This window comes from Sphaeramia orbicularis, chromosome 14 (assembly GCF_902148855.1).
Source record: "Sphaeramia orbicularis chromosome 14, fSphaOr1.1, whole genome shotgun sequence".
NCBI lineage: Eukaryota > Metazoa > Chordata > Actinopteri > Kurtiformes > Apogonidae > Sphaeramia > Sphaeramia orbicularis.
In genome coordinates this window covers 50,845,931-50,918,019 of record NC_043970.1, presented here as the reverse complement: position 1 = coordinate 50,918,019, position 72,089 = coordinate 50,845,931, and the positions used below count along the sequence as shown (strand labels likewise).

Here is a 72,089-nt window from a genome sequence, read left to right as displayed (position 1 = left end):
CAAGGTCCAGTAGTCCTCTGTACTGTGGTCCAACAGTTGTGTTGGTCTGAATTCCTGACATTTTAGAGAAACATTCATGAAACCCACGTCAAACTAAGAGGGAACCTGAAGGCTTTGTTTTGTAATAATACGTTTGGATGCTTTATATATAAATCAGCATTCAAATCTCAAACTCCCATCAACCCCCACACTAAAACAGGACATATGCATCATTTCTGACAATCTCATTGAGTTCACGATCATAGATGAAAACATCCACATGCATTTTATCATGACAACAGAAAACATGTTAAACCCCAGGCAGAGTTGGTCTGCAGAGTTTGTCTGTTGTCACATAGAATATATGAGCTCATGTCGTACACCCACCTCATGTAAAACATCACGTGTAAGTATTATGACCCCAAGAGTCATGCTGATTGGTTATTTTTCAAACCTTTATGTAAATGTAATGTAATGAAGATGAGAACATGCATTCATGTGTTTGGAAGAAGTCAGGGGAATGGAAGGTTTATCTTTGTTAGTTTTCTTTTTTTTTTTTTTAACTTTTATCATCACATATTCAGAAAGAATCGAGTGAAAAAGACAGTACACCCTCTTTGAATTGGTCCAATCCAAAACATTCCAAACAACTTAACTTACAAAGCACTTTAAACAGGGCCAAAATGATGTACAGAAAAATAAGCAAAAATAAAAACTACCTTAAAGTCATGAAATACCTAATACATAGTGAATTAAATATATGAAACATATTAAAAGACATAAAATAGAGTAAAATACTGAGCATGAGATAACATTGAAAAAAAAAAAGTAAATTTAAATCAAATCAACCAACATCATGCATGATGTTGAATGCTAAAGAAAAACAACGCAAGTTTTATTAAGACTCAAAAATGGACAATGAGGTGGCCTCTAAAATGTGCAGAGACAAGGAGAAGCTGGTCAACTGACCTGAAAGAATATCCTGGCTGAAGTTCAGTGATATTAGGAGCTACACCACGGGTCTGCAACCTTTATTATCAAAAAGAGTCATTTTAGCCCCTCTTCTGCCAAAGAAAAAAAACAGTCTGAAGCTGCAAAAAATAACAGAGCTTATAAACTTTTAAAAGTTTTAATCTTTTTTTTTTTACATTGTATCTGTTACACCCACTGAATACAATGAACAGAAGTGCAGTGTGGAATGGATTCTGGAGTATGATTACTCTAAAAGTACACAGTAAAAGTAGTTCATAGTATTTGTGCTAATAGTATATGGAGTACTAATACCAAAAATACCAAATTCACGCGATACTTATTGGAAAAAATATTTTTATTCATCATTGAATTTAGTTTTAAAGCCTATTTCAGACAAAAAAAACAAACACTTTTGTAGCTTGGAAGGGATTTTTGAGTATGATTACTCCAAAAGTACACAGTAGAAGTAGTTCATAGTATTCGTGGTAATAGTATATGAAGTACTAATAGTAAAAATACCAAATTCACAAGGTACTTCTTGGAAAAAAAAGTTTTATTCATCATTGAATTTAGCCTTAAAGCCTATTTCAGATGAAAAAACACACTTTTGTAGCTTGGAAGGGAATCTGTTGTAGGATTACCCCAAAAGTACACAGTACTCATACAGTTGCTCTTTGAAAAGTATCACTATTTATGGAAATGATTCTCTTCAAAACTCAAAACTGCCTCCACAGTTCCCAGTTGTGCTTCTTCATATTCTCCATCTGGTTTCACATCCGCAAGCTCCTGGAAAACAAACAGAATTACGAGAGTAATACACAAAGGACGGAACGAACCCTCCATCTGCATCTTTAACGTAGAGCATAAATGAGCCCTTACTTTTGTTGTCCAGAAGGCACATTCGCTCCATGCAGCTCATCTACCGTAATTGTTGAATGAGTAGCGCACAAGAAAAACGCTAGCGGCTGGGTTGACCATGCAGAGGAGAATCGTGGCTGGTTTGACCGCAATAAAGTGAGGAGCCACTACAAGGAAGATGAAGAGACGCAGTAAAGGGAGGAGCCACTACAAGGAAGATGAAGAGACGCAGTAAAGGGAGGAGCCACTACAAGGAAGATGAAGAGACGCAGTAAAGGGAGGAGCCACTACAAGGAGGATGAAGAGATGCCTTCAGCTCCGGAGCCACAGGTTGCCAACCCCTGGGCTAGATCATTCAGGGCTTCACAAGCAAATACAATAATTTCAAAATAAATCCTAGAATGTACAGACAACCAGTGGAGTGAAGCTAAAATTTGTGAAAAAATGACTCATGATCCACTAACCCTCACTTACAGAGCAGTGCAATAATCCAGCCTAGTGGTAACAAAGGTGTGCACTGCAGTGTCAAAGTAGCTTAATTTTTGCCAACTGCCTCAACTAAAAAAAGCTGGTGTTCATCTCAGTTCATCTCCCTGATAAGATTGTCAACCTTAAAAGCCACATCAACTGTAACCCCCATGTTTTTAATAGTGGACTTGTCTCTTCCCCAGGTCATCTGGAGATGTAATAGAGAGGCTGAAAAAAAATCACTTCTGTCTTTGCTTCATTAAAAATTTTGAAGTTTAAAGCCATTCAGGCCTTTATGTCATCAAAACATCTGAGCAGCGGTTTTATAGAAATGACTCTTTTTTACATAGATATGAGTATCATCGACATAATGGTGAAATGACATCCTGTGGTTCCTCAGTATCGAGCCAAGAGGTAATTAATAAAAGGAGAAGAGGGCCAAAAACAGAACCCTGTGGGACCCCCCCCCAGCCAGCATGTCCATGTGGGCCCCAAAAGAGTTACAATTGTGCTGCTTAAAAGGTTTCCATGTGGGTTTGTCTCTGTTTTCCATGGTGGCCCCGCATAAGTTGGTTCATATCAGAATCAGAATCAAAATCAGAATCAGAATCTCTTCATTGTTATTGTACCAAGTACAATGAAACTGAGGCAAAGCTCTCAGGTTCAGTGCAAGAATTTACAGACAGAAAACAAATATCTGCAGAACAACAACAAATAGTAAAACAACAACAAATATCAGTAAAAGGCACAGTTATTTACATTAAAAAATGAAAAGTATTGCAAACTAAGATATTTGTAAAACATAGAATTTATGTCGTGCAAATAACATGAGAAGTAGAGCAAATGACATGAAAGATAAATATCGTGGGATAAATAGTGTGAGGAATAAATAATATGATATTCTGATCTCTGATTCTGATATGGGTAAACACATGTGGGGCCACCATGGAAACTGTGGACAAACCCAGATGGGACCCTTCTGGGGCCCACATGGACATGCTGGCTGGGCCATACGGCCATAAGGCTGATGGGTAGGACCTGAGCCATTTCAGCGCTATCCCCTTTCTTCCCGCCCACTGCTCCAAATGAGAAATCAGGATATGGTGGTCAACAGTGTCAAAAGCAGCAGTCAAATATAAAAGTAAAAAACAACATAATGGCTGTGGTCAGTGATTAAAAACATTTTATAAAAAAACTCTGAAATTCTGGTTCAACATTATGTATAACAGCTAAAATTTCCTGAAGGGGTCAAATGATTGGCCATTTTTGTCAAAAAAAAAAAAAAGTTGTGAAAAATGCATAGAACTGTGTTGAAATAATGCTAATACATTTGTGCACAGACTACTGATATTATTTGACAGTGGAAGCTCTATTTTCAGAAATATTGGATTTGGAATAGCACGTGTATGTGAAAACTTTTGCTGGTGGACAGACGTGACATTACCGATGATGATCTCGTCAGTACCAGTACTTTATTAGTAATAAACTTATAGATTTACTATTACTAATTCTCCTCTTATTCATAAACATTTGTATTGTGGATCTAAAGCAATAACAGCTTAACAAAAACGCAAAATGTGTCAGTGGACGGATGTGACATGGTTGTTATGGATCTGACACAAGCACACAGAGAACCCAAATGCAGCACCACAGGATTAAGTCCTTTAACTGAGTTATTAACAAGCAAACAAGACTCAGACAAGGGGCAGACGATGGAATGGTCAGGGCAGGCGGGGGTCGAGAACCGGGGAATCCAGACGAATCCAGTGGGGACAGACAGAGCCGTGGTCGGTGGTCGGAAGGGGGGTTCGGTATCCAGGGCTGAGACAAACAGGCTTGGTCAGACGAAGGTGGTTCGGAACCGAGGGCTGAGGACAAGTCGGACGAGCGGGGTTCAGGGATTCCAGACAGGCGGGTCAGGTCGAGACAGAACAGGTTCAGGAGCGGAGATTCAGACTGGGTACGCTGGATAGTAACACTGGGTTAACAATCTGGTGACATACACATGCAGAGGGAGAGGTTAAATAGGCCCAGGCCTAATGACGGCAGCTGGGAACAACAGGTGAACGGAGTTGAGTAATTAGAGGAAAGGTCAGAGAGATGAGGGGACATGACTGACAGAGAGAGAGAGAGCGAGAGAGCAGAGCAAGTAGAGATGTGACAGGATCCCATCATACTGATGCTCGGCAGCCATGTCACCGTTTCCAGAAATGATCCCTGTGCAAAAACTAGTATCAGAATTATTTATTGTATAGTTTATCATCATACTAAAGAGTAAATAACAATATAGAATTGCTATTTCTTTATAAAAATGCTTAGTATTAGAAAACTGTTGATTTATAAAGTGACATGTGACATTCTTGTATGTATTGGCGTAACATAAGCAGGATGGATCAGCACCATACTCCATATTGAACCTGTAAAAATAAAACATGTGATATGTAGTATATGATCTTGTAAGAAAAACTGGGGAATCTAAAAGAATAGAATATTTTTTTTTCAGGTAAATTCAGTTCAAATAGAACTTGGCCATTTGTGACATGAAAATATAGCATTAATTGTGATGAAACTGGACATTTTTGACCTGAAAAACATAGTTCATATGACCATGAACATGTTGAACAGAACTGAAATCCTGTAAATTTGCATAACTTGCATTTATCAACACAGAGTTCGTTCCTTTTGGGATTCACTTATATTGATTTGTTATGCATCACTTTTTTTTTTTTTTTACATCTAAGAGCAGTCTCAAACAATATAGATATTTTCCATGGTCTTGAAAGCATGCGTCACAGATCTCAAGGATAATAAACAGACAGGCCGTGTGAAAAAAATAGATCAAGCGTGTGACTGAGTTCTTCTCTAGAACCAGATACAGACTGAACACATGAGAAGAGTCACAAATAAAATAGTCACAAACTCCTTTGTTTTCAAGGAGTTGAGTGCCAGATTATTAAGGGAACACCAGGTAGTGAGGTTCAGGACCTCGTCTTTGTAGGCTGTTTCTTCATTGTTGTGGATCAGCCCCACCACAGTAGTGTCATCTGCAAATTTGACAAGCATGTTGCTGTTGTGGATTGGTGCACAGTCATAGGTGTACAAGGTGTACATCATGGGGTTGAGCACACAGCCCTGGGGGGCCCCAGTACTCAGTGTCAGGACAGAGGGGTGATGAGGCCCCATCCTGACTGACTGCAGACGGTTGGTGAGAAAATCTCTGATCCATCTGCAGGTGTGCTCACCAATACCCAGACTGTGCAGTTTGGACAACAGTCTGCTTGGAATGAGTGTATTAAAGGCAGAACTGAAGTCCACAAACAACATCCTTGCATGAGTGCCAGGTTGTTCCAGATGTTTACACACTGTGTGAAGGGCTGTGTTGATGGCATCACCTGTGGACCTGTTGGCTCTGTATGCGAATTGATGCTTTTCAAGGCTGGGAGGCAATAAAGATTGTATGTGCCCTAGCACCAGTCTTTCAAAGCACTTCATCACAACTGAAGTAAGAGCCACAGGTCTATAATCATTCAGACTGCTGACTGACTGTTTCTTGGGGATGGGTACAATAGTGGCAGATTTTAGACAACTGGGGACTGTGCAGGCAGCCAGTGAGAGGTTAAAAATGTTGGTAAAAACCTCTGCCAGCTGGACTGCACAGGCCCTCAGTACCCTCCCCTGGATACCATCGGGACCAGCAGCCTTTGACAGGTTCAAACTCCGGAACACCTTCCTGACCTCCTCCGTGCTCACAGTGAGGGCCAGGTTGTTAGCAGGTAGCGGTATAGGGGCAGTCTCCTCCTCGCTAACTTCAAACTTAGCAAAGAACTGATTTAGCTCCTCTGCTAGGTTTGTGTTGGTCTTGGTGGTGGGAGCATTGGAGCCATTTATGTTCACAAGGTCACAGATGCTCTGCCAAAACACGCTGGGGGTTCCCCTCTATGAAGTGCCCCTCGATTTTCTTTATGCACGCTGCCTTCGCCCGCTTAATCCCCTATTTCAGGTTGGATCTGGCTGTGCTGTACGGCCTGATCACAATCAAGGTGTACAAGTATATTTGCATCAGTTACTAATCAGTATTGCAAAAAGATACCCCCAAAATGTTTCTTTGGCCATCTTATTACTAGATCTTGCAATCCTCCAAATTTGAAGAAAACTGGATAAAAACTGATAAAATGGTGACCCAGTGAGCGTGAAAACATGGGCACAATTTTATTGTTATAAGAGCAAAATTATTGTACATAATGTTTTGTAACACAATAAATAATTACTACTCAGCTCCTGTGTCTTTCTTATTACAAAATACACATATCACATTGCTTTTCAATTATTGATCATTTTTGTTGAACAGCTGTTTGATTATCAATTCTTATTTTCAGTATTAAGACAATCAACCATTTTGTGATGAAAACCCTTCTTTTACAGCCCTTTAACTGTAATAATAAAATGGGAACCTGTTATTTTAGGATTACTATGACTAAATGTGCACAACTAGACAGATTTTGGTATGCTCCCTGGCTGCAGAAAATTTAGGAACAATGTGGCAAACAGATGTTTATGTTGAACCTCATGTTTTCAGTGGCGCGTTGTTCACCAAAATTCACGTAGTGTCCGTACACCAATATACTTCCATCAATAATATGGCGTATATGCCTTATAGATATATTGTTTTGACTTGTTCACAAATGTTTATTTACTCCTGTACCAGGAAGACTTAAAGATCTAACACAGATGCGACCATGTGGTAAGCCAGATTTCCATTCAAATCTTGTAGAGTCCGTACACCAAGTAGTGTCCGTGCACCATAATCAAAATATGAGGGTCTAATTTTATTGTTTCTGACAATATATGGAATTTTTTAGCATGCACGCTTTGGACATGACATCTATGCAGTAAACAATGCATGATTATCCTGAGTGCTGAAACATTTGTATATCTTTGCTGGCATTAACTATGGAGGCTATTAGGCTGGAGTGTCCGTACACCCAATAATTTGTGATTTGACAGGGGTACAAGCCTGCCAAATTTTTAGTAGACACCACAATACAAAAATATTTTGGACTTTAAAAGAGAAATATCAGACAAATAAAATGGCCTGTCTGATTTTTATTAGCTTACCGGCGGACAGGCACGGCCGGTCGGATGGGCATCAGCAGCTGGTTGTTGTGGTGGACCGGAGGATCTGTGGACACTGGGGAGGATGGAGGAATCCCCCAGGTCTGTGACATGAGGCTGGGACGGGGCAGTCTAAAACACTTAATGTATAAAAGCTTAACATAGCCTATTGTCTGAAAACTCAATCGTCACTAAATTATCCATGGACGTCTCCAATCATGTCCACTTTCACCTCTCCTGAAATCAAAACAAATTCCCCAGAAATATGGATGCAGTCCACGTTAATGTCACATCTCCTGTCTACTCTGCTCTCTCTCTCTCTCTTTCTTTCTCTCTTTCTCTCTCTCTTTCTCTCTCTCTCTTACTTCTCAGCCACACCTCCTCATTACTCTGCCTGTCACACCTCCTCATCAGTTTATCACTCTCACCTGTGAGCCCGGCTGGGCTCATTAGGTAGAGGGTATATATTCACCTCTCTCTTCTCTGTTCTCTGCCAGATTGTATCTACCACTGTGTGTTACTCTCCAGCGTTTTCTCCTGTCTGTTTTTCTGATCTGGACCCTGTTAGTTCCTGACCTGCCCTGCCTGCCGCCTGGAGATTCACCTGCCCGCCTGTTAGACCACGTCTCCCTGTCTGAGCCCCCGGTTAACTGACCTGCCTTCTGTCCTCTGGCCTTGTCTCCTGCCTGCTCTCCTCTGGACTCGTCTGGATCTCCTGGTTTCGGACCCCCGCCTGTCTCTGGTTAACCTGTTGTCTGTCCCTTGTCGGTTGCTTGTCTGCTTCCTAATAAAGACTGTGCTCACCGAGCACCTTAAACTGCACTTGGGTCCTCCGTTGTACTTGTTTCAGTTAAGCTTTTTTGTCTCCATAAGTGCACATTACAGAGAAAAAGCTTAACGTAGCTTTATGTGTGAAAACTGCGATCAATCCTCACCAATCTCATCATTTTGATTTTTGGAGAGGTGGAAGTGGACATGATTACAGATGTCCATGCATAATTTGGTGACAACTGATCACTGTTTTCAGACATTAAGCTACGTTAAGGTTTTTTTACTTGGGTACTACTTTACTTTTTTTACTGCGGTCAATTCCATTCAATTCTGATTGGAATGTATAAAGGAAATGTGCTTGGATTTAGTCGTACTCTCAGTTTTATTCATCTGGATTTTTTTGGACGTACAGAGTTTTCTGAATGTAAGCGTATACACCAGGTTTCATTATTCAATTCACACAAGTTTTCATACATAATGCCCCAGATGATTATTTTTTTGGATGTCAGAGTTCAAAGTGGGTGTACCACAAGACAGTGAACCACAAGATCTCCTTGAAATGAGTTGTATCTGCTGATAAAGGCCACACACATGCCTGCCTGAAAGTTTTCTGCCAAACCTTGAAAAATGCAAAAGCCACTTTTTTCAAAATACTCTGTCCTTTTTCTAACGACAGTAAAGAGAAAAAAAACTAGTGTCAACTGATAATTTGGATGTTTTAGTCCAGATCATTCAGGAACATTTCTGAAATGTTCATTGTTTGATGGTTTTTTGAGTGCACTACCTGATCACTTAGTTTCACTTCAGATAAAACACTGTAACTCTGCCAGACGACCTAGAAATGATGTGAGAGTTTAGACTCCTGTTACGTATGAGTTATTCATTCAGTCTACAACATGTGATGTACACAGGGTTCCCAAAAAAATTGACATCATTTGAGATGTCCATATCAGAGTGACTACATGATCATGAGAAATGATACTTACCAGGATTGATTTTGGACATAAAATGTTTTATTCTACTAATTTCAAATAAAAAAATTCTGGGGATGGTAATTTTATAATGTTCTAAAGTTATTACAAATGTTCAGTGTGTGCGCCACTTGTGACGCAGAACACATCAAGTTGGTTGTGGAGTTCCTTTCCGACACAAACAGCCTTCCTCTTGAAACTTCTTATGCCACGTCCAAATCTGCTTTCCTGTTGGGGTTTGTTCAGGAAACTTTCAAACAAATTCACGTTGTGCATTTACATTTGACTGAGTTTGGGTGTACTTCAATAAACAGAACACCTTTTCTGTTGCAGTAAACTGCATGTCTTTTGCTGAAAGCACAAAAATTAAAATGATTCCACTTTTTTGAGCAACGGGAGTAAACACATTTTAAACAAATTATTAGGGGATGAAATGATGTCAGTTTTTTTGGGACACCCTGTATAACCCTCTCAGGGGCTGTAATATGTATTTTTTAAGTAAGACACCTCCTTAGTAAGGTTCTCCTTGTGCTCACTTTACAGCCTTATTTGTAGGTGTGGAATGTTCATCTGTTACACTGTCATTCTCACGTGCCGTTATTTTCACCACTACATTGAACAGTTTTACTTCATAAACAACAGCTTTAAGCTCCTCTACTCTGACAGAAACAGAAAGGCCTCTATCACATAACTATTCTTACAAATGATCCTTTTTCCATCGACTTATTGCAGTGTAAGACTGATTTTTTTTCCATTTATGTGTAGTAAACTTTAGAGAAAAAGCAAGACGTGTTTGTTTCATACCAAATAATTGTCTTAACATTATTATAAAATGTGAATCCAGGAGGACACTAGTAACAGATCTGGAAGGAGAAGAAACTCATTGCTCCTTCTTACATAGACAATGTTTCTATCCCCTAGACCCCAGCAAAAACCATAATTTAATAATTTCAATAAGTTTTCTCTCTGTTTTTCTGTGGAAGTGAAAAATGAAAACTCCTGCTGAAATCCTGAGTCATAAAGCAAGATCTATGAAGATATTGGAAATATAATTTAGTTTTCATACAATTCAAGTAAACTACTGCCATAGACATGCAGTTCATCATTAATCATTATGAAAAACAAAATCAGTTTTCTTATAAACCCTAATTATTGCTAACATTCTAAGTTCAGACCTCAGCTTCTTTCAGGACGACTGAAAACTTCCTCTGACAGCACAGATAATACATGAGGATGGGTCTGATGGTGTTGTCTCTAATACCATAGATCAGAACACTCAGACATTTAGGGAGCATAACAACCACAACATAAAGAGCAATTTGCATATGCAGAGCTCTTATTCTGTCCACAACCGCTGAAATAGCTATGAACAATGGAGTGTATAGGGTTGAGAGGAGACTGAGGCCGAGCTGAAACAGATGTAGAAGCAGAGTTTTACGAGCCTTATGGGCTGAAGCTTTGTCTGTGGAGGCTGACGTGGCTGCTATTGTTACACCAATGAAAGAAGCAATGACTGTAACACCAGCTGATACAAACAGAAAATAATGGTAGACTCTGTCATATTGTTCAGACACTGGATTGAGAAACATAGCTTGAGCAGTGCACATGGCTGTCAGCTGCAGAGTCTGCAGGTTTTCAAATGGAAAATCTAACAGTAAAACAAGTTGAGTAAGAACATATAATGAACTGAAGGCCCAAATCACAATGATAGCAACTGCTGTATTTCTGCTGGTGACAACAGTAGAGTGTCTCAGTGGGTAGCAAACAGCTACATATCTCTCTAAAGACATCACCACTAGTGTTAGAGGAGAGATGTCTTTTAAAAGATAAGAAAACATGATGAGAACACCACACACAGGATAAGTCAGCCTGATTCTGAAACTCAGAAAATATAATAACTGACTCAGTGTGAGCTGTAAATCATCTGCAAAAAGGAGATTATACAAAAGAATGTAACGGCAGGTCTCACGTAACACTGGTTTACTCCTCAGTGTGAAGAGCATGACCCCATTAATGTAAAGAAAAACCAAACATGGCAGAGTAATAGGAATAGAAGACAATACAATTTCCAGTAATCCTCTGTACTGTGGTCCAACAGTTGTGTTGGTCTGAATTCCTGACATTTTAGAGAAACATTCATGAAACCCACGTCAAACTAAGAGGGAACCTGAAGGCTTCGTTTGGTAATAATACGTTTGGATGCTTTATATATAAATCAGCATTCAAATCTCAAACTCCCATCAACCCCTTCACTATAACAGGACATATGCATCATTTCTGACAATCTCATTGAGTTCACGATCATAGATGAAAACATCCACATGCATTTTATCATGACAACAGAAAACATGTTAAACCCCAGGCAGAGTTGGTCTGCAGAGTTTGTCTGTTGTCACATAGAATATATGAGCTCATGTCGTACACCCACCTCATGTAAAACATCACGTGTAAGTATTATGACCCCAAGAGTCATGCTGATTGGTTATTTTTTCAATACCTTTATGTAAGTGTAATGAAGATGAGAACATGCATTCATGTATTTGGAAGAAGTCAGGAGAATGAAAGGTTTATCTTTGTTAGTTTTGTTTTTTTTTTTTTTTTTTTTACTTTTATCATCACATATTCAGAAAGAATCCAGTGAAAAGACAGTACACCCTCTTTGAATTGGTCCAGTCCAATCCAATCCAAAACATTTCAATACAACTTAATTTATAAAGCACTTTAAAATTACGGGGCCAAAATGATGTACAGAAAAATAAGCAAAAATAAAAACTACCTAAAAGTCATGAAATACCTAATACATAGTGAATAAAATATATGAAACATATTAAAAGACATAAAGTAGAGTAAAATACTGAGCATGAGCCAACATTAAAAAAAAAATTTTAAAAATGTAAATTTAAATCAAATCAACCAACATCATGCATGATGTTGAATTCTAAAGAAAAATAACGCAAGTTTTATTAAAAGACTCAAAAATGGACAATGAGGAGGCCTCTAAAATGTGCAGAGACAAGGAGAAGCTGGTCAACTGACCTGAAAGAATATCCTGGCTGAAGTTCAGTGATATAAGGTGCTACACCACGGGTCTGCAACCTTTATTATCAAAAAGAGTCATTTTAGCCCCTCTTCTGCCAAAGAAAAAAAATAGTCTGAGGCCGCAAAAAATAATTCAATTCAATTTTATTTGTATAGCCCAATATCACAACAAGGTTATCTCAAAGGGCTTTACAGAGTCAGTTGGGTGTAAACATCAACAGTCAAATAATCAGCAAGAAAATGAGTAATGTCCACGGCATCCCCCGTCCTTAGACCCTCCTTCTCGGCAAGGAAAAACTCAAAACCCAGTGGGAAAAGGGAGAAACCTCGGGGAGAACCACAGTGAAGGAGAGATCCACTCCCATGGACGGACAGGCTATAGATGCACCAGGACTGATGGACTGAGGGGAAAAATAACAGAGCTTATAAACTTTTAAAAGTTTTAATCTTTTGTGACATTTTATCTGTTACACCCACTGAATACAACAAACAGAAGTGCAGTGTGGAATGGATTCTGGAGTATGATTACTCTAAAAGTACACAGTAAAAGTAGTTCCAGGGCTCAAAATTAACTTTTTGACCTAGGAGCACTGTGCTCCTAACCCTAAAAAGTTAGGAGCACAGGCTAAAATCTAGGCGCACCACTATTATATAAAAAATTTGGAGAACAAGCAAAACTCTTGGCCATACCAAGTAATATTCCTATATGTATTTAAGCAATGTTAACAACCTAGAATAAAGTATTTGAATAGAGTATGAAAGAAAAAGCTTACATTGACACAGGTGCAAAACAATTGTCAATGTGTGGTATATACTTTAGTTGGTTCTTGGAGAAGAAAGACGAATCACACCATTACTTGCAACAACCAACTTTTTTATTTCATGGCCTAAAGGCCCTTAGGGGCCGTTTACACGGCATTGGATTCAGTCGACTCCGGGAAGATTTCATCGCGGATTAGCCTTCTGTTAACATGGAAACGGTGCCTAGAGTGCCTGAATTCGGAAACTTTTGATACCAGGGTCCAGGGTGGAACGTTATCGATACGCTCCGCATTCCAGCTCCGTGTTAACGCGAGTCGGAGCTTTCCAGGGTAAAATATGACGTCACCGCATGCGCGCGCAGCCAAGAACCGCCAGTTAACCCACTCCGGGCCAGTTGGTGGCGGTAATGCGCCTCCAAGCCGGTTTGCCAGCCTCTATGACACAATAAAGCTGCGGAAAAAGAAGGAACAACCACAACAACAATGGCCGGTTTCAGAACAACATACGTGCTGCTAACTGTGCTCAGCTCGTCTGTCCAGACAAAGAAGTCCTGCGTCTTTGTACGACCACTCACCATTGTTGTTTGTAAACAGTGTTGTCCGCCTCCTCCTCTTCTTCTTCTTCTCCTCATTTAAAGGCTGTCTAAACCGGAAATTGTTTGTGCGCAGGCGCCTGTTTTACCACCACTGTTTCACTACAGCTCTACATCGCCAGCTACTGGTCTGGCATGGCCACTACAGCGTATTCAGCCGTCCTCGCGGACTCATGTTAACGCAGATCGTTATCATAGCAGCGTCGTCTTAACGCGGAATGATTTTAAAATGCAAAGGAGTTATTTGATCCTTTTGTTTATGCCGCCTGCGCACGCGAGGGGGCGGGGACTAGATTTTCCGCTTCAGTCAGCGGGGCGTGGAGCTTGTTTATTTTCAGCTGATGAGTTACTTCTGCAGCCATTATTCTAGGCACACGTATTAATTTTCGCTCAGTTTTTTATTGGCGCACCGTGCGATCGTAATCTCAAAAACAGTCGCACTACCGAAATTCTCAGGCGCATGCGATCGTAATTCAGTCGCAGTCACGAGCCCTGAGTTCATAGTATTTGTGCTAATAGTATATGAAGTACTAATACCAAAAATACCAAATTCACGTTATACTTATTGAAGAAATATTTTTATTCGTCATTGAATTTAGTCTTAAAGCCTATTTCAGACGAAAAAACAAACACTTTTGTAGCTTGGAAGGGATTTTTGAGTATGATTACTCCAAAAGTACAGAGTAGAAGTAGTTCATAGTATTTGTGCTAGTAGTATATGAAGTACTAATACCAAAAATACCAAATTCACAAGGTACTTCTTGGAAAAAATATTTTTATTCTCATTGAATTTAGTCTTAAAGCCTATTTCGGATGAAAAAACACACTTTTGTAGCTTGGAAGGGAATCTGTTGTAGGATTACCCCAAAAGTACACAGTACTCATACAGTTGCTCTATGAAAAGTATCACTATTTATGGAAATGATTCTCTTCAAAACTCAAAACTGCCTCCACAGTTCCCAGTTGTACTTCTCCATATTCTCCATCTGGTTTCACATCCGCAAGCTCCTGGAAAAAAGACAGAATTACGAGAGTAATATACACAGGACGGAACGAACCCTCCATCTGCGTCTTTAACGTAGAGCATAAATGAGCCCTTACTTTTGTTGTCCAGAAGGCACATTCGCTCCATGCAGCTCATCTACCGTAATTGTTGAATGAGTAGCGCACAAGAAAAACGTTAGCGGCTTGCTTGACCATGCAGAGGAGAATCGTGGTTTGACCGCAGTAAAGGGAGGAGCCACTACAGGGAAGATGAAGAGACGCAGTAAAGGGAGGAGCCACTACAAGGAAGATGAAGAGACCTCATCTGATCATGCAGAGAGGGGAATCCCACCTGCAGGCCCTGTTTATACTAATTTGCATATTTAAATGAGGGGGCGGAGTCTGGTACTCCAACGTATGCGGTCAGTTCCATTCAGTTCTGATTGGAATGTATAAAGGAAATGTGCTTGGATGTAGTCGTACTCTCAGTTTTATTCATCTGGATTTTTTTGGACGTACAGAGTTTTCTGGATGTAAGCGTATACACCAGGTTTCATTATTAAATCCACACAAGTTTTCATACATAATGCCCCAGATGATTATTTTTTTGGATGTCAGAGTTCAAAGTGGGTGTACCACAAGACAGTGAACCACAAGATCTCCTTGAAATGAGCTGCATCTGCTGATAAAGGCCACACACATGCCTGCCTGAAAGTTTTCTGCCAAACCTTGAAAAATGCAAAAGCCACTTTTTTCAAAATAATCTGTCCTTTTTCTAACGCCAGTAAAAAAAACAAAAAAAAACAAACTAGTGTCAACTGATAATTTGGATGTTTTAGTCCAGATCAGTCAGGAACATTTCTGAAATGTTCATTGTTTGATGGTTTTTTGAGTGCACTACATGATCACTTAGTTTCACTTGAGATAAAACACTGTAACTCTGCCAGACGACCTTGAAATGATGTGAGAGTTTAGACTCCTGTTACGTATGAGTTATTCATTCAATCTACAACATGTGATGTACACAGGGTTCCCAAAAAAATTGACATCATTTGAGATGTCCATATCAGAGTGACTACACCACAGGTGTCAAACATGCGGCCCGGGGGCCAAATCCGGCCCGCCAAAGGGTCCAATCCGGCTCGCGGGATGAATTTGTGAAATGCAAAAATTACACTTCAGATATTAACAATCAGTGGTGTCAAAATCATTTTAATTCAGGTTCCACATACAGACACATACAGTCCAATTAGATTTCAAGTGGGTCAGAACCAGTAAAATATTATCAGAATAATCTATAAATCATGACAACCCCAAATTCTCTCTTTGTTTTTTAGGTGTAAAAAAAGTAAAATTACATGAAAATGTTTACATTGCTAAATTATACTTTTTCAAAAAATGTGAATAACCTGAACAAAAACAAACAAACTGAAATGTCTTAAGAAAAGTAAATGCAATTATACCAATATTCTGCCTGTTACTAAATGTTTTGTGTGATTGTAACGCACATGTGTAAATGATAAACTGATAAACCGAGGCATAATATTGTTACAATTGCACTTGTTTTTCTTAAGACAATTCAAGTTGTTTGTGTTATTCCCATTTTTAAGGAAACTTTGTAGCTGTAAACCTCATCATAATATAATTTTACTTTTTTCACTGTTATTATTTCATTGGTTCGGCCCACTGGAGATCAAATTGGGGTGAATGCGGCCCCTGAACTAAAATGAGTTTGAAACCCTTGCCTTACAATCACAGAAGCGCAGTACCACGCTGCATAATGGGAAATAAAGTTAAAAACAGGAACGCCTACAGTCCCCAGTTCTGCGGGGGGTGTCAGGTCCAAAGGTAAATGAACAATAAACAACAGCAGAAGAGGTAGAGGAATTAGTCACGCCTGTTAAGTTTCACTTTCACTTCGCAAATTGAAACATGAGACGTAGGTACATTTGTATGATCTGCGGCACTGCACGGACCCCCCACCACCACCACCACCACCACCCACCCGGAGTATGGGGATGGTTTACCAATCATTCACCCACCAAACCGTTCGTGTACTCTGTGGATCACAATTTTACTCTGCAGTTGCGCCTGCGTATTAATACATGAATTGTCCTTCACATTTTACAGAATTACTTACCAAACTATTTTTTGTCAGTACTTATCAAATATAGACTCACATCTTGTCACACAAATCTGCTCTCCCCAGCATAAAAACGACCACATCTACAACCCATGGCACATACTAGTATGTATATAATGGAGAAGACAAGAGACTTATAATATAGAGCATAAAATGAAGCTACTAGACAATAATATGTCGATAGAACACAATTACAAGGAAAAACACAAAACAGGAAAATAGATAGTCCATATGACAAGAGAAATACAGATAAAAATGATGTTTCCAAAAGAAATGAAACTGAAAACAAAATCCCTTTTATAAATACTCATCTTCGCTGAATGTCACAATCTGAATGACATATTTACTGTACAGATTTTTTTTGCTCGGTATTTTCTCTAAAATGGCCATTGCTTTTTGTGCCGTCATTGTTGATGTCAGCAAAACCAAATGTGTGTGTTGTCAGGTGTGATAAATCTTACCCAGAGCTGCTCTCTTCCCGTAAATGGACATGCGACACATGAAAGGTGATACAGGAAGCAATAAACATGAGCCAAATATCTGATAATGGCCCAAGGATGATGATACACAATCTATGGCACGGTTGAATTGTATCAGCGTTGTGTTACAACCAGTACACACAGTTTGAACACATCTAAAATGTAATCTGTGCTGTATGCGGAGTTCCATTAAAAGAAGTCTATGTTGACAATTAAACTATGAAAGCCATCAGTCAAAATGACATTATCAGTGAGACGCTGCCCTGAGTGGCTGATGTGACAGGGAGAGCTGAGCCAGGGAACAAAAGACAGCCAAATAATCCATAAACATAATGGACATCAATATTGAGAAGATGACAGATGAGACTGCCGACAGAGGCCACGATTCAATTTCTATTCCTTATTTTTTCCTGCAGGAGAACATATCGCTTTTCACAAAGTCATTTGTCAGCCATAAGGCTGATGAGAAGCCAACCTCCTCCAAAAAGTGAGCCAAGGGCAGTCGTACCAGTGACGCAAATGACCAAATGAATCAGGCATGGAACAATAATGACTGGGATATAAAGAATGACAATAGGAAAATGCTTGGTGGCCATTGGCACACAAGTACAGAATGCAAGCTACGTATGTACACTGTAAAAAAAAATCCTGTTTTTTTCTACGGAAAAAAACTGGCAGCTGTGGTTACCAGAACGATACTGCAAAAAACACATCCAACTGTAAACACATTTACGGAGTAACATGTAGTTTTAACATTTTAAACATGTAGAGCACAGGTGTCAAACATGCGGCGCGGGGGCCAAATCCGGCCCACCAAAGTGTCCAACCCAGCCCTGGGATGAATTTGTGAAATGCAAAAATTACACTGAAGATATTAACAATCAGTGGTGTTAAAATCATTTCAGTTCAGGTTCCACATATAGACACATACAGTCCAATTAAATTTCAAGAATTAAAAAATATATAAATATATAATATCTAAAATATTATCATAATAACCTGTAAATTATGACAACCCCAAACTCTCTCTTTGCTTTTTTGGTGTAAAAAAAGTAAAATAACATGAAAATGTTTATATTGCCAAACTATACTTTTACAGAATAAGTGAATAACCTGAACAAAAATGAACAAACAGAAATGTCTTAAGTAAATGCAATTTTACCAATATTCTGCCTGTTACTAAATGTTTTGTACGATTGTAACGCACATGTGTAAATGATAAACTGATAAACTGAGGCAGAATATTGTTAAAATTGCACTTGTTTTTCTTAAGACAATTCAAGTTGTTCGTGTTATTCCCATTTTTAAGGAAACTTTGTAGCTGTAAACCTGATCATAATACAATTTTATTTTTTTCACTGTTACTGTTTTACTGGTTCGGCCCACTGGAGATCAGATTGGGGTGAATGCGGCCGCTGAACTAAAATGAGTTTGACACCCCTGGACTACACGGTCATTAAAAAAAATACTTAATAGGATTGATTTTGGACATAAAATGTTATATTCTACAAATTTCAAATGAAAAATTGTGGGGGATGGTAATTTTATAATGTTCTAAAGTTATTATAAATGTTCAGTGTGTGCGCCACTTGTAAAGCAGAACACATCAAGTTGGTTGTGGAGTTCCTTTCCGACACAAACAGCCTTCCTCTTGAAACTTCTTATGCCACGTCCAAATCTGCTTTCCTGTTGGGGCTTGTTCAGGAAACTTTCAAACAAATTCACGTTGCACATTTACATTTGACTGAGTTTGGGTGTACTTCAATAAACAGAACACCTTTTCTGTTGCAGTAAACTGCATGTCTTTTGCTGAAAGCAGAAGAATTAAAATATTCCACTTTTTTGAGCAACGGGAGTACACAAATTTTAAACAAATTATTAGGGGATGAAATGATGTCAGTTTTTTTGGACACCCTGTATAACCCTCTCAGGGGCTGTAATATGTATTTTTTAAGTAAGACACCTCCTTAGTAAGGTTCTCCTTGTGCTCACTTTACAGCCTTATTTGTAGGTGTGGAATGTTCATCTGTTACACTGTCATTCTCACATGCCGTTTTTTTCACCACTACATTGAACAGTTTTACTTCATAAACAACAGCTTTAAGCTCCTCTACTCTGACAGAAACAGAAAGGCCTCTATCACATTACTATTTGACAAATGATCCTTTTTCCATCGACTTATTGCAGTGTAAGACTGATTTTTTTTTTTTTTCCATTTATGTGTAGTAAACTTTAGAGCAAATGTATTCACATGTTTGTTTCATCTCAAATAATTTTCTTAACATTATTATAAAATGTGAATCCAGGAGGACACTAGTAACAGATCTGGAAGGAGAAGAAACTCATTGCTCCTTCTTACATAGACAATGTTTCTATCCCCTAGACCCCAGCAAAAACCATAATTTAATAATTTCAATAAGTTTTCTCTCTGTTTTTCTGTGGAAGTGAAAAATGAAAACTCCTGCTGAAATCCTGAGTCATAAAGCAAGATCTATGAAGATTTTGGAAATATAATTAAATTTTCATACAATTCAATTAAACTACTGCCATAGACGTGCAGTTCATCATTAATCACGATGAATTACAACATCAGTTTTCTTATAAAACCTAATTATTGCTAACATTCTAAGTTCAGACCTCAGCTTCTTTCAGGACGACTGAAAACTTCCTCTGACAGCACAGATAATACATGAGGATGGGTCTGATGGTGTTGTCTCTAATACCATAGATCAGAGCACTCAGACATCTAGGGAGCATAACAACCACAACATAAAGAGCAGTTTGCATATGCAGAGCTCTTATTCTGTCCACAACCGCTGAAATAGCTATGAACAATGGACCGTATAGGGTTGAGAGGAGACTGAGGCCGAGCTGAAACAGATGTAGAAGCAGAGTTTTTCGAGCCTTATGGGCTGAAGCTTTGTCTGTGGAGGCTGACGTGGCTGCTATTGTTACACCAATAAATGAAGCAATGACTGTAACACCAGCTGATACAAACAGGAAATAATGGTAGACTTTGTCATATTGTTCAGACACTGGATTGAGAAGCATAGCTTGAGGAGTGCAAATAGCTGTCATCTGCAGAGTCTGCAGGTTTTCAAATGGAAAATCTAACAGTAAAACAAGTCGAGCAAGAACATTTAATGAACTGAAGGCCCAAATCACAATAATAGCAGCTGCTGTATTTCTGCTGGTGACAACAGTAGAGTGTCTCAGTGGGTAGCAAACAGCTACATATCTCTCTAAAGACATCACCACTAGTGTTAGAGGAGAGATGTCTTTTAAAAGATAAGAAAACATGATGAGAACACCACACACAGGATAAGTCAGCCTGATTCTGAAAGTCAGAAGATATAATAACTGACTCAGTGTGAGCTGTAAATCATCTGCAAAAAGGAGATTATATAAAAGAATGTAACGACAGGTCTCACGTAACACTGGTTTACTCCTCAGTGTGAAGAGCATGACCCCATTAATGTAAAGAAAAACCAAACATGGCAGAGTAATAGGAATAGAAGACAATACAAGTTCCAGTAATCCTCTGTACTGTGGTCCAACAGTTGTGTTGGTCTGAATTCCTGACATTTTAGAGAAACATTCATGAAACCCACGTCAAACTAAGAGGGAACCTGAAGGCTTCGTTTGGTAATGATACGTTTGGATGCTTTATATATAAATCAGCATTCAAATCTCAAACTCCCATCAACCCCCACACTAAAACAGGACATATGCATCATTTCTTACAATCTCATTGAGTTCACAATCATAGATGAAAACATCCACATGCATTTTATCATGACAACAGAAAACATGTTAAACCCCAGGCAGAGTTAGTCTGCAGTTTGTCTGTTGTCACATAGAATATGTGAGCTCATGTCGTACACCCACCTCATGTAAAACATCACGTGTAAGTATTATGACCCCAAGAGTCATGCTGATTGGTTATTTTTCAAAACCTTTATGTAAATGTATGATAATGAAGATGAGAACATGCATTCATGTTTTTGGAAGTAGTCAGGGGAATGAAAGGTTTATCTTTGTTAGTTTTTTTTTTTTTTTTTTTTTTTAACTTTTATCATCACATATTCAGAAAGAATCCAGTGAAAAGACAGTACACCCTCTTTGAATTGGTCCAATCCAATCCAAAACATTTCAATACAACTTAATTTTTAAAGCACTTTAAAATTACAGGGCCAAAATGATGTACAGAAAAATAAGCAAAAATAAAAACTACCTAAAAGTCATGAAATTACGGAGCCCGGGAGGGGACATGCAAAAAATAAAAATTATTGCGTTATAACGCAAAAGTATTGCGTTATAACGCAAAAACTATTGCGATATAACGCAAAAGTATTGCGTTATAACGCAATAGTTTTGCGTTATAACGCAATCATATATGCTCTCTCTTGATTGAGGTCCGTACATAATACATTGTAATCCAGTTTGGGTCCGACCGTGCCAGGTCTGACACGCCCCCCTGTCCTGTGTAGTATGACCATAACTCTTTCATTATTAGTCCGATCGGAAAAATTCCAACGGTTTTTGAATGAAATTCCTATTTGCCCAGCTTCACGTCTGTGTGCAGCTTCATGGATACAGATGTATGTGCGCCAAGTGTGAATGATCTGCGCATGAGAAGGAGGATGTGCGCATTGTATTAAAATCCTTTACACTCCTGAGCCTCAGATGGTCCACCTGGACTGGTTTTCTTATTTTGATCATAAAAAGGTCGGAAAATATGCTTTGAGTCATTTTGTCAATTTTTGCAGACCACTTCGAACGTTCAATATTGCAATCACTATTTGTTTTAATACTGTAATAACAATTTAAAATGACAAAAAACACAAAAACGGAATGTTTTTTTTTTTTTTTTTTCTTTAGTTTTAGCAGAAAAACACTGAAATTAGACATGGATACAACATTTGAAAGTTAAATATGAACTTTAAAAGTATAAAAAGTGTTTAAAACAAGCTGTGTGAGTATTTGCCTTTTATTGTGCAAAAACAGGGTAAAAATCCAAACTCTACAGGTGTCCCCCCCCACTACCACCACCACACACACACACACACACACACACACACACACACACACACACAGGGCATTTGTCCGTTCTGTGTCTGCAGAGTTCCTTCATGTTCGTGGTTCTGCAGAAACAGTTGTGTCAGTTCACAGCTCTGATCCAGGCAGAGCTCCTATGGCACAGTCTGCACATGGAAAATAGTCTGTTGAAACCAAAAGTCCGTCCTCCTGTGGATGTGTTGAATGTCTGTGGTGTTTGGACTGATCATCATCAGGCTCTTCCTCCGTCCTTCATCTGTGTGTGGACAGTCTTCAGTCTCTGCTCTCATCACCAGAGCCTTTGCGCATCACCGTGACTTCTCTCTCTTCATCATTGAATGTAACTACCGGTGGACACATGGAAAAATAACACACATAGAACAATGTATTAGACAAACAAAACAAGGTCAAATTGTACTATTGAAGAAAAAAAGTCACCGAACATCAGCGTATGCGCTCTTATTTTGGAGAGCGTCATGCGCACTTTTACGCACAGAAAGTCCAACATACTCCAAACTAACACATACTCTACACGGTTCGTACTTTATTCTATAAAACCACGATGCAGTATAAGCGTCAGTTTACACATATACTAAAGTGAAACAAGTAAAAACTCCATAGAAAAAACCAGACAGTGCTTCAGTCATGTAGAAAATCCACTAAATGGAACTGGGTGAACTTTACCTTTCTTCTTCAGATGTTGCTCCATCAGTCGCTCCTTTGGTCACAAATCTATCTGTAAATCTCCAGGGGGATCATGGGACTTGGGATATCCGTCTTGCCTACATTTTCCAAAACTAGATCTAATCCGTTATCCACTCCGTTGTGTGCTCCGGTTCTTCGCTCCGTGAATCCGCTCTGCTGTGTGCGTCCCCAGTCACCAAATGGCTTATTTTGCGTCTTCTAGGACAGGTGCCCGTGAAATTTTCGCACTGACCCGAGAATGTCCATAAAGCACAGAGTCTCAGGTTTCAGAAACCGTTGGAATTTTTCTGATCGGACAAATAATGACAGAGTTACGGTCATCTGAACTACACATGCATAGGGCACAGGACTGCAGGTACAGGTGTGTCTGACCTGACGACCTGTCCGATCCCGAATGCAGATCCCAATGTAAAAACTATTGCGTTATAACGCAATACTTTTGCGTTTAAACGCAATACTTTTGCGTTTAAACGCAATACTTTTGCATTATAACGCAAAAACTATTGCATTATAACGCAATACTTTTGCGTTATAACGCAATAGTTTTGCGTTATAACGCAAAAACTATTGCATTATAACGCAATAAATTTTTTTCTCTTCATGTCCCTTCCCCGGCTCCGTATGAAATACCTAATACATAGTGAATAAAATATATAAAACACATTAAAAGACATAAAATAGAGTAAAATACTGAGCATGAGCCAACATTAAAAAAAAAAAAAAAAGTAAATTTAAATCAACCAACATCATGCATGATGTTGAATTCTAAAGAAAAATAACGCAATTTTTATTAAAAGACTCAAAAATGGACAATGAGGAGGCCTCTAAAATGTGCAGAGACAAGGAGAAGCTGGTCAACTGACCTGAAAGAATATCCTGGCTGAAGTTCAGTGATATTAGGTGCTACACCACGGGTCTGCAACCTTTATTATCAAAAAGAGTCATTTTAGCCCCTCTTCTGCCAAAGAAAAAAAATAGTCTGAAGCCGCAAAAAATAACAGAGCTTATAAACTTTTAAAAGTTTTAATGTTTCTTGACATTTTATCTGTTACACCCACTGAATACAACGAACAGAAGTGCAGTGTGGAATGGATTCTGGAGTATGATTACTCTAAAAGTACACAGTAAAAGTAGTTCATAGTATTTGTGCTAATAGTATATGAAGTACTAATACCAAAAATACCAAATTCACGCGATACTTATTGGAAAAAATATTTTTATTCATCATTGAATTTAGTTTTAAAGCCTATTTCAGACAAAAAAAACAAACACTTTTGTAGCTTGGAAGGGATTTTTGAGTATGATTACTCCAAAAGTACAGAGTAGAAGTAGTTCATAGTATTTGTGGTAATAGTATATGAAGTACTAATACCAAAAATACCAAATTCACAAGGTACTTCTTGGAAAACATATTTTTATTCATCATTGAATTTAGTCTTAAAGCCTATTTCGGATGAAAAAACACACTTTTGTAGCTTGGAAGGGAATCTGTTGTAGGATTACCCCAAAAGTACACAGTACTCATACAGTCGCTCTTTGAAAAGTATCACTATTTATGGAAATGATTCTCTTCAAAACTCAAAACTGCCTCCACAGTTCCCAGTTGTACTTCTCCATATTCTCCATCTGGTTTCACATCCGCAAGCTCCCGGAAAACAGACAGAATTACGAGAGTAATATACACAGGACGGAACGAACCCTCCATCTGCGTCTTTAACGTAGAGCATAAATGAGCCCTTACTTTTGTTGTCCAGAAGGCACATTCGCTCCATGCAGCTCATCTACCGTAATTGTTGAATGAGTAGCGCACAAGAAAAATGCTAGCGGCTGGGTTGACCATGCAGAGGAGAATCGCGGTTTGACCGCAATAAAGGGAGGAGCCACTACAGGGAAGATGAAGAGAAGCAGTAAAGGGAGGAGCCACTACAAGGAAGATGAAGAGACCTCATCTGATCATGCAGAGAGGGGAATCCCACCTGCAGGCCCTGTTTATACTAATTTGCATATTTAAATAAGGGGGGGGGGGGGGGAGTCTGGTACTCCAACGTATGCGGTCAATTCCATTCAATTCTGATTGGAATGTATAAAGGAAATGTGCTTGGATTTAGTCGTACTCTCAGTTTTATTCATCTGGATTTTTCTGGACGTACAGAATTTTCTGGATGTAAGCGTATATCGACAAGCGTAAATCCACACAAGTTTTCATACATAATGCCCCAGATGATTATTTTTTTGGATGTCAGAGTTCAAAGTGGGTGTACCACAAGACAGTGAACCACAAGATCTCCTTGAAATGAGTTGTATCTGCTGATAAAGGCCACACACATGCCTGCCTGAAAGTTTTCTGCCAAACCTTGAAAAATGCAAAAGCCACTTTTTTCAAAATAATCTGTCCTTTCTTTAATGCCAGTAAAAAAAACAAACAAAAAAAAAATACTAGTGTCAACTGATAATTTGGATGTTTTAGTCCAGATCAGTCAGGAACATTTCTGAAATGTTCATTGTTTGATGGTTTTTTGAGTGCACTACCTGATCACTTAGTTTCACTTGAGATAAAACACTGTAACTCTGCCAGACGACCTTGAAATGATGTGAGAGTTTAGACTTCTGTTACGTATGAGTTATTCATTCAATCTACAACATGTGACGTACACAGGGTTCCCAAAAAAACTGACATCATTTGAGATGTCCATATCAGAGTGACTACATGATCATTAAAAAAATACTTAATAGGATTGATTTTGGACATAAAATGTTTTATTCTACAAATTTCAAATGAAAAATTGTGGGGGATGGTAATTTTATAATGTTCTAAAGTTATTACAAATGTTGAGTGTGTGCGCCACTTGTGACGCAGAACACATCAAGTTGGTTGTGGAGTTCCTTTCCGACACAAACAGCCTTCCTCTTGAAACTTCTTATGCCACGTCCAAATCTGCTTTCCTGTTGGGGCTTGTTCAGGAAACTTTCAAACAAATTCACGTTGCACATTTACATTTGACTGAGTTTGGGTGTACTTCAATAAACAGAACACCTTTTCTGTTGCAGTAAACTGCATGTCTTTTGCTGAAAGCAGAAGAATTAAAATGATTCCACTTTTTTGAGCAACAGGAGTACACAAATTTTAAACAAATTATTAGGGGATGAAATGATGTCAGTTTTTTTGGACACCCTGTATAACCCTCTCAGGGGCTGTAATATGTATTTTTTAAGTAAGACACCTCCTTAGTAAGGTTCTCCTTGTACTCACTTTACAGCCTTATTTGTAGGTGTAGAATGTTCATCTGTTACACTGTCATTCTCACATGCCGTTTTTTTCACCACTACATTGAACAGTTTTACTTCATAAACAACAGCTTTAAGCTCCTCTACTCTGACAGAAACAGAAAGGCCTCTATCACATAACTATTCTTACAAATGATCCTTTTTCCATCGACTTATTGCAGTGTAAGACTGATTTTTTTTTTTTTTCCATTTATGTGTAGTAAACATTAGAGCAAATGTATTCACGTGTTTGTTTCATCTCAAATAATTTTCTTAACATTATTATAAAATGTGAATCCAGGAGGACACTAGTAACAGATCTGGAAGGAGAAGAAACTCATTGCTCCTTCTTACATAGACAATGTTTCTATACCCTAGACCCCAGCAAAAACCATAATTTAATAATTTCAATAAGTTTTCTCTCTGTTTTTCTGTGGAAGTGAAAAATGAAAATTCCTGCTGAAATCCTGAGTCATAAAGCAAGATCTATGAAGATTTTGGAAATATAATTTAGTTTTCATACAATTCAATTAAACTACTGCCATAGACATGCAGTTCATCATTAATCACGATGAATTACAACATCAGTTTTCTTATAAAACCTAATTATTGCTAACATTCTAAGTTCAGACCTCAGCTTCTTTCAGGACGACTGAAAACTTCCTCTGACAGCACAGATAATACATGAGGATGGGTCTGACGGTGTTGTCTCTAATACCATAGATCAGAGCACTCAGACATCTAGGGAGCATAACAACGATAACATAAAGAGCAGTTTGCATATGCAGAGCTCTTATTCTGTCCACAACCGCTGAAATAGCTCTGAACAATGGACCGTATAGGGTTGAGAGGAGACTGAGGCCGAGCTGAAACAGATGTAGAAGCAGAGTTTTACGAGCCTTATGGGCTGAAGCTTTGTCTGTGGAGGCTGACGTGGCTGCTATTGTTACACCAATGAAAGAAGCAATGACTGTAACACCAGCTGATACAAACAGGAAATAATGGTAGACTCTGTCATATTGTTCAGACACTGGATTGAGAAGCATAGCTTGAGCAGAGCACATGGCTGTCATCTGCAGAGTCTGCAGGTTTTCAAACGGAAAATCTAACAGTAAAACAAGTCGAGTAAGAACATTTAATGAACTGAAGGCCCAAATCACAATGATAGCAACCGCTGTATTTCTGCTGGTGACAACAGTAGAGTGTCTCAGTGGGTAGCAAACAGCTACATATCTCTCTAAAGACATCACCACTAGTGTTAGAGGAGAGATGTCTTTTAAAAGATAAGAAAACATGATGAGAACACCACACACAGGATAAGTCAGCCTGATTCTGAAAGTCAGAAGATATAATAACTGACTCAGTGTGAGGTGTAAATCATCTGCAAAAAGGAGATTATATAAAAGAATGTAACGGCAGGTCTCACGTAACACTGGTTTACTCCTCAGTGTGAAGAGCATGACCCCATTAATGTAAAGAAAAACCAAACATGGCAGAGTAATAGGAATAGAAGACAATACAAGTTCCAGTAGTCCTCTGTACTGTGGTCCAACAGTTGTGTTGGTCTGAATTCCTGACATTTTAGAGAAACATTCATGAAACCCACGTCAAACTAAGAGGGAACCTGAAGGCTTTGTTTTGTATTAATACGTTTGGATGGTTTAAATATAAATCAGCATTCAAATCTCAAACTCCCATCAACCCCCACACTAAAACAGGACATATGCATCATTTCTGACAATCTCATTGAGTTCACAATCATAGATGAAAACATTGACATGCATTTTATCATGACAACAGAAAACATGTTAAACCCCAGGCAGAGTTGGTCTGCAGTTTGTCTGTTGTCACATAGAATATATGAGCTCATGTCGTACACCCACCTCATGTAAAACATCACGTGTGAGTATTATGACCCCAAGAGTCATGCTGATTGGTTATTTTTCAAAACCTTTATGTAAATGTATTGTAATGAAGATGAGAACATGCATTCATGTATTTGGAAGAAGTTAGGGGAATGGAAGGTTTATCTTTGTTAGTTTTTTTTTTTTTTTTTTTTTTTTTTTAACTTTTATCATCACATATTCAGAAAGAATCCAGTGAAAAGACAGTACACCCTCTTTGAATTGGTCCAATCCAATCCAAAACATTCCAATACAGCTTAATTTATAAAGCACTTTAAACAGGGCCAAAATGATGTACAGAAAAATAAGCAAAAATAAAAACTACCTAAAAGTCATGAAATACCTAATACATAGTGAATAAAATATATGAAACACATTAAAAGACATAAAATAGAGTAAAATACTGAGCATGAGATAACATTAAAAAAAAAAAAAAAAGTAAATTTAAATCAAATCAACCAACATCATGCATGATGTTGAATGCTGAAGAAAAATAACGCAAGTTTTATTAAGACTCAAAAATGGACAATGAGGTGGCCTCTAAAATGTGCAGAGACAAGGAGAAGCTGGTCAACTGACCTGAAAGAATATCCTGGCTGAAGTTCAGTGATATTAGGAGCTACACCACGGGTCTGCAACCTTTATTATCAAAAAGAGTCATTTTTGCCCCTCTTCTGCCAAAGAAAAAAAATAGTCTGAAGCTGCAAAAAATAACAGAGCTTATAAACTTTTAAAAGTTTTAATCTTTTTTGACATTTTATCTGTTACACCCACTGAATACAACAAACAGAAGTGCAGTGTGGAATGGATTCTGGAGTATGATTACTCTAAAAGTACACAGTAAAAGTAGTTCATAGTATTTGTGCTAATAGTATATGAAGTACTAATACTAAAAATACCAAATTCACAAGGTACTTCTTGGAAAAAAAAGTTGTATTCATCATTGAATTTAGTCTTAAAGCCTATTTCAGATGAAAAAACACACTTTTGTAGCTTGGAAGGGAATCTGTTGTAGGATTACCCCAAAAGTACACAGTACTCATACAGTCGCTCTTTGAAAAGTATCGCTATTTATGGAAATGATTCTCTTCAAAACTCAAAACTGCCTCCACAGTTCCCAGTTGTACTTCTTCATATTCTCCATCTGGTTTCACATCCGCAAGCTCCTGGAAAAACGACAGAATTCCGAGAGTAATATACAAAGGACGGAACGAACCCTCCCTCTGCGTCTTTAACGTAGAGCATAAATGAGCCCTTACTTTTGTTGTCCAGAAGGCACATTCGCTCCATGCAGCTCATCTACCGTAATTGTTGAATGAGTAGCGCACAAGAAAAACGCTAGCGGCTGGGTTGACCATGCAGAGGAGAATCGCGGTTTGACCGCAATAAAGGGAGGACCTACTACAAGGAAGATGAAGAGACGCAGTAAAGGGAGGAGCCTCTACAAGGAGGATGAAGAGACGCAGTAAAGGGAGGAGCCACTACAAGGAGGATGAAGAGATGCAGTAAAGGGAGGAGCCACTACAAGGAGGATGAAGAGATGCAGTAAAGGGAGGAGCCACTACAAGGAAGATGAAGAGACGCAGTAAAGGGAGGAGCCACTACAAGGAGGATGAAGAGATGCAGTAAAGGGAGGAGCCACTACAAGGAAGATGAAGAGATGCAGTAAAGGGAGGAGCCACTACAAGGAGGATGAAGAGATGCAGTAAAGGGAGGAGCCACTACAAGGAAGATGAAGAGACGCAGTAAAGGGAGGACCCACTACAAGGAGGATGAAGAGACGCAGTAAAGGGAGGAGCCACTACAAGGAGGATGAAGAGATGCAGTAAAGGGAGGAGCCACTACAAGGAGGATGAAGAGATGCATTCAGCTCCGGAGCCACAGGTTGCCAACCCCTGGGCTAGATCATTCAGGGCTTCACAAGCAAATACAATAATTTCAAAATAAATCCTAGAATGTACAGACAACCAGTGGAGTGAAGCTAAAATTTGTGAAAAAATGACTCATGATCCACTAACCCTCACTTACAGAGCAGTGCAATAATCCAGCCTTTTGGTAACAAAGGTGTGCACTGCAGTGTCAAAGTAGCTTAATTTTTGCCAACTGCCTCAACTAAAAAAAGCTGGTGTTCATCTCAGTTCACCTCCCTGATAAGATTGTCAACCTTAAAAGCCACATCAACTGTAACCCCCATGTTTTTAATAGTGGACTTGTCTCTTCCCCAGGTCATCTGGAGATGTAATAGAGAGGCTGAAAAAAAATCACTTCTGTCTTTGCTTCATTAAAAATTTTGAAGTTTAAAGCCATTCAGGCCTTTATGTCATCAAAACATCTGAGCAGCGGTTTTATAGAAATGACTCTTTTTTTACATAGATATGAGTATCATCGACATAATGGTGAAATGACATCCTGTGGTTCCTCAGTATCGAGCCAAGAGGTAATTAATAAAAGGAGAAGAGGGCCAAAAACAGAACCCTGTGGGACCCCCCCCAGCCAGCATGTCCATGTGGGCCCCAAAAGAGTTACAATTGTGCTGCTTAAAAGGTTTCCATGTGGGTTTGTCTCTGTTTTCCATGGTGGCCCCACATAAGTTGGTTCATATCAGAATCAAAATCAGAATCAGAATCTCTTTATTGTTATTGTACCAAGTACAATAAAATTGAGGCAAAGCTCTCAGGTTCAGTGCAAGAATTTACAGACAGACAACAAATATCTGCAGAACAACAACAAATATCAGTAAAACAACAACAAATATCAGTAAAAGGCACAGTTATTTACATTAAAAAATGAAAAGTATTGCAAACTAAGATATTTGTAAAACATAGAATTTATGTCGTGCAAATAACATGAGAAGTAGAGCAAATGACATGAAAGATAAATATCGTGGGATAAATAGTGTGAGGAATAAATAATATGATATTCAGATCTCTGATTCTGATATGGGTAAACACATGTGGGGCCACCATGGAAACTGTGGACAAACCCAGATGGGACCCTTCTGGGGCCCACATGGACATGCTGGCTGGGCCATACGGCCATAAGGCTGATGGGTAGGACCTGAGCCATTTCAGCGCTATCCCCTTTCTGCCCGCCCACTGCTCCAAATGAGAAATCAGGATATGGTGGTCAACAGTGTCAAAAGCAGCAGTCAAATATAAAAGTAAAAAACAACATAATGGCTGTGGTCAGTGATTAAAAACATTTTATAAAAAAAGTATGAAATTCTGGTTCAATATTATGTATAACGGCTACAATTTCCTTAAGGGGTCAAATGATTGGCCATTTTTGTCAAAAAAAAAAAAGTTGTGAAAAATGCATAGAACTGTGTTGAAATAATGCTAATACATTTGTGCACAGACTACTGATATTATTTGACAGTGGAAGCTCTATTTTCAGAAATATTGGATTTGGAATAGCACGTGTATGTGAAAACTTTTGCTGGTGGACAGACGTGACATTACCGATGATGATCTCGTCAGTACCAGTACTTTATTAGTAATAAACTTATAGATTTTCTATTACTAATTCTCCTCTTATTTATAAACATTTGTATTGTGGATCTAAAGCAATAACAGCTTAACAAAAATGCAAAATGTGTCAGTGGACGGATGTGACATGGTTGTTATGGATCTGACACAAGCACACGGAGAACCCAAATGCAGCACCACAGGATTAAGTCTTTTAACTGAGTTATTAACAAGCAAACAAGACTCAGACAAGGGGCAGACGATGGAATGGTCAGGGCAGGCGGGGGTCGAGAACCGGGGAATCCAGACGAATCCAGTGGGGACAGACAGAGCCGTGGTCGGTGGTCGGAAGGGGGGTTCGGTATCCAGGGCTGAGACAAACAGGCTTGGTCAGACGAAGGTGGTTCGGAACCGAGGGCTGAGGACAAGTCGGACGAGCGGGGTTCAGGGATTCCAGACAGGCGGGTCAGGTCGAGACAGAACAGGTTCAGGAGCGGAGATTCAGACTGGGTACGCTGGATAGTAACACTGGGTTAACAATCTGATGACATACACATGCAGAGGGAGAGGTTAAATAGGCCCAGGCCTAATGACGGCAGCTGGGAACAACAGGTGAACGGAGTTGAGTAATTAGGGGAAAGGTCAGAGAGATGAGGGGACGTGACTGACAGAGAGAGAGAGAGCGAGAGAGAGAGAGAGAGCAGAGCAAGTAGAGATATGACAGGATCCCATCATACTGATGCTCGGCAGCCATGTCACCGTTTCCAGAAATGATCCCTGTGCAAAAACTAGTATCAGAATTATTTATTGTATAGTTTATCATCATACTAAAGAGTAAATAACAATATAGAATTGCTATTTCTTCATAAAAATGCTTAGTATTAGAAAACTGTTGATTTATAAAGTGACATGTGACATTCTTGTATGTATTGGCGTAACATAAGCAGGATGGATCAGCACCATACTCCATATTGAACCTGTAAAAATAAAACATGTGATATGTAGTATATGATCTTGTAAGAAAAACTGGGGAATCTAAAAGAATAGATTTTTTTTTTTTTTTTCAGGTAAATTCAGTTCAAATAGAACTTGGCCATTTGTGACATGAAAATATAGCATTAATTGTGATGAAACTGGACATTTTTGACCTGAAAAACATAGTTCATATGACCATGAACATGTTGAACAGAACTGAAATCCTGTAAATTTGCATAACTTGCATTTATCAACACAGAGTTCCTTTGGGGATTCACTTATATTGATTTGTTATGCATCACTTTTTTTTTTTTTACAGCTAAGAGCAGTCTCAAACAATATAGATATTTTCCATGGTCTTGAAAGCATGCGTCACAGATCTCAAGGATAATAAACAGACAGGCCGTGTGAAAAAAATAGATCAAGCGTGTGACTGAGTTCTTCTCTAGAACCAGATACAGACTGAACACATGAGAAGAGTCAGTTGTTTTTACCATGGAGCTATTTGGACAGGACACATGGAAAACAAAGTCCCCAGCAAATAGGACATGGTCATATTTTGGCATTATATCAGCCAAGAAGACAGAAAAAGCATAGTAACACTGTGAAAGAGCGCCCCAGTCCAAAAAGGCACAGTTCAAACTTTGGTCAAGATTGACGGTGCTAATGTCTGCTTACATTGAAAGTTACTCTTGAAGACCGTGGTTAATCCTCCTCCACGGCCTGACATCTGTGGCGAGTTAATATAGCAGTAATCCACCAATAAATGTTAAGTGAAAGCACTGGATTCACCAAGATTCAGCCAAGTCTCACACACAAAGAAGAAGTCCAGTAAATCATTTCAGAAGATTTCTTTTTGCTCTGTAATGATCAAGCGTGTAGAAGCCTGTGGATCATACACGACAGTTGTCCAGGAAGTCCAACACAGAGGCCGCAGGTTGTGCAGATTCAACCCATGCCACAGGGGTTGAGTAGGGGTGGCGGGCCCAGAGAAGCAAACATACAAGGCATCACTCCATATCCAACTTGGGAAATTAAAGAAAAGACAAAGCCTTGCACATCCCCACATAAATACACACACCCAAATCTCTGACACACCCTAGATTAAGAACCACTATCTAGAGCACTACGGCCTCAACATGCAGGCTAACTGGTGATTCCTAGAATCTTCAAAAGTAGGACGGGAACTAGAGCCTTCAGCTATCAAGCTCCTCTATTTTGGAACCACCTCCCTGCCTCTGTCCAGGAGGCACACACTCTCTCTGCAGTCCCTTTTACACAGCACTTCTGTTACAGGAATATTTCACCTTTATTCAGGAATGACATCTGTGTAAATGAGATGGTGGGATCGTTTGGTCCCACCTTTATAGTGGCTTTGTAACGCCTCTGGAGGTAGTAAGAGCCGTAATAAAGGTGGGATCATGATTTCGGAATGCTATGTAAAAGGAACACCTCTCGTTCTGCAAGCAATATGTGACGTTTTGATGGCGTATTGCATGTGCGACCCCTGTGCTGGGGGGATTTAAAAATGAGTGTGGGCCGTGTACAGTATACAAACATATCAACAAGACCAGAAAGATGCGGAACTGTGGAAATGCTGAGACCCGCCAGCTGTTGTCACTTCAGCGGGAGGACTCTATCCATGCTAACATTTGTGGAACGGTGAAAGACTCTGGAGAGGTTAGCAACACCGCTACACTCGGGGATATTTCCGAAGTTCAAGTTAGACATCACACTATACGCTGCGCTCCGTCACCGCCCGTTTGATTCCAGAACCAGGTCCGCTGTGTAAAAGTCCAGCCTGTCTCACCTCTGTTACTCCTTTGACTTGACCATGTAAATCGGTCAGTGGTGTAAAAAAGGCGGGGTCACCATCTCGCCTTTTTTCTGGGATCTCTGTGTTAAAGTGGCTTGTGTTTAAGAGTATGTTTGAACTTTCCCTTTTGATGAAGCTTATAGTTAGGGTGGCTCAGGCTGCTCTGAGTTATGCTGCTATAGGCCTAAGCTGCTGGGAGACTCATCATGATACAGTGAGCTTCTCTCTGCTCCTCCTCCTCTTTAACCTCCTCTCTCCTCCTCTTCACCTCCATTTATGCCCCAGCAAATCCATGTTACTGACTCTCCTTCTTCCCCAGAGTCTCTGTGCTTTATCACCTCACAGGTTTTCCCTGGATCATCTCTGGGCCTGCTGCTGTGGTCCTGCTTCCCTCCGGCCTCCAACATCATTATTCATTTATCCATTGTTGTGTTATTATTATAATAACGAGGCAGGGAGTGAGCTTTTAATGAACTTTACTTATTACTCTGGCTCAGAGAACTTCCGGGTCATCCCCATCCAACAACAACAACTCTCACTGGTCACTATATTACACGTCAGTTAACCCCTTACACAACATCTCCCCCTTTTGAGTAAGAACAAACACATTCTCTTATATTGATTAACAGTGCACCTTTGTTTTCCATAGTATAAACAAATCTTTCTAAACTACAAAAAAAAAAAATCAAAATAAAACAATAACAATTCAATGTGTGGCTTTCTTCAGTTCTACTAAACTCAAAATCACATTTTTTTTTTTTTTTAATAGCTTTCAAGTCCAATACAGTCCAGTGTCTTTAAATGTTCATTCTCATAGGCGGACGTGAGAGTCTGCCTGATCTTGTGACATATACAGTACAGGCCAAAAGTTTGGACACACCTTCTCATTCTTTGCATTTTCTTTATTTTCATGACTATTTACATTGTAGATTCTCACTGAAGGCATCAAAACTATGAATGAACACATGTGGAATTATGTACTTAACAAAAAAGTGTGAAATATCTGAAAACATATTTTATATTCTAGTTTCTTCAAAGTAGCCACCCTTAGCTCTGATGACTGCTTTGCACACTCTTGCCATTCTCTTGATGAGCTTCCAGAGGTAGTCACCTGAAATGGTTTCCTAACAGTCTTGAAGAAGTTCCCACAGATGCTTAGCACTTGTTGGCCCTTTTGCCTTCACTCTGCGGTCCAGCTCACCCCAAACCATCTCGATTGGGTTCAGGTCCGGTGACTGTGGAGGCCAGGTCATCTGGCGCAGCACTCCATCACTCTCCTTCTTGGTCAAATATCCCTCACACAGCCTGGAGGTGTGTTTGGGGTCATTGTCCTGTTGAAACATAAATGATGGTCCAACTAAACGCAAACCGGATGGAATGGCATGTCACTTCAGGATGCTGTGGTAGCCATGCTGATTCAGGTTGCCTTTAATCTTGAATAAATCCCCAACAGCGTCACCAGCAAAGCACCCCCACACCATCACACCTCCTCCTCCATGCTTCACGGTGGGAACCAGGCATGTAGCATCCATCCGTTCACCTTTTCTGCGTCGCACAAAGACACGGCGGTTGGATCCAAAGATCTCAAATTTGGACTCATCAGACCAAAGCACAGATTTCCACTGGTCTAATGTCCATTCCTTGGGTTTCTTGGCCCAAATAAATCTCTTCTGTTTGTTGCCTCTCCTGAGCAGTGGTTTCCTAGCAGCTGTTTGACCATGAAGGCCTGATTCACGCAGTCTCCTCTTAACAGTTGTTGTAGAGATGTGTCTGCTGCTAGAGCTCTGTGTGGTATTCATCTGGTCTCTAATCTGAGCTGCTGTTAATTTGCGATTTCTGAGGCTGGTGACTCAGATGAACTTATCTTCAGCATCAGAGGTGACTCTTGGTCTTCCTTTCCTGGGGCGGTCCTCATGTGAGCCAGTTTCGTTGGAGCGCTTGATGGTTTTTGCGACTGCACTTGGGGAAACATTCAAAGTTTTTGAAATTTTCTAGACTGACTGACCTTCATTTCTTAAAGTAATGATGGCCACTCGTTTGTCTTTACTTAGCTGATTGGTTCTCGCCATAATATGTATTCTAACAGCTGTCCAATAGGGCTGTCAGCTGTGCATCAACCTGACTTCTGCACAACACAACTGATGGTCCCAACCCCATCAATAAGGCAAGAAATTCCACTAAGTAACCCTGACAAGGCACAGCTATGAAGTGAAAACCATTTCAGGTGACTACCTCTGGAAGCTCATCAAGAGAATGCCAAGGGTGTGCAAGGCAGTCATCAGAGCTAAGGGTGGCTACTTTGAAGAAACTAGAATTTAAGAGATGTTTTCAGTTATTTCACACTTTTTTGTTAAGTACATAATTCCACATGTGTTCATTCATAGTTTTGATGCCTTCAGTGAGAATCTACAATGTAAATAGTCATGAAAATAAAGAAAATGCGAAGAATGAGAAGGTGTGTCCAAACTTTTGGCCTGTACTGTATATTGCGTTCAGGTGCATGTATGCTGTGTGTATCTGCATTATAGACAGCACTGTGAGAACCAGTATCATCTGTGGTGGAAGCCTCTTCAGCAGATGATGGCTGTTGGGTGGCTCTCAGATGTGATCGAGTTCTCCTTAACAGTCCGTCATCTGTTTTAACAAGGTATGACCTTGGTGCTGCTGTCTGCTGCATAACTGTTCCGTAAGCGTTCTCTGTGGTGACCCACACGCTCTGGCCTGGGATCAACTCAGGTTGGCGACGTGCTTTGTGGAGCTTGTTGTAGTGCTGCTCCTGTTTTCTCTTCCCTTGTGTCTCCATCTTACGGAACTGTTTGATGTTGGGCCAACGTGGAGACAACAGTTTGGGCAATTGTGGACGAGGGGTTCAAATTTGTCTCCCCATGAAGAGCTGTGCTGGAGAATAGCCATTCTCCACTGGGGTGGCTCTGTAACTGAGTGAGGCTTTAGCGTAGTCACTTCCTTCCTTCCATAAGCCTTTTATAGTTCCCACTGCTCGTTCTGCTTCTCCATTGGCCTGTGGATATCATGGGCTACTGGTTAAATGAGTGAAACTGTATTCATTAGCAAAGTCTTTGAAGAGGGCACAGGCATACTGTGGCCCATTGTCTGACATTAACAACTCTGGAATACCATGTCGGCCAAAGATGTTCTTCAAGGCTGCTATTACTGTGCTGGCTGTTGCCACTTTGAGGTAAGCAACCTCAATGTATCGAGAGAAATAGTCAACCACTACAAGGCAAGATTTCTTTTCCCAGATGAATATGTCTGTACCCACACGTTGCCACGGCCTCTCTGGTACAGGAGTAGTCAACAGCGGCTCTCTCTGTGTTGTTCTGTGTTGTGTACATGTGGGGCAGTTTTCAACTTTCTGGCTAATGGCCCTGGCCACCAGAATGATTCACAGGCTCTAGCACGACACTTAACTATACCTTGGTGGCCATGGTGGAGGATGTCAAGTGTGTCTTCTCTAAGTGAGTTGGGGAGGACAATCCTTTATCCTTTCAGGAGAAGATCCCCAGCTAGGGACAGATACTGCCTCTCCTTCCAGTAAGGAGTGATGTCAGGTGGAAGATGGGCTTTGCCAGGCCACTGTGTCTGGCAGTAGTGAATGAGCATACTGCAGATGTAGTCTTCTTTCTGTTTCTGTGCCAGCTGTTGCAGTCTAGCCTCAGTAGCTGGCAGTGACTGTCTGATTGAGTCCACAAATATTTTTATATCTGCTTCCTGCTCTATCTCGGCCTGGGTGGCTATGTGTCTCATGGGTGCCCTCGACAGAGTGTCTGCAGCAGTGAGCTGCTTTCCAGGGACATGTATGATATCATACATGAATTTCAGCAGTCTTAATCTGAATGTCAAGACTCGGGGGGGGGGGGGGGGGCGCACATCCAGTGCTCTAGTACTCAACAATGGGACAAGGGGTTTGTGATCCATCTCAATTGTAAACCTCATGCCCAGCAGGTATGATTGAAGGCGCTCATATGCCCAGGTCACATCCAATGGTTCCTTCTCGATCTGAGCATAATGTTTCTTTCGCATCTGACAGAACTCTAGAGATGAAGACTATTGGTCGCCAGTCTCCACTCTCTGGCTGCTGCTGCTGAAGAACGGCTCTGAGGCCGAAGGATGACGCGTCTGCTGAAATGCGTGTCTTTACAGTGGGTGAGTATACAGCAAGGACCCTTGGTGAGCTAAGCTCTGCCTTCAGCTTCTGAAAAGCCTCTTGATGGGGTGCTCCCCAACACCATTCTGTTTTCTCTGACAGCAGTTCATTCAGAGGACGAGAGAATGATGAGAGGTGTGGGAGAAACTTTCCTAAGTAATTAGCCATGCCCATTACTCTTCGTACATCTGCAACACATGAGGGCTCTGGCATTTCCAGTATGGCCTTGACTTTGCCTGGGTCCGGGTTCACGCCCTCTGCAGTAACCCAGTGTCCAAGAAACATAATTTTGCTCCTGGAAAACTCACATTTATCTTTGTTCAGTCAGTCCTTCATCCCTCAGTCTCCTGAGGACCTGGTGCAGTCTGGTGTCATGTTCAACTTGATCCTTGCCATACACCAAGATGTCATCTGCATGGCACACTGTCCCAGTGCAGCCCTCCAGCATTTGTGTCGTCCGTCACTGAAAATGCTCTGGGGCGGAGGAGATCCCTAACGGCAGCCTTCTAAAGCAATAGCGACAGAATGGGGTAATGAATGTGGTCAGGAGTGCACTGTCCTCTGTGAGGGGAATTTGCCAAAAACCTGATGTGGCATCCAGTTTAGTGAAGACTTTTGCTCCTGATAGTGCAGCTAGAGTGTGATCAACAGCTGGTAAAATGTCTCTCTTGCTTGACCCACCGGTTCAGGGATGTCAAATCGACACACAGTCTGAGTTTCTCTTTTGAGCCAGCTTTAGGCACTACTACTAGCCCTGCACACCATGGAGTGGGTTTAGTGACTTTAGATATCACCCCCATCACTTCCATCTGATCCAACTCTGCCTTGACTTTATCTCTCAGTGGGAGGGGGACTCGACGTGGGGCGGAGAGTGCATATGGTGTGGCATTTGGTTCAAGTTCTATCTTGTATGGATCCTTCACCTTTCCAAGACCTTTAAACACAGTGGGGTAACTGTTTTTAATGTCTTCACCCACCTGTACAGTGTGTACACGTTTAACAAGAGACAGCGCCTCCATGGCTGGGAGGCCTAACTGTGGTCTCATCAGTTTAGCCACAACATAAACATCCTGTTCAGTTTTCCTATTTCTGATTTCCAGTTTTCCCTTAAAGTATCCTTTTACATCCAAGCGCTGTCTACCTGGACCATACAGAGGGAACTTTGGTGACAGGAGAGTTCCATGCTTATCTGCACAGTAGTGGTGTTTTGGTATAGCTGTAACTCCAGCTCCAGTGTCAAGCTTGAATTCCTTTTTCCTCTCCATTTAATTCCACAGATTCTCTCCACTCATTATCAACACTGTTAATTTCGATTGTTATCTCTCCAAGGAGAGCATTATCCACATCATCATCTGTTAAATCCTCTTGGATCTCATTGACACCACCTGCAGTCCGACATCTCCTTGCATAATGTCTTTTTCTTTTACATTTGCAACATTCTGCATCTTTGGCAGGACATTTTTCCCATGGATGTCGGGTTACATGTCCACATCTCCCACAGCCTGAGTCCTTGATTTTATTTTCTGACTTGTATGTTGAGCTGGATTTTTTTCCATAAGCCCCTTTTTGTGTCTGCCTCCTCCCCATCATAGCATCCAAGTTGCCAGACTGTCTTTCATCCATTTTGCCATGCAGTAAAGGCTGCTGCTTTTTTATTTCCTCATGGTGACGCACTTTGGCAACAGTTTTTGCTAATGTGAGGTCAGAATCCATCTGTAGTGACTCTGACAGCCTAGCATCTTTTAATTCAACAACTATCCTATCTCTGATAAGTTCTTCTCTTAAGTTTCCTAAAGCACAATGTTCGGCTAAGCTATGGACAGCAGTTATAAATGCTTCAGCACTTTCTCCTGGCTCCTGATTGCGTCTGTTGAACCGTGCACGTTCAAAAATGATATTCCTTTTTGTCATGTCGGCTGTTGGACTTTGTCTGTCTTTTCTGTTTTGTTTGTTGTTTCCTGTTTTATTTTGTTAAGTTTCCCTCATGTGTCTTGTCTGTTGTCTTTACTTCCTCTCCCTGATCGTGTTCACCTTTTCCCTGATTACCTGACTCCTCCCTGATTATCTCCACCTGTGTCTCATTGTCTTCCTGCCCTCCTGTGTATTTAAACCCTCAGTCTTCCCCTGTTCAGTTGCCAGTTTGTGCTCTACAACTAGTTTGTGTTCACTTACCAGCGTTTCTTGGATCCTGTTCGTTTGTCTGCCGTGTTTGACCTGTTTTTGTCCCTCGACCACCGATTCAGCCTGTTCCTACCCTGCCTGCTTGTTCCTGACCTGGTTCGTTTACCCGACTCTGTCTCTGCCTGCTCCTTTTGTTACCTCAGCCTCCAGCGATCACCTGTTCTTCGACCTCCGTCTGGATTACTACCGTGAGTTAGCCTGTCCCCCATGTACCGTTGTCTGTATGATTGTCTTTCCGTGTATGACCTGGCTTGTTTATTGACCACCCTCTGTCTGTCCCTAGTGGGGATTCCGTTGGGGTTTTCCCGGCTCGGCCCAGCCGACCGCCTGTCGTTACCACCCGCAGCCCAGACGTTTATCCCCGGAACCAGAGGCTCCACAGGAATTATATATTCTCTGTCTTGTTCCATTTTCCCTGTTAAAGTGTTTAATAAAAACACTAAACCTTATTGGTTTCTCATGGTCTTGCTTTTGGGTTCAGCCTTTGTACTCAGCCTATTACACTTTTACTCACACAGTGTTTCTCAAAAGCCATTTTGACTTCTTCATAAGATCTCTTCTTATCCTCTTCTAGAGGCAAAACATTTAATATATCCTCAGCTTCATCCCCTAGAGTGTACATCAGTGTATTTACTTGATATTCTTGTGACTGTTTGTCCAGGCTTGATGCTTTTCTAAAGCGCTCAAAACGTCTTATCCATTTTGGCCACTCACTTGCATTACCAAAGTCAAACTTCCCTGGAGGAGCCAGCTGGATGTTGCCTACTATGGGGACAGATGCTGCTGCCGTTGGTGCTGCTGCCCGAGCTTCATCCATGTCGTTACACAGTCCGTTTCCCCACTCTGTCAGACCCTCCGCTGCCTTTTCATCTGGCAAACACCCGTCCAGTCCGGCGGCACCGCTAGCTTCTTTAGCACCGTTAGCTTCTTTAGCTCCGTTTTATCAAACTCACGGACGTCCCGTAGAGGCGTACTATTGCACTCTTCCCCTGTCGGGTAGCGTCAAACACTTATTCCAAGTTCATTTCTGACACCATGTTGTGTTATTATTATAATAACGAGGCAGGGAGTGAGCTTATCCTGAACTTTACTTATTACTGTGGCTCAGAGAACTTCCGGGTCATCCCCATCCAACAACAACAACTCTCATTGGTCACTACATTACACGTCAGTTAACCCCTTACACAACATCCATACAGTTGTAAAAGTGTCTATTTTATAATTACTGGGATGGTAGAGGTCTCTGTTGTTGGTTGTTAACAACTGCAATAGTAGTTTATCCACTCTTAGTCCTTGGAGTTAGTAATATTAACAGTGAACTGTTAACTGCTATGGGTATTGGTAGTTATATTAGTAACAGCAGTTCTAGTTTTTAACAGTTTTAGTTCAGTTTGCTGTACATCTATGTGCCCCCCCCCCAACTCTCTCTCTCTCTCTTCCTTTAACCCTCTCTCTTTAACCCCAACTGGTCAAGGCAGATGACCATCCTCCAGGAGTTGGGGTCTGCTCAAGGTTTCTGTCTGTTAAAAGGAAGTTTTTCCTCACCGCTGTCACCAAGGGCTTGCTCATGGAGGATTCTATTGGGTGTCTGTGAATTGGCTTATCAAGAATCTGGTCTTGACCTTGAACTTTTGTTATGATTTGGTGTTATATAAATAAAATTGGATTTGATTTGGTCAGAGTTTAGACTTCTGTCATGCAGGTTAGGGTGGTCCAAAACATCTTTTTTAAGATTCTCTGGATTAGAACCCTGCATTTGGTTCCATATATGGCCAAATTACTTCGGTCCAAATTTTATGCAAATTAATTAATATTTAGAGGTTGCACAAGACGTGAAGATTGCTCTATATACTATAACGTAACTAGCCAAATGAATAAGGCATATTAGAATAATTTGTAATTTTACTCTAAAAATCAAACTGCAACTTGCATAAAAATGTTACTTAGAAAGTCCAGCAACCACTGTTGCTTTATTGAAATTACAAAAATGTTCCTGTGTTCTTTGACAGCTTGGAGCAAGTACTGTTTCTGATCTTCATTTTTTGTTTGGCTACAGTTGAAGTTTTGAACAAGCTCCACCCCTCTTTCAGCAACATCATTGACAACTTTTCTGGAATGCCCAATTTTAGCAGCCTTCTGAAAGTCTTCATCATCAGCCCAGTCTTCTGGAGGAATTTTGAAGAATGTTTGTGGCAGATCCAAAGTTTCAAAGAAACGTGTCATGCTGGTGGTGACAAAATCCCTGATCTGCTTCCCTTCATAATCTGCTTGATTAAGGGCATCCCAACGCTTTAGTGGAACCTCTGAACCTTCATTTTCCATAATGTTGTGAACCATCAGCTGCTTCTGCTCTTGTGTCACACTGGAGTTCAAGAATGCCAGGCCAACCAATTCTTCACTCAAGTACCAAAGATGTTGGCGGCCTTACTTCATACATATGTTGCTAGATGAAGCACTAAAACTTTGGTTTTGATAGTACTGCTGCTTCTCTTAGCAGGTCAGCTCAGCTATGCTGAAAATGCAAAATTAGTCAATTTCCAGGAAACTTCCAGCGACTTGTGCAACCTCTAACACATCTCCTTTTTCTTCCAATTTTTTTCCTAAATCATCTTTTGAATGCCAAAACCTAAAGCAGGGTTCTAATTGAGGTTATCTGAAACTTTATTTTTTTACCATGATTGTTGGACCACCCTAGTGCAGGTAGGTCTCTCTCTCTCCTCTATAGCTTTTCGCAGAGTTAAAAGGCTCTTGGAATCTCAATCTGTCACACTGTTGGCCTGACTTGCAGTTATTTTCACCACTACATTGAACAGTTTTACTTCATAAACAACAGCTTTAAGCGCCTCTACTCACAGAAACAGAAAGGCCTCTGTCACATAACTATTCTTACTAATGATCCTTTTTCCAGACTTATCTCACTGTAAGACTGATTTTTTTTTTCCATTTATGTGTAGTAAATTTTAGAGCAAATGTATTCACATGTTTGTTTCATTTCAAGTAATTTTCTTAACATTATTGTAAAATGTGAAGCCAGGAGGACACTAGTGACAGATCTGGAAGGAGAAGAAATTAATTGTTCCTTCTTACGTGAACAATGTTTCTATCCTCTAGATCCCAGCAAAAACCATACATTTTCTCTCTGTTTTTCTGTGGAAGTGGAAAATGACAACTCCTGCTGGAATCCTGAGTCATAAAGCAAGATCTATGAAGATATTCTCAATATAATTTAGTTTTCATACAATTCAAGTTAACTACTGCCATAGACATGTACAATTCATCTTTAATCATGATGAATAACAAATTCAGTTTTCTTATAAAACCTAATTATTGCTAACATTCTAAGTTCAGACCTCAGCTTCTTTCAGGACGACTGAAAACTTCCTCTGACAGCACAGATAATACATGAGGATGGGTCTGATGGTGTTGTCTCTAATACCATAGATCAGAGCACTCAGACATCTAGGGAGCATAACAACCACAACATAAAGAGCAGTTTGCATATGCAGAGCTCTTATTCTGTCCACAACCGCTGAAATAGCTATGAACAATGGAGTGTATAGGGTTGAGAGGAGACTGAGGCCGAGCTGAAACAGATGTAGAAGCAGAGTTTTACGAGCCTTATGGGCTGAAGCTTTGTCTGTGGAGGCTGACGTGGCTGCTATTGTTACACCAATGAAAGAACCAATGACTGTAACACCAGCTGATACAAACAGGAAATAAGTGTAGACTTTGTCATATTGTTCAGAAACTGGATTAAGAAACATAGCTTGAGGAGAGCACCTGGCTGTCATCTGCAGAGTCTGCAGGTTTTCAAACGGAAAATGTAACAGTAAAACAAGTCGAGTAAGAACATTTAATGAACTGAAGGCCCAAATCACAATGATAGCAACCGCTGTATTTCTGCTGGTGACAACAGTAGAGTGTCTCAGTGGGTAGCAAACAGCTACATATCTCTCTAAAGACATCACCACTAGTGTTAGAGGAGAGATGTCACTGAAGAGATAGGCAAACATGATGAGAACACCACACACAGGATAAGTCAGCCTGATTCTGAAAGTCAGAAAATATAATAACTGACTCAGTGTGAGGTGTAAATCATCTGCAAAAAGGAGATTATATAAAAGAATGTAACGACAGGTCTCACGTAACACTGGTTTACTCCTCAGTGTGAAGAGCATGACCCCATTAATGTAAAGAAAAACCAAACATGGCAGAGTAATAGGAATAGAAGACAATACAAGTTCCAGTAATCCTCTGTACTGTGGTCCAACAGTTGTGTTGGTCTGAATTCCTGACATTTTAGAGAAACATTCATGAAACCCACGTCAAACTAAGAGGGAACCTGAAGGCTTTGTTTTGTAATGATACGTTTGGAAATATATATATATATATATGTATATATATATATATATATGTATGTATGTGTGTATATATATATATATATATATATATATGTATAAAAATCAGCTTTCAAATCTCAAACTCCCATCAACCCCCACACTAAAACAGGACATATGCATCATTTCTGACAATCTCATTGAGTTCACAATCATAGATGAAAACATCCACATGCATTTTATCACGACAACAGAAAACATGTTAAACCCCAGGCAGAGTTGGTCTGCAGAGTTTGTCTGTTGTCACATAGAATATATGAGCTCATGTCGTACACCCACCTCATGTAAAACATCACGTGTGAGTATTATGACCCCAAGAGTCATGCTGATTGGTTATTTTTTCAATACCTTTATGTAAATGTATTGTAACATAGATGAGTACATGCATCTATGTATTTGGAAGAAGTCAGGGGAATGAAAGGTTCATCTTTGTTAGGTTTTGTTTTGTTTTTTTTCCTTTTTTCCTTTTATCATCACATATTCAAAAAGAATCGAGTCAAAAAGACAGTACACCATCTTTGAATTCTTGGTCATATCAAATCCAATCCAACTTTATTTATAAAGCACTTTAAAATCACAGGACCAAAATGATGTACAGAAAAATAAGCAAAAATAAAAACTGCCTAAAAGTCATGAAATACCTAATACATAGTGAATAAAATATATGAAACACATTAAAAGACATAAAATAGAGTAAAATGCAAAGCATGAGCCAACATTTAAAAAAAAAAAAAAAAAAAAAGGTAAATTTAAAACAATTAAATCAACATCATGCATGATGTTGAATGCTAAAGAAAAATAACGCAAGTTTTATTAAAAGACTCAAAATTGGACAATGAGGAGGCCTCTAAAATGTGCAGAGACAAGGAGAAGCTGGTCAACTGACCTGAAAGAATATCCTGGCTGAAGTTCAGTGATATTAGGTGCATGGGGCTAGACCATTCAGGGCTTCACAAGCAAATACAATAATTTCAAAATAAAACCTAGAATGTACAGACAACCAATGGAGTGAAGCTAAAATTTGTGAAAAAATGACTCATGATCCACTAACCCTGACATAAAGAGCAGTGCAATAATCCAGCCTAGTGGGAACAAAGGTGTGCAATGCAGTTTCAAAGTAACTCAATTTTTGCCAACTGCCTCAACTAAAAAAAGCTTGTGTTCACCACAGCCTTGATAAGATTGTCAACCTTAAAAGCAGCATCAACTGTAACCCCCATGTTTTCAATAGTGGACTTGTCTCTGCCCCAGGTCATCTGGAGATGTAATAGAGAGGCTGAAAAAAAATCACTTCTGTCTTTCCTTCATTAAAAATTTTGAAGTTTAAAGCCATTCAGGCCTTAATGTCATCAAAACATCTGAGCAGTGGTTTTATAGAAATGACTCTTTTTTTACATAGATATGAGTATCATCGGAACAATGATGAAAAGACATCCTATATGTGGCAGTGAGCGGGGAAATCAATTCACCAAGTTGTCCGACAACGCCACCCAGGGGAATTTCACCCCTGGGAAAATTATACAAATAAATAAAAATTAAACAGCAAGGTCACAGGTTTGTAATGATCCACCCGGAAGAGGTCATGTTTGGTTAAAAGTAATATTTTTATTGAACAAAATAATTATACAGTTAACAAAAAAACTAAAATGTCGTACCCACCAGGCCTTCAGCCAGCACTCAGGCTAAAGAAAAAACAAAAGGAAGGAGGACAGGGCTGAGAACTTACCACAGCAGCAGGAAACCAAAAATAAGGGGAAGGGTCCACCACCACACCTGTGACATGGAACACACACACAAAAAAACAAGAAAAACAGGGAAACTGTGAAAACGCCACCACCAGATTGGACTGCCGCTCGGGTACCCAGCACCTGTACCACAAAGAAAAAAAAACACCCATTAATAAAACAGCCTGAGTGCCTCAGGTCACTGGTGGCCAACAGTGAACAGTTAAAACTCACTCACACGCACACACACACACACACACACACACACACATATCCATGCAACATCTCAGTGACAGAATATACAAAACCAAGAAAAGTACAATTTCCTTAAAATAATTCCAACAAATGAACCTAAACAATGGAAATTTAAAGTAACTCTAAACAATAAACTATAAAAGACACAAAAGGAACCGTCTGCGCCCTCAGCAGGTGGAGGATCAGGCCCGGGAAGACGAGAGGGGGCCGGACTTCCACAGGAGCAGGAGGGGGCAAGCCAAGGTCCGGTGGCTAAAAGCGGAGCGACTGAAAACAATCGAGCCAAACCCACATCGGCCAATACGGCGCCTGACAGACGATCTCACGTATCCAAAACTCAAGCAGCAAAGCACAAAGCCAAAACAGCAGCAGTCAGTGGATGTGGTGGCTGATGACAGGCCACCACTTACTGCAACCTTTAAATGAAAACAAAAACACTGTAATTAATAAATGCAAAATGCTAAATTAAAGAGAATAATACACACGCATACATACCACTGGTGCAGCGTCACAGAGGACAGGAGGAGGAGAGCCGCAGTTACCTGCAGCCAACACTGCAGGAAAACACACAGCAGTAATCAGCTGAGAGCTAGGCTACAGTCTGATGGGATGGCAGACAACGCCGACTTACCAAGCAGACCACACTACTTCCCACCAGGCCTCCGGCGGGGTGATCCATCCCCCCTACACCGTCTGTAGCCACGCTACAATGAACAACACACCGGCGTCACCAATGTGCACGTTGTGCGCACACAGCGGAAAAGAAGTAAAGACAGAGCGGCCACACTACCTGAGGGATGAGTGCTGCGATGCCCACCACGCTAAACAAAGGCCTCCGCCACGCCACGCTGCAGTCACCACCACGCTGGCTCAAAGGACTGGAAGGAGAGGGTCAGGTGTGACCACTCACCTGGTTATAAAGGCGCATCCGGTGCCACCCCACAATTAAGGTACGGTGCTGCTGACGCAGTGCCGTGTAGTGGCAAGGAGGGAGACAGCGTCCAGCTACATATGGTTCTTCAGTATAGGGCCAAGAGGTAATTAATAAAGGAGAAGAGGGCCAAAAACAGAACCCTGTGGGACCCCCCACAGCCAGCATGTCCATGTGGGCCCCAGAAGGGTTACATTTGAGTTTGTCCACAGTTTCCATGGTGGCCCCACATATGTTTGCCCATATGGAGGTTAGCAACACCACTACGCTTGGGGATAGTTCCGAGGTGCAAGTTAGACGTCACACTATACGCTGCGCTCCGTCACCGCCCCTTTGATTCCAGAACCAGGTCCGCTGTGTACAAGTCCAGCCTGTCTCACCTCTGTTACTCTTTTGGCTTGGCCGTGTAAATCGGTCAGCGGTGGAAAAAAGGTGGGGTCACCATTTCGCCTTTTTTCTGGGATCTCTGTGTTAAAGTGGCTTGTGTTTAAGAGTATGTTTAAACTTTCCCCTTTGATGAAGCTTATAGTTAGGGCAGCTCAGGCTGCTCTGAGTTATGCTGCTATAGGCCTAGACTGCTGGGAGACTCATCATGATACAGTGAGCTTCTCTCGGCTCCTCCTCCTCTTTAACCTCCTCTCTCCTCCTTTTCACCTCCATTTATGCCCCAGTAAATCCATGTTACTGCCTCTCCTTCTTCCCCAGAGTCTCTGTGCTTTATCACCTCACAGGTTTTCCCTGGATCATCTCTGGACCTGCTGCTGTGGTCCTGCTTCCCTCCGGCCTCCAACATCATTATTCATTTATCCATACAGTTGTAAAAGTGTTTATTTTATAATTACTGGGATGGTAGAGGTCTCTGTTGTTGGTTGTTAACAACTGCAATAGTAGTTTATCCACTCTTAGTCCTTGGAGTTAGTAATATTAACAGTGAACTGTTAACTGCTATGGGTATTGGTAGTTATATTAGTAACAGCAGTTCTAGTTTTTAACAGTTTTAGTTCAGTTTGCTGTACATCTATGTGCCCCCCCCCCAACTCTCTCTCTCTCTCTCTTCCTTTAACCCTCTCTCTTTAACCCCAACTGGTCAAGGCAGATGACCATCCTCCAGGAGTTGGGGTCTGCTCAAGGTTTCTGTCTGTTAAAAGGAAGTTTTTCCTCACCACTGTCACCAAGGGCTTGCTCATGGAGGATTCTATTGGGTGTCTGTGAATTGGCTTATCAAGAATCTGGTCTTGACCTTGAACTTTCGTTATGATTTGGTGTTATATAAATAAAATTGGATTTGATTTGGTCAGAGTTTAGACTTCTGTCATGTATGATTCATTTAATCTACAACATGTGATAGGTGCAGGTAGGTCTCTCTCTCTCCTCTATAGCTTTTCGCAGAGTTAAAAGGCTCTTGGAATCTCAGTCTGTCACACTGTTGGCCTGACTTGCAGTTATTTTCACCACTACATTGAACAGTTTTACTTCATAAACAACAGCTTTAAGCTCCTCTACTCTGACAGAAACAGAAAGGCCTCTGTCACGTAACTATTCTTACAAATGATCCTTTTTCCACAGACTTATCTCAGTGTAAGACTGATTTTTTTTCCATTTATATGTAGTAACATTAGAGCAAATGTATTCACATGTTTGTTTCATTTCAAATAATTTTCTTAACATTATTGTAAAATATGAAGCCAGGAGGACACTAGTGACAGATCTGGAAGGAGAAGAAATTCCTCGTTCCTTTTTATGTGGACAATTTTTTTTATCCTCTAGATCCCAGCAAAAAGCATAATTTTTCTCTGTTTTTCTGTGAAAGTGAAAAATACCAACTCCTGTTGAAATCCTGAGTCATAAAGCAAGATCTATGAAGATATTCTCAATATAATTTAGTTTTCATACAATTCAAGTAAACTACTGCCATAGACATGTACAATTCATCTTTAATCATGATGAAAAACAAAATCAGTTTTCTTATAAAACCTAATTATTGCTAACATTCTAAGTTCAGACCTCAGCTTCTTTCAGGACGACTGAAAACTTCCTCTGACAGCACAGATAATACATGAGGATGGGTCTGATGGTGTTGTCTCTAATACCATAGATCAGAGCACTCAGACATCTAGGGAGCATAACAACCACAACATAAAGAGCAGTTTGCATATGCAGAGCTCTTATTCTGTCCACAACCGCTGAAATAGCTATGAACAATGGAGTGTATAGGGTTGAGAGGAGACTGAGGCCGAGCTGAAACAGATGTAGAAGCAGAGTTTTTCGAGCCTTATGGGCTGAAGCTTTGTCTGTGGAGGCTGACGTGGCTGCTATTGTTACACCAATAAAAGAAGCAATGACTGTAACACCAGCTGATACAAACAGGAAATAAGTGTAGACTTTGTCATATTGTTCAGACACTGGATTGAGAAACATAGCTTGAGCAGAGCACATGGCTGTCATCTGCAGAGTCTGCAGGTTTTCAAATGGAAAATCTAACAGTAAAACAAGTTGAGTAAGAACATAAAATGAACTGAAGGCCCAAATCACAATAATAGCAACCGCTGTATTTCTACCAGTGACAACAGTCGAGTGTCTCAGTGGGTAGCAAACAGCTACATATCTCTCTAAAGACATCACCACTAGTGTTAGAGGAGAGATGTCATTGAAGAGAAAGGAAAACATGATGAGAACACCACACACAGGATAAGTCAGCCTGATTCTGATAGTCAGAAGGTATAATAACTGAGTCAGTGTGAGCTGTAAAGTGTCTGCAAAAAGGAGATTATATAAAAGAATGTAACGGCAGGTCTCACGTAACACTGGTTTACTCCTCAGTGTGAAGAGCATGACCCCATTAATGTAAATAAAGACAAAACATGGCAGAGTAATAGGAATAGAAGACAAAACAAGGTCCAGTAATCCTCTGTACTGTGGTCCAACAGTTGTGTTGGTCTGAATTCCTGACATTTTAGAAAAACATTCATGAAACCCACGTCAAACTAAGAGGGAACCTGAAGGCTTCATTTTGTAATAATAAGTGTCACTCAAATTAATCAAACTCCCATCAACCCCCACACTAAAACAGGACATATGCATCATTTCTGAGAATCACATTGAGTTCATAATCATAGATGAAAACATCCACATGCATTTTATCATGACAACAGAAAACATGTTAAACCCCAGGCAGAGTTGGTCTGCAGAGTTTGTCTGTTGTCACATAGAATATATGAGCTCATGTTGTACACCCACGTCATGTAAAACATCACGTGTGAGTATTATGACCCCAAGAGTCATGCTGATCAGTTATGTTGTATTACAGGTGACACCCATGCCGACAAAGCAGAGTCAAAAATAGTTGGGATATTTTTGTCCATCGCACTTAATTGCGTTTTAGATTTTAGAGTTTTATTAGTGCAGTTTTTGAGTCAAGTATGTGGATTCTTTGCCTCCTCAGTGCTGTTAAAGTACCCCAAATCCTCCTTGCATCTTTCTTAAAAATCCTCAAAGAAAAAGAGTTGGTGACAGTTATAAACAAATGAAGAAGAATCAAGAGCAACATGTTTTACCAGTGCAAGACAAGACAAATTTAGATTAGATTAGATTAGATTAGATTAGATTAGATTAGATTAGATTAGATTAGATTAGATTAGACTGCCTTAGTTTTTTGGACCCAAGGAGAAACGTCTTAGAATCAGCATGCAGCTCCAGCCACTTCAGTTAAAAACCTCAGACCAGGCCAGGAATCTGGGTGTTGTCATGGATTCAGACCTGAATTTTAAAAACCACATACAAATAATTATAAAGTCATCTTACTATCACCTCAAGAACATTTCTAGGATTAAAGGACTGATGTCGCAGCAGGACCTTGAAAAACTTGTCCATGCATTTATCTTTAGTGGAGCTGACTACTGTAACAGTATCTTCTCTGGTCTGCCTAAAAAGTCTATCAGACGACTGCAACTGATCCAGAATGCTGCTGCTCCAGTCCTCACTAAGACCAAGAGAGTGGACCACATCAGCCCAGTTCTGAGGTCTCTACACTGGCTCCCTGTCTCTCAGAGAACAGACTTTAAAATTCTCTTGCTAGCATATAAAGCACTGAATGGTTTAGGCTCAAAATCCATCAGAGACCTTCTAGTCCAGTATGAACCATCCAGACCACTCAGGTCATCTGGTGCAGGTCTGCTCTGGGTTCCAAAAGTCAGAACTAAACATGGAGAATCAGCGTTCAGTTTCTATGCTCCATATATCTGGAACAAACTACCAGAAAATATCAGGTCTGAGAGTCTGAGTTCTTTTAAGTCATGGTTAAAGACTCACCTGTTCACTGCTGCCTTTGACTAAAAGACTTTTTACTTTTCAAATTTTATATTGTATATTCTCTTTTGAAACTCTGCACTGCAACTCTTACTTTAATATGTGTGTGTTTTTATATTTTTGGATTTTATGTGTTGTTTTCTTACTTGCTGTTTTTAATCACCTTTTACATGTTTCTTTTAGAATGTTTTAAATGTGTTTCTTTTTCCCTGTCATATTTCAATGTCCTGTGTGAATCACCTTGAATTGCCTTGTTGCTGAAATGTGCGATACAAATAAATTTGCCTTGCCTTTAGATTAGATTAGATTAGATTAGATTAGGTTTGATTAAATTGGATTAGATTAGATTAGGTTTGATTTGATTTGATTAGATTAGCTTTGATTAGATTAGATTAGATTAGATTGTTTGAACTTTATAGATCCTTTGGATAAATCCCTCAGGAAATTGAGGTTCCAAAAGCAGCACAACACCGAACAGGTGCACAAGAAATACTAGAAGAAAAAAGCAACAAAGCAACACAATAGTTATGAAAAAAAAGTTGTGAAAAATTGTTAAATCATTAAAAGTTATAATAAAGTGATGATAATAGTAATAGTAGTCATAATAACAATATACAAGTAATATACGTAAGTAATAATAATAACAATAATAGTAATAATTTAGGGCAACACAGCAGTGCAGTGGTTAGCACTCGTGCCTCACAGCAAGAAGATCCTGGGTTTGATTCCAACACCAGTCAACGGGGGTGGGACCTTTCTGTGTGGAGTTTCTGTTTGCATGTTCTCCCCATGTCTGCATGGGTTCTCTCCGGGTACTCCGGCGTCCTCCCACCATCCAAAGACATGCCCTGATAGGTTAATTGGTTAATCTAAATTGTACATAGGTGTGAATATGAGAGTGATTGTTTGTCTCTATATGTTCAGCCCTGTGATGAACTGGAGACTTGTCCAGGGTGTACCCCGCCTTCACCCATAAACAGCTGGGATAGGCTTCAGTGACCCCCATGACCCTAGTGAGGATAAAGCAGGTTCAGAAAATGAATGAATGAATGGTAATAACTTTTTATTTGTATTATATAGATCAAGTTATACACAAAGACAGTTCAGTGTGTTTCTAAATAAATATATGGAACATCCAGAAGAAAAGATCATCACACTCTTTCAGCTTGTGTTAGACTGTTCAATTTATGAGTTTATTGAGCAGAAGGATAGACTCTGGTCTAGTCTACCAAAGATATGACTTAAAAGGAAGTGACTACTGAGAAAGGATCCTTGAAATTGAGAAATGGCCAAAGATTGTTAAATGATGGTGTCAGCTCATCAGACCTCACCACAGGCTGTGGTGTAATAGGGAGGATTTAAGCTGAGTTTATTTTGCTTTGTATTCATTAACCAGGAATTCCTCCATAAGACTGGAGAAAGGCAGTGATAGAACTCCATTCAAGCCCTATACAGCTAAGGCATCTTGGTTGTCCCAACCATTTCTGCACTTGTGTGTTTACTAGTTTTTCCAGATGATTGGCATTAGAGATGGGAATTGAAAAGAATTAACCATTTCTGGTTCCATTTCACTGTAAACCAAAGCACAGATTGCTTTGTTTGTATATGGGTGCTTCTATGAAATTGGGTAAATTTTGGTACCTGGCACTTTGCAAGCTTCTTCGACCCAATAATAAAAGAGAAATTTAGACATATTTTCACCCAGGATGTACCTAATGATGACCTCAGATAAATGCAAAAAAAAAAATAAATTCATTCACATGCATTTTCATCTTGACTACAGAACACAAGTTAAATGCTATGCAAAATTTTTCCTCACATCAATTTATATGAGCTCACATGTCTTGTCCACCTCAGACATTGTGACCAAATGCGTAATATGGATTGGTTCGTCAATTTGCTTGATCATTTACTTGACTTTGTTTGAAAGTAATGTAATGCAGAGGCTTTTATCTAGATAATGAGGAATATTTGTTTTTTGGTAACAGGATGACCAAATTGACTGTCTGATTCCGACCTGTCAAGAGAAAAATGTTGCCCTTCTGTTTTATTCCTGAAAACCACTACAAGTAGAATATTTTTGTACCACAGATATTTTATGAATTAACATTTACATTTCTATGTTATGATTTTTAGGCTTTTAAGGTCAGGCTTTTTAATCTTATAATAAATTAGGTTTGTATGTGAATCCTACTATAATGCGCATTCTGTGTCCGTCCGGTTGGTCCGTGTCCGTTTGATGTTACAGCGCCAGGAGGGCGTACGGGTGCAATGCCACTGTTGCACCACAGGAGGGGACTATCATACAATGGCACCACGAATACAATGCCGCTAGTATTCATAACTAAGAAGGAAATTCTTGTAGAGGTATAAATCGTAGGTCAATGTTGAATATGTGGCATGACATGTCAAGGTCAAGTTTATTTATGTAGCACATTTAAAACAAAGCAATGTGTCCAAAGTGCTGTATAAAGTTATAGATAAAAATACAAGATATGTTAAAAACCAGTACAAATAAGAATAAATATCACATATGTTCAGTTTCAATTTATTTTAAATATGCAACAACGCAAAGTAGTCCTACTTTAGTCCTAAAAAATAAAACAGATTGCAAGAAACCATGAAAAACTTATACATATATGAAAACAAAATATGACTTCATTCGCATATACTAAAACTGATTAAAAACAGATACACAATAATAGGATAAATAGCATCTAAAACACAACCAGAAGATAAGACAAATAAAAGTCACACACTTGTATTAAAAGCCAGTGCAAATAGTTGTGCCGTTAAAAGAGATTTAAAGTGTTCAGTGGACTGTGCACATGGGATATGTTGGGGTCGAGTCTTCCACAGCCTCGGACCTCCTACAGAAAAGGTTCCTTTAGTCTTTAGACGGCTTTTTGGCACTGCTAAAATCAGGCCATCTGGGGGTCGGGTTTCTCCACCTGGAATGTGCACAGTTCAAAGCTCTGAAAGGTGTGTGTGTGTGTGTGTGTGTGTGTGTGTGTTATGTGTGTTATGTGTGTGTGGGTGGGTGTGGGCGTGGGTGTGGGTGGGGCAAACCATTCAGGGGCTTAAAGACAAACAATAAAATCTTAAACTGGATCCTCTAAGTGACAGGAGGCCCGTACGGGGGTGATGTGATCCTGTCTTATCAGAGGCAATTTTTCTGGCACAAAAGTATAAAGAATTTGGCCTAATTTGAACACATCGTTGAATCCTCTTACACCAGTAAAACTAACATAGCACACGGTCCAAACTTTACCCTCTTTGCAAAAGCAGACTTGAGTTATGACCTTTGCCCCACGAACTTTAACACTGCACTTGAATTCCACTTCACGCCACAATTTCACAGTGGAACTGGGCAGTAAATCAATTTAATGAGATTTTGAATAAACTTTGAAAAATATCCAAAATGACGAGATCAAGATGATTGCATTTCTACTGTCATTACAATTCTGACACTAGCAGTTTACTGTTCAGTACTTCACAGACTAAGGTGGGTCACAGTACAATGTAATACGACCAATGTATGACTGACCACTAGGGCTGGGTAAAAAAGTCGATTTAATCGATTTTGGATCGATTTGTTTTTAATTTTGTGTAATCAATTAATGGTGGATGAGATTGATTTTTCAGAGCAGGACCGCGAGTAAATGACCCGGAAACCGCTGATACGGAAGCACGGCCGGCTCCGTCTCACGAGCCCCTCGTGGAGATGGGGCGTCTTGGTCGTTCTTGCGACGGTTCTGGCACCGGAGGAACGCAGAGGAAGGGTGGGGAAAACCCCTCAGTGGGAGGTCCTCCCGGCCTCAAACTGGAACCCGCAGTGCGGAGGAAGTGGTTGGCAGAGGCGGGTCGCAGAAGCCAGTCGTTCTAGAAATATTAACTTGGATCACCTGTGGCTGAGGGCGGAGTTAGAGGAATAGTAAAGCGGAAATCACAAAGCTCCGCCCACCCTCCCCCTCCAGTGAGTTTCTTGTACCAAGGACCCAACATGATTCTGTTTCAGGAGGGCCAAACTGGTGTCAGTGCCCCAGGGTGACAGTAATGTGCCTTAAGGCTGGAAGCACCAGGTATAAAACCGAATAAAGATGAGACAGAAGTCCGTTCTGATCCACTGTAGAAACATGGACGTGTTTGTGTCCTGTTCATTATTTCAGAGCAGATTCATCTATTTACTGATGACGTGTCGTAATTATTTCCGTTCAAATATCAATATTGATTCTGTGTTGCATGGCTGCAGTAGTCAAATAATCAAGTTACAACTCAAAATTGTACTTTGGTATCACTAAATGAATCTGAATCAATTAATATGGAATCGAATCGCAATTAATCGATTCAGAACCTTATGAATCAAAATCGAATCGATTAAGGAAATTGGCCATGATACTCAGCCCTACTGACCACTACATTCATACAGGTCTGGACATATAAAACATGCCGACCTCTTTCAAGGGCAAATATGATGATGCAATATATAATAATGTAGTAATAATGATAATGATATGGTGATGTAGTCAATGAATTAGCAGGAAAGCCTAATAAAAAGTGATAATTTACTCTTAAATTAAATTTATTCAGACGTGTCAGATGCATTTTTATTTATCAATCCCAACATTTCATCTAAAAACGTACTAATTATTAATAAAACTAATTTTTAATAAATATTTTTATTTATTATTTCATTAATGATTCAAATCAGTTTTTTAAGAGTGATCATTTTATAATAAATAACTCCAAATTCAGGAGGTTCCTGCACACTAGTCGGCAATAGTGAGGATATTTTATTCCACATCATGCAATGTTTCAGCACTAGTCCTTAATCAGAGAAAAAGCTGCATAAGCGCAATTAGTCATTTTGAATAGGTAGTGGCCGGGGTGAAAGCTGAAGTCAAAAAGTGTATCATTTTTGCACAATGCATTCAGTTTTATTGTTGCTTTTTTAATTATTATTATTGTTATTATTTTTCCATGTTATAACTGTTATCACTAATTACCATCATGGACATTATCAAAACACAAAAATGATGCTTTTTTTTTTTTTTGGCTTCAGCTTTAGGCTGAGATGAAAGTATCTGTTCAAGATGGCCAATTTCACTCATGCTGCTATTTTCCTGTTGAAGGCCAAGCAGCTGCTGCATTCACTTCTTGTATGACACAATACAGCTAAGTGCATCTGACACATGAAATATAATTTAGTGTTGTCCGTAAACCACAGCAGTCCATAATTTGAGCAAACTGGTTAAACAAATGATTTAACAATGATATATCATTCAGTCCAAATGCAAAAATACCTACATGCAAAATTCCCACATGTAGGTCAGTAATTTGTTGGGGACATTTTGTAAAAGATATGGTTGAGTTTGTGGTCAGAGATAAGAAGAACTTGTGTAGATCTAAAACTTATGAGGCATTTTGTATAGTTTAATGTTAAAAAGATAACCATCATCGGAACAATAAATGGAAACACTATCTAATCCACTTTATTTATATAGCACAAACAACACAATGTTTCCAAAGTGCTGCGCATAGAATCAACAATAGACTTGCTTGACCTTATAAAATAGTAACTTCATTCAGAATCCTTGTGGTTGGGGAGCTGCAATGTTTTTACAACAAATGTGGTACATGAACAGGAGTCTGATGGTCTGGTCTCTGAGGCCATAGATGAGCGAGCTGAGACATTTAGGGAGGAGGATAATAGACACATAAAAGGTAGTCTGGACATGCTGAAATACTACGATATCGAAAAAATTGTAAATTGCTATAAGCATAATGTTGTGAATAGTTGACAGGAGGTTGAGTCCGAGCTGCACCAGATGCAGCAGCAGTGTGTTTCGAACTTTCAGGGATGAGGCTTTGTCTGTGGAGGCCGACCTGGCTGTTAATGTCACACCAATGTAAGAGGAAGCAATTGTAACAAAAGCTGAAACAAACAGAAAACTAGTGTAGGCTTTGTCATACTGAATAACTACCGGCATAAGATATAAGACAAATACACTACATGTTTGTGTCATTTCCAAACTCTTCAGGTCTTCAAATGGAAATTGTAACAACAAAGAAATTCGAACAAAGACGTTTAATGAACTGAGGGCCCAAATCACAGCGATAGCCCCTGCTGTGCTGCAGACATTTATAATGGTAGAGTGTCTCAGTGGGTAACACACAGCTACATATCTTTCCAAAGACATGACCAGAAGTGTTAGAGGAGAGATGTTATTTGTGAGACTGGCAAGCATTACAAGAAAACCACACAGAGGATATGTTAATAATATTCGGAGAACTGACAAAAGGTACAGTAACTGGCTCAGCGCCATCTGTACAGTGTCTGCAAAAAGGAGGTTAAACAGAAGAATGTAACGAGAAGTCTCACAAAATATTGGCTTACTCCGCAAAGTGAAAAGCAGCACTCCGTTAATGTAAAGAAACACACAGCTGGTTACTGAGGTGATTACAGCTGTAATGACGTTTTCCACTGCTGTTGCGTAATATGGATGCACCACAGTTATGTTGGTTTCTGCAGCTGCATATGACATCTTAGAAAATTATCAACAATATTATCAACAATATTATTCTGTTGAAAACACAAGATTCAGTGTTCATTAAAACAATAAACTTCTTTAGGTCATAAGCAAAACCCTAAATCATCCACGACCTTTCACTGAGATAATTCCACGGCTTTTGGTTAGAGTTAGTTGATTATTTGATAATGCATCTAGTTCAGATTTACGTCTGTTCCAAGTGTGCCACTCAGTAGTCACCTTCTGGATGCTTTATCCTGCTTACCATATTCGTTTGAACCGTGCTCACTGATAAATTGTGTACCACACACGCAAGGAGAGCAGTATGCTGTTAACAAGTTGAAACATACTTAGTCAATGTCGTGTCTCATCTACGGATACAGAAGACCAACAGTTGAAATACATGCCCTGCAGCTCCGTGGGGGAACACCAAAGCATTCCCAAGTGAGGCTGAGAGACAAAATCCCTCATACAACTTAGTGCAAAATAGGCCTCCTTCTGTACAAATAAACTTCAATGCAATAAACATTTAATTCAGATAAGATAAGATAAGATAAGATAAGATAAGATAAGATGAAAATCAAGTTTCAGTGTCACCGTGGCAGTACCAAGCAAACTTTACATCAGGGGTGTCAAACTCATTTTAATTCAGGAGCCACATCCAGCCTAATATGGTATAAAGTGGGCCGGACCAGGAAAAGTAACATAAACAATAGGATAAGAACTTTTGAGTGAAAAAAGTAAATTCCTTAAAATAAAAAATACACTTAAATATGCTCAAAAATCCTACAATACATGCAAAAAATACACTTAATTGTGCTCAAAAATCCTACAATACATGCAAAAAATACACTTAATTGTGCTCAAAAATCCTACAATGCACGCAAAAATACACTTAATTGTGCTCAAAAATCCTGCAATGCACACAAAAATACACTTAATTGTGCTCAAAAATCCTGCAATGCACACAAAAATACACTTAATTGTGCTCAAAAATCCTACAATGCACGCAAAAATACACTTAATTGTGCTCAAAAATCCTAAAATCCACACAAAAATACACTTAAATGTGTTCAAAAATCCTACAATGCACGCAAAAATACACTTAATTGTGCTTAAAAATCCTACAATGCACGCAAAAATACACTTAATTGTGCTTAAAAATCCTACAATGCACGCAAAAATACACTTAATTGTGCTTAAAAATCCTACAATGCACACAAAAATACACTTAATTGTGCTTAAAAATCCTACAATGCACGCAAACATACACTTAATTGTGCTCAAAAATCCTACAGTGCACACAAAAATACACTTAATTGTGCTCAAAAATCCTAAAATGCACGCAAAAATACACTTAAGTATGCTCAAAAATCCTACAATGCACACAAAAATACACTTAATTATACTCAAAAATCCTATAATGCACGAAAAAATACACTCAATTATGCTGAAAAATCCTACAATGCACGCAAAAATACACTTAATTGTGCTCAAAAATCCTACAATGCATGCAAAAATACACTTAATTGTGCTCAAAAATCCTACAATGCACGCAAAAATACACTTAAATATGCTCAAAAATCCTACAATGCACACAAAAATACACTTAATTGTGCTCAAAAATCCTACAATACACACAAAAATACACTTAATTATGCTCAGAAATCCTACAATGCACACAAAAATACACTTAATTATGCTCAAAAATCCTAAAATGCACGTAAAAATACACTTAAATATGCTCAAAAATCCTACAATGCACGCAAAAATACACTTAATTATGCTCAAAAATCCCATAATACACGCAAAAATACACTTAATTATGCTCAAAAATCCCACAATACACACAAAAATACACTTAAATATGCTTAAATATCCTACAATGCACACAAAAATACATCTACGAATTGTACTTGAACATAACATGAACAAATACGAACAACCTGAAAATTCTTTAGTAAAATAAGTGCAATGTTAACAATATTACACCTTAGTTTATCATTTATACATGTGAATCACAACTTACAGATCACCGTCGATCTACAAATACACAAAACATTAAATAACAGGCAGAATATTATTAAAATTCCACATACTTCTCTTAAGACATTCAGATATTCACTTTTTTTGTATAAGACTAGTCTGTAAATATGAATATTTTTGTGTAATTTTACATTTTTTTTGCACTAAAACAAAGAGACAAATTTGCAGTTTTCATTATTTATAGTTTATTATGATAGTATTTTACTGTTCTGATCCATTTTAGAATTAACTGACCTAAAATTATTTTAACTTCCTTGATTAATATTTTCAGTGTAATTTTTGTATTTCTCAAATTCATCCCATGGGCTGGATTGAACCCTTTGGCGGGCTGGATTTGGCCCTCGGGCTGCGTGTTTGACACCCCTGCTATACAGGGTGGGGAAGCAAAATGTACAATATTTTGAGACAGGGATTGAAAGACAGTGTATGACCAATTAGTTTATTGAAAGTCATGAGAATTTATTTGCCACAAGAAAATGTCCATAATAGAAAATGTTTTTATTCTATGTGTCCTCCTTCTTTCTCAATAACTGCCTTCACACGCTTCCTGAAACTTGTGCAAGTGTTCCTCAAATATTCAGGTGACAACTTCTCCCATTCTTCTTTAATAGTATCTTCCAGACTTTCTTGTAATAGTTTTGCTCATAGTCATTCTCTTCTTTCCATTATAAACAGTCTTTATGGACACTCCAACTATTTTTGAAATCTCCTTTGGTGTGAAGAGTGCATTCAGCAAATCACACACTCTTTGACGTTTGCTTTCCTGATTACTCATATGGGCAAAAGTTTCTGAAAAGGTATGGATAATAGTGTTAGGTATGATTATGACATCAGTATATGTTTGGTTTCAAAACAACTGACGTAGTGTCTGCTGAGAAAAAACAACTAAATGTTCATTATAAATTTTGCTTCCCCACCCTATACATATTGGATCATCAATTTGTAAAAGCTTGTCTTTTCGTCTTTAACTAAATGCAAAGTCCAGGTTGAAATCCTTTCCAATGATATGATCATTAAGATTTTTTTGTTATGTCATATTTTTTTCATGCACGTATGACGACAACACTTGAAAATATTCAATGGGTTGTGAAAACAAGGCCTCTGTAAAGATGTCAAATCCTCAAAAAATGAGTGTATGAAATGAGATGATTTGAGTTAATTTTTTATTCTACATTTCTCATATATATATATATACAGGGTGGGGAAGCAAAATGTACAATGAACATTTAGTTGTTTTTTCTCAGCAGGCACTACGTCAGTTGTTTTGAAACCAAACATATACTGATGTCATAATCATACCTAACACTATTATCCATACCTTTTCAGAAACTTTTGCCCATATGAGTAATCAGGAAAGCAAACGTCAAAGAGTGTGTGATTCACTGAATGCACTCGTCACACCAAAGGAGATTTCAAAAATAGTTGGAGTGTCCATAAAGACTGTTTCTAATGGAAAGAAGAGAATGACTATGAGCAAAACTATTACCAGAAAGTCTGGAAGATACTATTAAAGAAGAATGGGAGAAGTTGTCACCCGAATATTTGAGGAACACTTGCACAAGTTTCAGGAAGTGTGTGAAGGCAGTTATTGAGAAAGAAGGAGGACACATAGAATAAAAACATTTTCTATTATGGACATTTTCTTGTGGCAAATAAATTCTCATGACTTTCAATAAACTAATTGGTCATACACTGTCTTTCAATCCCTGCCTCAAAATATTGTAAATTTTGCTTCCCCACCCTGTATATATATATATATATATATATATATATATATATATATATATATATATATATATATATATATATATATATATATATATATATATATATATGCATGGAATAAATTTTACACAAAGACAATCTAATCTAAATTATAGGGCCGTTACTTTCAACAGAATCTAACACTATATTTGGCTGAGTGGGATTAAAAGTGCACTACATGTTGTGTTTTTTAATTATGATGGTAACAAAGCTTAAGCTGATCTTTTGGTCACAAAAGTAAAGAGGCAAGTGATTTGTTTTTTTCTGGCTGCCAGCCAGTTGTGTGGTGCTGGAAACAGTAAAAACCAGTTCCAGAATACACACGGGCCTTTTATCATCAGCTGATTATTTTAGTTGTGTAAATTTGAGTTTTCCAGGTTTTGTGACAAAAGCCTTGATTTGTAGGAGCTGAACAAAGACAGAAGGCAGAATGCATGACAGCAAATATGATTTACAAAGCAACAGGATATTAAAGTTCTAGTATTGTGGAGACATTTAATTTGTATTCACTGTGAACCATTAACAGTGAAAGAAAAACCAGAACCAACCTGTTTTTACCTGCCATTACATTTTGTTTGAGTTGCATTGTACATAGTTAGCCTTTGAATTATTTTATTTTTATTTATGTTTTAGCAATTTCAGTGATAGTTCTGGTCTTGGCTTTAGTTTACAATAAAAAAAAAAAAAAAAATACGGTGCAATTATAGAAGAAAGGTGTGAAAAAATCAGTACAAAAACAATGACAAGAATAGGGTTCGATTACCTGGAATATAATACATGCTTTATTCATGTGTATATCATATTTCATATTCCATTGCAATGATTTAAAAACCATAGGTGTAAAAAAAAAAAAAAAAATCATACTAAGATTTTTAGAAATTCAGTTTACCATTTGTTTACTCATTGTTCAGTCTGGAGCATCTAATACTGTAAGATGTCAGATCTCACAGTTCAGTGTCTAATACTTTTTAATAATTATTAGTTATTATTATTAGTTATTTATGGATTTATATATATTTTTTTATTTGTTTGCTCAATAAAAGAAAGAAAAGCAGAGAAAACAAAGATCCAAATACAAAAAAATTCTTAAAACCCATCAAGTTTTTAAAATTGTCTCACCTAAACAAGCATAAATAACAACACAATAATTAAGATGATATAAATAACTAACAATGAATAAAACAAACTAAAGATTTAAAGGTAGTCAGTGAATGTTAAGTGCTTTTTGAATATATATACACACATGTATATTTACACATGTACACAATGTGAAAATACACTCTCCTCTGCAGTGAAAAATGTATTCCATATGAAACCGTGCAGGCTGACAAGTTCTCATCAGCATATCAGTTCCTTTGTTTAAGGCCTTTGTTTATGGTGCATCATAACACTACGAATGAAAAACAAGTACATAAATACATGAATTAAATATTGCACTGCATCCTACAGTTAATTATCAGCCTTGACTGAAATGACTGAGGGTTTGAGTCGACAGCACAGATGATACGCAAGGATGGGTCGTATGGTCTGATCTCTGATGCCATATATGAGAGAGCTCAAACATCTGGGGAAGATAAAAATACAAACGTAAAAAACATTCTGAATACGCACAAACACTATTCTTATTACAATTTTAGAGAGAGCAATGAGGAACGGGTTGTAAATAGTTGAGGAGAGACTGAGTACGAGCTGCACCAGATGCAACAGCAGTGTGTTTCGAGCCTTACGGGCCGAGATTTTGTCTGTGGAGGCCGACCTGGCTGCTAATGTCACACCAACGTACGAGGAAGAGATAGCAACGGAGGCTGAAATAAACAGGAAGCAAGTGTAAGCTTTGTCATAATGGACAGATACTGGGTCAAGAAACAGGGATAAGTCAGAACAAAAGTCTTTCATCTTCAGAGTCTCCAGCTTTTCAAAAGGAAACTGTAATATTAAAAGAACTCTAGTGACGACATTTAATGAGCTGAAGGCCCAAATAACAACAATGGCAATCCCTGTGTTTCTGATGGTGACAATGGTAGAGTGTCTCAGTGGGTAACACACAGCTACATATCTCTCCAAAGACATCACCACCAGTGTTAAAGGAGAAATCTCATTTGTTAAAAGAGCAAGCATGGCCATAGCACCACACACAGGATATGTTAATGTAACTCTACAAACAGCGATAATGTACAGTAACTGACTCACTGCCATCTGTACAGTATCAGCCAAAAGCAGGTTAAACAGAAGAATGTAACGAGAAGTTTCCCTAAACACTGGTTTGCTCCTTAATGTAAATAACATAGTCCCATTAATGAAGAGGAACACACAGCACGGCACTGTAGTCACAGTGGAAAACACAGCTCGTTCCAGTATTCCCTGATACTGCTGTTCAGTACTCATGTTCATCTGACCTGCATATGACATTTTAGAGAAGAATTAAGAATGCGTTTAAAAAAAAAGATTGAACTTAACAGGATTAACATGTTGAAATCATTATCAAACTTTGCACAAAAAAATCTCTTTCACTTCCTAAAATAATCATCATCCAGTATTAGCAGGTTACATGTTAAACCTAAAATCCTCATCCATGTGCGTATATTTAGCAGGTTTGGGCCTGTGCTAGTCTGCAGGGTTCACCTCCCCACATATATATCATGTATGAGCTCAGTCATCACACCCTGTGGATGTGACGCTGCCACATGTTGTCATGGTTAACAGACCTGATGATGCAACTTATGTGACATCCAGCTTCATCTATGTTACATACGACTGTTTGATCAAACGTACACATCATAGGTATGCAAAAAAAACAACTAAAAACTACTGACGTCCATTGAGTCCACCCTCCTCTCCACACTCTAAGCCCGGAATTTGTATTTATTAAAATGCTTTAATTACAATGCACTTAAATGATTTAAGTTTTATGATGTTACTGTAAAATGTTCAGTATATTCTACTAATTTGTAGACATAGTTGAAAGTACGAAAAAGTTGAAGTTGAATGGAATTAAATCACTAAGTTTTAGTCATGACCACACCTTTTTATCTTCGCATTGCATTGTGGGTATTGTTCATGTTGTTGAAAATGTGTTCTTTTTCTGTGCAGGGGTTCAGCGGGGTTGTGGTGTTAGTGTTAATTTGGATTTAATGTGTGTATGGCAGTGTTTATTGGCCTTTTTGTGTTTTGTTTTGTTTTTTTAATTTTTGTAGAGCTGCACCATGAGTCAGAGCCAGAGGAAGAACAATGGCTTTCCTGTTCATGTAAAACCATTAATGTAGAATGGCAATGTAATGTCTGGTCAAATTAAAACCATTATCTGGATTGATAAATGACACTGAGATAACTTCAATTCATGCTACAACATAATAAGTTGAATAATTTTGTAACTACTATGATCAGGAACAGGATATTGAGTTTAATTAAATTAAAAAAAAAAAGTTGTTAATTTAATGGTAACTTAATCTGGCTGCAATTGAGAAAATCAGTCAGTGTAAGCTAAAATACTGAGTTGAATGGTTGGATAGTGGGGTTGATTATACAACAGATTTAAAGTACAAATAACTTGTCTTTTAGTTTAGTGTTTTGTACTTAATAGTTTAAGTTCAATACTTTTAGCATTAAAGTTGAACCTACTTAAACCAATTGATTAGTCGATCATTACTCAAATCATTTGAGTGCAAACACTTGCCTCAAATTTTTTGAGTAAACTCTACTTATCTGGGCTTACAGTGCAGCTGATGGCTAAATATTTATACCTTTTTATACAAACAATTGAACTCATAGAACATTTATATTTAACCCTTTCATGCATAGTGGTCACTCCAGTGGACAGCTATTCTGCAGCTGTTCTCTTGTATATTCATGGATTTTGTTATTTTAGTTTCATATCAGCCAACACAATACACAATACACTGCAACTGATAACATTACTGTAACTTGGCTGTTCTTGATAAACCAAATTTATCATGTTTGAGTGTAAATCAATTCCTTGTTATCGTTATTAGACTGTAATTAACAACAAAAGTTTTTTTTTTTTGGCATATTATCTCCATGAAGTGACTAGTATTGGAGTTCACTACAAACAAAAAGTTAAGGATATTTCTTTTTTCTTTTTTTTTCATTTTGCCATTTGTAAATAAAACTATGTCTGGTCATTAAAAAAGGTGTTTCAGTTCAGTTCATACAAAAAAAGTAAAAAGCGTTGCGCAAAATTCCCAACAAAAAAAAATAGCCCCAAAAATTTTAAATTTCCATAACGTTTTGTTTGTAGTGTATGTTAAAATGTGAGAAAACATCAAATTAGCAGCATTTAATGTTTTTCTTTCAGTTTTCACACACTGCATTAGTAAATACATGTTTTGTTGCTTTAAAAATTAAACGCACATTTTTGCAATTCCATGAAAAATAGCTTCATAAAAAAAAAAAAATAATAATAATAATAATAATAATAATCTCACTGTTTTTTTTAAATGCCTAAAGAGGAATAAAGAAAAAAATCTTGATTAATGTTTTCATAATTCATGCATGAAAGGGTTAATGAAGTATAAAAGTATAATATGTTTTGTGTGGTTTTAAGCCTCTGTGCTACACATTATTCTATTCTATTTTATTCTGTTTTTTTTTGTTTTTGTTTTGTTTTGTTTTGTTTTCTACTATGTTCATTTTGCACCGTGGGCCCTTAGAGCACAGGTGTCAAACATGCGGCCCGGGGGCAAAATTCGGCCCGCCAAAGGGTCCAGTCCGGCCCTTGGGATGAATTTGTCAAATGCAAAAATTACACTAAGATATTAACAATCCCTTTAGTTCAGGTTCCACATTCAGACCAATTCAATTTCATGTGTGCAGGATTCAGTAAAATACTATCATAATAACATAGAAATAATGACAACTCCAAACTTTTCTCTTTGTAAATGTAAATATTTTCATGTATTTACACTAAAACAAAGTATAATTTCGCAAAAACTCGTGAATAACCTGAACAAACATGAACAACCTGAAATGTCTGAGGAGATATAAGTACAATTTTAACAATACTCTGCCTGTTATTAAATGTTTTGTGTATTTGTAGATCCACTGTGATCTGTAAAGTTATAATGTACATGTGTAAATGATAAACTGCAGCGTAATATTGTTAAAATGACACTTATTTTTTCAGCTTGTTCATGTTATTCACATCTTTTGAAAGGATAGTTTGTAGATGTAAACCTTTTCATAATGTAAATTTACTTTTTTCACTCTAAAACATTGAGAAAGTTTGGAGTTGACATTTTTTATATATTATTATGTTTTTATTTTACTGGTTCGGCCCACTGCAGATCAAATTTAGCCGAATTTGGCCCCTGAACTAAAATGAGTTTAACACCCCTGCCTTAGAGTCTTGTAATGTTAGTTTTCTGTATGTGATGTACATATGACAAAAACTGACAATAAAGCTGACTTTGACTTTTGACTTGACATTGTCACTAAATGCATAAAGTACCCTTAACCTCCTAAGACCCAGAAAATGTCAGGAAAGCGCACTCACAGTCAATGAAAACTTTGAGACCATATTTTTCGACATAATTTTTATTTTGAAACCCTGAACTGGAATTTTTTCATATGAATCATTTGTTTAGGATATGGGCATACAGAAACAAAAATCTAAAGTTTCAAGAATAATTTCAAAACAAAAAACTTAACAAAAGAAAATGGCACCTTGTTGAGCCGCATTATGTAATAAATTCCCATTATGTAATAACAGTTCAAAATGTAATAAGAATGTCACGTCATCTTGTAATAGAGCCGCATTATGTAATAAACTGATGCATTTTGTAATAAACTACCTCAATGCATTATGTAGTAAATTTTTTCACATTATGTAGTGAGTTATTACAATTTGAGAAATTTATTAAAAAATGCACTTGACACCTTTTTATTTTCAGGAAAATGTAATGTGCTAAATTAATCTTTCAACTGTGTGGTTAAAGGTCTGATTACATTACCTGTAACTCTTGTGACTAATTTCTTCTAAATTGCTCTGAAATTATATTAATTTGGATTGTTATGACATAATGAACCATGTTATTACATTTTTTTTTTATAAAAATGTGTCAAGTGCATTTTGTAATAAATTTCTCAAATTGAAATAACTTACTACATAATGTGAAAAAATTTACTATATAATGCGTTGAGGTAGTTTATTACAAAATGCATCAGTTTATTACATAATGTGGCTTTATTACAAGATGACGTGACATTACACATACACAGGTGTGTACCAAAACGGTTCGGTTTGGTATGTGTACTGTTACAGGCCTACTTCATAGTGTGTACTTAATATAAAGTGTTACCGAAAGTTTTTACAAATCTGTGATCATACAGTTCTCTAGGATAGGCCTCAGGTTACATAATGCTCAGATTGTCCTGAACATGTTGATGTAAAACACTTAGTACTTAGGTTATTGTGTTATTAACAAGTACCTAAAAAGGAGAATTTAAGAAAGCATGTTGAAATCAAGAAAATACCCTCGGACCTCTGAGGGTTAATGTGCTTGTGTGTGCCTTAAGGCTTTGACTGTAACCAGATCTGAAAATTATGCGTTACAACAGTTTCTTGGCTCATGGCGAAAAATCAAATTTCACCGTGTTACCATGGCAGTACCAAACAGACTTTACATTTTGGATCATCAATTTGTTAAAGCTTTTCTTTTTGTCTTTCACTAAATGCAAAGTCCAGGTTGAAATCCCTTCTAATGATATGATCATTAAGATTTTTTTGTGATGTCATATTTTTTTCATGCACACATGAAGACAACACTATAAAATATTTAATAGGCTGTGAAAACAAGGCCTCTGTAAAGATGTCAAATCCTCAAAAAAATGATGGTATGAAAATGATTTGAGTTATTTTTTTATTCGAAGTTTTCAACTCTGAATTGACTTGATAACTGAACACAAGGACATAAACATATCAACATTACATCATTGACTCATACATAGATTTTTTTTTTTTTAATTTAACCTTTATTTAACCAGGAAAACCTCATTGAGATTAAAAATCTCTTTTCCAAGAGTGTCCTGGCCAAGACGGGCAGCAGTACATTAAATAGTTACAGACACAAACTTTCATACATAAAAGAAAAACAAGTTTTAAATACATAAAAACATATAGTCAAGTCAAACCTTCCAAAGTTAACTTTGCAAAAAGTGCTCATGAGATGAAGACAAAGTGCGTCAGGCAAAACATCTGCAGCCAGATGTCTCCCTGTCTAAGTCATACAACATCCGCTTAAAAGTGTCCAGTGAAACCAGATCCTTAAGTTTCAGGTCTTTTTGTTGTTCATTCCAGGTGAATGGGGCCACAAACCTGAAGGCCTTTTTCCCCTGTTCAGTTCTGACTTTAGGAACAGACAAAAAGAAAAGATCCTGAGTACAAAGATTATAAGTGTCTGTGGTTTTCCGACTAATGTAGGTCAGAAGGTAGGATGGGAGCAGACCTAGAATAGACTTATAAATTTAAATATGCCAGTGACTAAGTCTGTGAGCCGACAAAGAAGACCATCCTACATGAGCTTAGATTATTTGTGTCGCGAGATAAGATAAGATAAGATAAGATAAGATAAGATAAGATAAGATAAGATAAGATAAGATAAGATAAGATAAGATAAGATAAGATAAGATAAGATAAGATAAGATAAGGGACTTTGTCATTGCATTTCCATACAGTTAAATTTGGGTGTACCTCCAAGAAGATACTCTAAAAAAACATACAAACATATACACATACAACATGTATCATACAACATATAATATAGAAGACAGAATTAATTTAGTCGTCTGTCAGTTAAAAATCTAAAAGAAACTTGTATATTTAGTTAATAAGTTAAAAGTAAATAAATAAAACTTTTGCTACACTTACAGAAAACCTGTGGAATATATTTGACTTTGGTTTACTTTCTTAAATGAATTTCACAGGAAATTGTTTTTTGTGTGAGACCTGAGACTTTGACCCAACAGCTCAGCTGGTGTGTAAGGATCGCTCTGATGGTCTGGTCTCTGAAGCCATAGATTACAGCACTAAAACATCTAGGAGTTAAAGTAATGCATACATAAGTGAAAACAGTGATTCGCACATATACGACCCTCGATACCCTCTTTGCGATGGCTTTGAGCAGAGTGCTTTGCATATTGGACAACAGGTTGAGTCCGAGGTGCAGCAGATGCAGCAGCAGTGTGTTTCGAGCCTTAATGGATGAGGCTTTGTCTGTGGAGGCCGACCTGGCTGCTACTGTCACACCGACATAAGAGGAAGTTATTGCAACAAAAGCTGAAACAAACAGAAGACAAGTGTAGGCTTTGTCATAATGATCCAATGATTGTCCGAGCATCAGGCCCGTGGCAGAGCAGAAGTCTTTCATCTGCAGAGTCCCCAGGTCTTCAAATGGAAATTCTAACAGCAAAATAACTCTAATGAGAACATTTAATAAACTGAAGGCCCAAATGCTGATGATAACCGCTACTGTGTTTCTAACAGTGATGATGGTAGAGTGATTCAGTGGGTAACACACAGCTACATATCTTTCCAAAGAAATGGCCACCAGTGTCAGCGGAGAAATGACATTTGTTATATCAGCAAGCTTAACAATAGCGCCACACACAGGATATGTCAGGAATATTCTGAAAGAAGCCAAAATGTAAAGTGTCTGACTCTGTGCCAGCAGCAGAGTGTCAGCGAGAATCAGGTTAAACAGCAAAATATAGCGAGAAGTCTCCCAGAACACTGGCTTACTCCTCAAAGTGAAAAGCATGACCCCGTTAATGGAGAGGAACACACAGCATGTTATCGTGGTCAGAGTGGAAAAGAAAACTTTCCCCAGTAACTCATGATACTGCAGACCAACAGTGGCGTTAATGTGACTTTGACTCCCATATGACATCATAGAGAAAAAATACTATATTACTGTATTTGGAACACTAAAACAGAAAAAATTATGTTAAGTTAGTATTACTCAGAAGTATTAGCATCACTTGTCTTATTGAAATACGCATATAACACGTTGTAACATATTGAAATGATTAAAGCATTAGTATAATAAGCATTATCGAATGTGACCAGTGCAGACAGTTGAGAGGCTATGTTAGCCAGATCAGCCCCTGCCCTTAATTATATGTGCTTTGATTAATAATAAAACAATCTGACATCATCTCAAGACTGAATGTAAGATAAAAAAAAGTAATGAATGACATCAGCTGTGTTTCCATTGCTACTCATTCATTCATTCATTTTCTGAACCTGCTTTATCCTCACTAGGGTCACGGGGGTCACTGGAGCCTATCCCAGCTACTTATGGGCGAAGGCGGGGTACACCCTGGACATGTCTCCAGTTCATCACAGGGCTGAACATATCCTCCTGAGACCCAGCAATGCATTTTTGTCCTCTGTAGTGGACAAGAGTTTCACAGCTTTACTTTAAAATAAAAAAAATACATAACGTCCACTGAAAAGGAC

The 72,089-nt window shown here is 38.7% G+C and overlaps 7 protein-coding genes across 7 annotated transcripts; all 7 read right to left on the bottom strand.

Annotated features, from left to right (window-relative positions):
- Positions 1–19,761: 19,761 nt before the first annotated feature.
- LOC115432650 (odorant receptor 131-2-like) lies at positions 19,762–20,715 on the bottom strand. Its single transcript, XM_030153558.1, has one exon. It carries the CDS (start codon positions 20,713–20,715, stop codon positions 19,762–19,764), a length of 954 nt encoding a protein of 317 aa, XP_030009418.1.
- A 6,068-nt stretch (positions 20,716–26,783) lies between these two features.
- On the bottom strand, positions 26,784–32,694 carry LOC115432649 (odorant receptor 131-2-like). Its single transcript, XM_030153557.1, has 2 exons — positions 32,677–32,694; positions 26,784–27,722 (listed from the first exon to the last, which is right to left on the bottom strand). The coding sequence occupies exons 1-2, from the start codon at positions 32,692–32,694 to the stop codon at positions 26,784–26,786; spliced, it is 957 nt and encodes a 318-aa protein (XP_030009417.1).
- Positions 32,695–44,009: 11,315 nt separating this feature from the next.
- Positions 44,010–44,963, bottom strand: LOC115432648 (odorant receptor 131-2-like). Its single transcript, XM_030153556.1, has one exon. It carries the CDS (start codon positions 44,961–44,963, stop codon positions 44,010–44,012), a length of 954 nt encoding a protein of 317 aa, XP_030009416.1.
- Positions 44,964–49,970: 5,007 nt separating this feature from the next.
- LOC115432647 (odorant receptor 131-2-like) lies at positions 49,971–50,924 on the bottom strand. The gene has a single exon (XM_030153555.1). The coding sequence runs from the start codon at positions 50,922–50,924 to the stop codon at positions 49,971–49,973; it is 954 nt and encodes a 317-aa protein (XP_030009415.1).
- A 6,938-nt stretch (positions 50,925–57,862) lies between these two features.
- Positions 57,863–58,822, bottom strand: LOC115432646 (odorant receptor 131-2-like). Its single transcript, XM_030153554.1, has one exon. It carries the CDS (start codon positions 58,820–58,822, stop codon positions 57,863–57,865), a length of 960 nt encoding a protein of 319 aa, XP_030009414.1.
- Positions 58,823–64,066: 5,244 nt separating this feature from the next.
- LOC115432645 (odorant receptor 131-2-like) lies at positions 64,067–65,032 on the bottom strand. The gene has a single exon (XM_030153552.1). It carries the CDS (start codon positions 65,024–65,026, stop codon positions 64,067–64,069), a length of 960 nt encoding a protein of 319 aa, XP_030009412.1. The 5' UTR covers positions 65,027–65,032.
- A 4,473-nt stretch (positions 65,033–69,505) lies between these two features.
- LOC115432644 (odorant receptor 131-2-like) lies at positions 69,506–71,517 on the bottom strand. Its single transcript, XM_030153551.1, has 2 exons — positions 70,578–71,517; positions 69,506–69,528 (listed from the first exon to the last, which is right to left on the bottom strand). Exons 1-2 carry the CDS (start codon positions 71,515–71,517, stop codon positions 69,506–69,508), a joined length of 963 nt encoding a protein of 320 aa, XP_030009411.1.
- Between the last annotated feature and the right edge of the window lie 572 nt (positions 71,518–72,089).

Excerpts from the sequence above, each read along its gene's own strand:
- LOC115432644 (XM_030153551.1), bottom strand. The coding sequence starts at position 71,517 with ATGTCATATGGGAGTCAAAGTCACATTAACGCCACTGTTGGTCTGCAG. Across the intron at positions 69,529-70,577 it reads CTGTTGGGTCAAAGTCTCAG|TTATCAAGTCAATTCAGAGT; the intron begins GTCTCACACAAA and ends CCTTGTGTTCAG.
- LOC115432645 (XM_030153552.1), bottom strand. The coding sequence starts at position 65,026 with ATGTCATATGCAGGTCAGATGAACATGAGTACTGAACAGCAGTATCAG.
- LOC115432647 (XM_030153555.1), bottom strand. The coding sequence starts at position 50,924 with ATGTCAGGAATTCAGACCAACACAACTGTTGGACCACAGTACAGAGGA.
- LOC115432650 (XM_030153558.1), bottom strand. The coding sequence starts at position 20,715 with ATGTCAGGAATTCAGACCAACACAACTGTTGGACCACAGTACAGAGGA.
- LOC115432648 (XM_030153556.1), bottom strand. The coding sequence starts at position 44,963 with ATGTCAGGAATTCAGACCAACACAACTGTTGGACCACAGTACAGAGGA.
- LOC115432646 (XM_030153554.1), bottom strand. The coding sequence starts at position 58,822 with ATGTCATATGCAGCTGCAGAAACCAACATAACTGTGGTGCATCCATAT.